Source organism: Chiloscyllium plagiosum, chromosome 26 (genome assembly GCF_004010195.1).
Source record: "Chiloscyllium plagiosum isolate BGI_BamShark_2017 chromosome 26, ASM401019v2, whole genome shotgun sequence".
NCBI lineage: Eukaryota > Metazoa > Chordata > Chondrichthyes > Orectolobiformes > Hemiscylliidae > Chiloscyllium > Chiloscyllium plagiosum.
Window position 1 is genome coordinate 49,456,038 of NC_057735.1, and position 52,652 is coordinate 49,508,689.

A 52,652-nucleotide genomic window follows, 5' to 3' on the forward strand; every position below is an offset into this window, starting at 1 on the left:
AAACTGGGCAGATGGAAGCTACGGTCGCTCTCCATCGCGGGAAAAAACCTGGTCATCAGGTGTGAGGCACTGTCACTGTTGTTCTATGTGGCACAGGTCTGGCCTAGTCCCAGAACCTCAGGTGTAGACTGTCCCACCATTACATATTTCCCCAGTTCCAAAACCGCTGTCAATGCCACAATGAAATGGAACCCCTCTTTCCCACACCACTCCCTCAGCCAGGTGTTTACTTCCCTAACTCTCTTATCCCTAAGCTAATTTGCATGTGGCTCGGGCAGTAATTTTGAGATTATGACTCTTAATTTTGTACCTCGTGTTTGTTACTCCCCAAACAGTTATGATGTGACTTCTTGGCTGCATTACAAATGCAGAACTTCCATGTGCGTAATACCAGATTAACAATCTGAATTTGCTTGTGATGGTTTACAAGTAGATCAGTCACATCCTTCACAAGCAAACATGGGAGGTGCACTATTCACTGTACTTGTGTCGACCTGTACTTGAGTGTGCGTGACAATAAAATCTAATTCTAATTCTAAAATTTCTAACATTGAGGCACCTAATGTAAATCCAGTTAATTGATCTGGACAGAGTTGTCTACAAACAGTCCTTTCAGGGAGAAGTATAATTGAATCTTAGACGGGTGGCTTGTATTCCAATTGATCAGTAATGTGTTGTCTTTCTGTCCCACCACTTAGCAACAACAGGAGATGGCTACAGTACGGAAATCTCTACAATCTATGCTAATGTGACAGCATTCAGGAGATACACTGCTTGGAAACCATTCTACGAAATGTGGCTTTGTAACAGTAGCTGAGTTTATAGTTGATATTTTAAAATGCTGGTTAATTTTAAATCTACTTTCATGTTAATTGTAGCAGTAAAGATTAAGCTTTTCTGTGCTTGCCCATTTGGTTGGTGAAGTTGTTAATCAAATTAAAACTAACTCAATTTAATTTTGCCATCTTGTTAGTAATTCTATCTTTACATTCCATCTATATTATCACACTTGTATCACATGCAACACCATTTTATATCTACAAAAAATCATGAGGTATAAGTCTCAATTGTTACAGTGCAAGAGGCCATTCAGCCATTCAGGTGTGGCACCACTTCATTGAATGAGCTATTCACCTAGTGCTATACTCTGTATTTTCCCTGTATTCCTGCACTTCTTTCCATATAAGAACCTAATTCCATAGAATCCTTACAGTAAGGAAACAGGCCATTCAGCCCAACAAGTCTACACTGGCCCTCTGAAGGGAATCCCACCCAGATCCATCCCCATTCCCCAGCACTGTAACTATGCATTTACCATGGCTAACCCACCTAACCTACACAACGCTGAACTCATTGAGTAATTTAGCATAGACAATCCACATAACTTACATGTCTTTGGACTGTGGAAGGAAACTAGAGTACCCGGAGGAAACCCACGCAGACATGGGAAGAATGTGCAAACTCTGTACACAGTCACCCGAGGGTGGAATCGAATCTGGGTCCTTGGTGCTGAGGTAGGAGCGCTAACCACTGAACCACAGTACTGCCCATTCCCTTCTGTGTGTTCTGATTGAAGCAGTCTCCACAATCTGGCAAGATATTCCAAACCGTAACCACTCATTGCATTGAAACATTTTTGGCTGTATCCCTTTCATTTCTTTTACTAATTACTTCAACACTATTCCTCCTCACTGTTGATCCCAACATAAGTAGGAACAGTTTCTCCTTACCTATTCTGACCAGACCCTTCATGATTTTGAATATCTCTATTAGATGTCCCCTCAGCTTCCTTTCCCCAAGGAATACTTACCTTAGAGTCATAGAGCCCCTTCAGCACAGAGACAGACCCTTTGGTCCAAACCAGTCCATGCCGACCAAAATGTCCATCCATACTAATCCCATTTCCCTGCACTTGGTCCATATCCTTCTAATCCTTTCCTATCCTTGTTTTGTCCAAACGTCTTTTAAATGTTGTTAATGTACCCACCTCAACCACTTCCACTGGCAGCTCATTCCATACGTGTATCACCTTCTGTGTAAAAACATCCCTCAGGTTCCCTTTTATTCTTTCCCTTCTAAGCTTAAACTGATGCCCTCTAGTCCTCGATTCCCCAACCCTGGGAAAATGTCTGAGTGCATTCACCCTATCCATGCCTCTCATGATCTTATACACTTCTATAAGATCCCCCTCAGTTTCCTATGCTCTAAAGAAAATGTCCTAGCTTGTCCAATCTCTCCCTATAACTCAGACCCTTGAGTCCTGGAAAGATCCATGTAAATTTCTTCTCATTCTTTCCAGTTTAATAACATCCTTCCTGTAGCAAGGTGATCAAAAGTGAACACAATATCCAAGTGCGGCCTCATCAATATCCAACATACTTCCCAATCTCTATACTCAATGCCCTGACTGATGAAGGCCAGTGGGCCAAAAGCCTTCTTCACTACCCTGTCTACCTGTGATTCCTCTTTCAGAGAACTGTACACCTGAACTCCAAGGTCCCTCTGTTCCAGTACACTCCTTAAGGCCCTATCATTCACCATGAAACCCTTATGTTGGTTTGACTTTCCAAAATGCAAGGCCTCACATTTATTGATATTAAACTACGTTTGCCATTTCTCGGCCCACTTCCCCAGCTTTAGATTAGATTATATTACTTTACAGTGTGGAAACAGGCCCTTCAGCCCAACAAGTCCACACCGACCCGCCGAAGCGCAACCCACCCATAACCCTACGTTTACCCCTTACCTAACACTACGGACAATTTAGCATGGCCAATTCACCTGGCCTGCACATCTTTGGACTGTGGGAGGAAACCGGAGCACCCGGAGGAAACCCACGCAGACACGGGGAGAATGTGCAAACTCCACACAGTCAGTCGCCTGAGTCAGGAATTGAACCCGGGTCTCTGCTAACCACTGTGCCACCGTGCTGCAGATCCTGCTGCAGTTTCTGAGAACCTTCCTCACTGTCCACGATACCACCTCTTTTAGTGTCATCTGCAAACTTACTAATCATACCTTGTACATTCTCATCCAAGTCATTGATATAGAGAACAAATAGCAATGGGCCCAGCACCGACCCCTGAGGCACACTACCAGAACATTGAACACTACAGCACAGTAAAGGCCCTTTGGTCCTTGATGTTGTGCTGATCTATTATCTTACAGTAAGATCAAACTAACCTACATACCCTACATTTTACTATCATCCGTGTGCCTATGCAAGTGTCACTTAAAAGTCCCGAATGTCGCTGACTCTACTACATTGCTGGCAGTGAATTCCATGCATCCACCACTCTCTGTGTAAAGAACCAACCTCTGACATCTCCCCTAAACCTTCCTCTAATCACCTTAAAGTTATGCCTCCTCCTTTTACCCTGGGGAAAAGTCTCTGGCTATCCGCTTTAACTATGCCTCTGAACATCTTATATACCACAATCAAGTCACCTCTCATCCTTCTTCGCTCCAATGAGAAAAGCTCTAGCTCCCTCAGCCTTTCTTCATTAGACATTCCCTCCAGTCCATGTAGCATCCTGGTAAATCTCCTCTACACCCTCTCTAAAGCTTCCACATCCTTCCTATAATGAGGTAATCAGAACTGAACACAATATTCCAAGTGTGGTCTTACCAGGGCTTTATAGAGCTGCAGCATAACCTCGTGGCTCTTAAACTCAATCCCCCCCGCTAATGAAAGCCAGCACATCATACACCTTCTTCATAATCTTATCGATTTGGGTGGCAACTTTGAGGGATCTATGGATGTGGACCCGAAGATCCCTCTGTTCCCCCACACTGTCAAGAATCATGGCTTTAACCCTGTAATCTGCATTCCATTCAATCTTCAAGAATGAATCACTTCACTCTTTTCCAGGTTGAATTCCATCTGCTACTTCTCAGCCCAGTTCTGCATTCTGTAAATGTCCCGTTGCAGTCTACAACAGCCCTTGACACTATCCACAACTCCACCAACCTTTGTATCATCTGTAAACTTACTAAGCCATCCTTCCTCATCCAAGTCATTTATAAAAAGCACAAAGAGCAGAGGTTCCAGAACAGATCCCCGTGGGACACCACTGATCACCAAGCTCCAGGCTGAATACTTTCCATCCACTACTACCCTCTGTCTTCTATGAACCAGCCAATTCTGTATCCAGAAAGCCAAAATTACCCTGTATCCCATGCCTTCTTACTTTTTGAATGTGTCTGTCATGGGGAACCTTATCAAACACCTTGCTAAAATCCATTTATATCTACTGCTGTACCTTCATCAATGTGTTTTATGACATCCTCAAAGAATCCAATAAGGCTTGTGAGGTATGACCTTTCCCTCACAAAGCTATGCTGACTATCTCTCATCAAACTATGCTTTTCCAAGTAATCATAAATCCTGTCTCAGAATCCTCTCCAATAATTTGTCCACCACTGACGTAAGACTGACTGGTCTGTAATTCTCAGGGTTATCTCTATTCCTTTTGAACAAAGGAGTAACATTTGTCTCCCTCCAATCAATTGGACAGTGAGAACGCAAAAATCATCACCAAAGATGCAGTAATCCCTTCCCTCGCATCCTGTGGGCAGCACGGTGGCACAGTGGTTAGCACTGCTGCCTCACAGCGCCAAAGACCCGGGTTCAATTCCTGCCTCAGGCGACTGACTGTGTGGAGTTTGCACGTTCTCCCCGTGTCTGCGTGGGTTTCCTCCGGGTGCTCCGGTTTCCTCCCACAGTCCAAAGATGTGCAGGGTCTGGTGAATTGGCCATACTAAATTGCCCGTAGTGTTAGGTAAGGGGTAAATGTAGGGGTATGCGTGGGTTTCGCTTCGGCGGATCGGTGTGGACTTGTTGGGCCGAAGGGCCTGTTTCCACACTGTAATCTAATCTAATCCTGTCTGGTATCCAGTCTGGCCCAGGGGACTTACCTATCCTCATATTTTTCAATATTTCCAGCACATCCTCCTTCTTAACTTCAATCTGTTCGAGCGTATCATCCTGTTTCACACTGATTTCACAAACGACAATGTCCCTCTTAGTGAATACTGAAGCAAAGTTTTCATTGAGGACCTTCCCTTTCCTCCTGGTGCTGTAGTTTCCTCCCACAGTCCAAAGAATGTGCAAGTTAGGTGGATTGGCCATGGTAAATTACCCATACTGTCCAAGGATATGTAGGTTAGGTGTACTAGCCATGGGAAATGCAGGGTTACAGGGTAAGGGAATGGGTCGAGGTGGGATGCTCTTCGGAGAGTTGGTATAGACTCGTTGGGCCTAATGTCCTATTTCCACACTGTATGGAGTTCTGTGGAAAATGAGTTAATTGCTGTGCTGAAAGAATGTGATGACAGGGTGTGGGGTGGATCAAGGACATGGAATAAGTGGCTCAGGTTGGAAAATTATTGTACTTGAGATTGAGACCTGAAGACTGCAGAATTCCCAAGAGGAAGATGCTGTTCTTCCAGATTTCATTGAGCCTCACGGGAGCATTGCAGCAACAGGAAGCTTAGGGTCATTTTTGTTTGACACGTGTTCCTTGGCCCAAGTTTCTGTTTTGGGTATGTTTGCAGTGCACCAGTGAAACCCAGCACAAGCTGGAAGAACACCATCTCATTTTCCGCTTTGGAATCCTACAACCTTCAGGATTCAATATTGAGTCCAATAATTTTGGAACCTGGACACCTTGTTCTGTGTACTTGTCATACCCCAGGCCTATCATTACATGGGCTGCTTTCAGCACTGCCAACCCATTTTCAGTTATTTGGTGGTCCCCACTGTCAGATTTACTCCTTACTATTCGGTTAACTATTATTCAACCCTTTGTCTAACAGTCTCGCTCTCTCTCTGGGCTCTATTTCCACCTATCCTTCTTCTCCCTGTAAATCTGGACCACAGGAGGGGCCCCTCGGCTCCGTGATCGATCAAATAAACACTAGCAGCTCGGTCTGATTCAGCAAGATTTCACAATTTATTACGACGCCGGGCATAGGTTGCCCAGCAACACAGAGGTTAAGCACCTCTGTGTATGCTGTATAAACTGCACAAAAAAGCTTAAAACAAAGACATTTTTATATGATTCTTAAGAAACAGTACAGCCTAAATTACAGAGCGGACTTTATGGACAGCAGGTTAACCCAATGGTATTTCCTGGGAACCAAATTTGTTTTGCATGTTTTATCTCTGCACTTGCGTCTACAAGGCCAGCTAGGATGATTAGTAATATCCAATCTAGCTTGGTTAACTCCATACTGTGAAGGGAGCATTGTCTGCTAATCTTCGATTCACTTAGCTCAGGAATACAGCTTTTAGCAGGGTGAAAATCCATTTTAAACACAGTGTTAATTGCAGCCTAGAAGCCATTTTATTATGTTACTCCTCAGGCCTCCTCTGCATCCAGAATGTTGAAAGATATGGTGATGGAAATAATTGATGCATTGGTGTTATCTAATAAATCCATAGTTTTGGAATGCTACCTGCAGTTTAGTCGTGTTCAAAATGACCTGACTATTTAAAAGGAGGGTGTGAATGGGGAACTGTTAGCCTGCCTTTAGTAGGAGGGAAAATATTAGAATAATAGTTTAATAATAATCCAATTGGGCAATGGATTTAGGAAGGGGAGATCAATTAGGTTTAACAAACCTGTTATGAATTTTGAGCATGTTACTAGCAGAGTAGACCCTTTCCAACTCCATTTTGATTTGGCACCTCCCCCTTTCCCTCAGCTTTGATTATTTGCATTGCCCCTAAAGGGCTTTGCACATAGATTATTCAATTGGAAACATTGGCTGATTTACTGGTGATGGGTTAAAAGATGAAAAATTGCATGTGATTTGGTGATGGAACAAAAGCATTCAGTTGTATATAAGAGCACTTCTGGACCAGCAGAGTGGAAATGGTGGGGCGGTGCTGGAAACCAGTATATTTGGATTTTCTGAACACTTTTAAAAAAGGTCTCAGACAGGTTATTCCACAAAATTACAGCATGTGGGATACAGAGTAACATACTGGTAGTGAGTGATTAATTTAAAGACTGATAAATGGAAAGACAACAGAAAGAAAGAATAAATGGCCCAAAGGAACCTTCCTCTTCTCCCCTTCCCTCTGATTCCGTCCCTTCTAAACCCATCTCTTGCTAACTATTTACTTGTCTCTCTGACCTTCCACTGTCTGATGCTAAACTCAGCACTTTGTATTATCCCTTTGACCAGCTAATATTTGGATAAGAATACTCCCCCTGTCCCACAAACCTCTTCACCCACCTCCGACACACTCTTCCTTTTACCTGGCTTTTCACCTGCACTCAACTGTTCATTGAGAACTCAGTCAAGATTAGAGTGGTGCTGGAAAGGCACAGCAGATCAGGCAGCAGGAAAGTCGACGTTTCAGGCAAAAGTCCTTCATCAGGAATGAGATTGGGAGCATCGGGGATGGAGAGAGAAATGGGAGGGGGGTGAGGCTGGGGAGAAGGTCGCTGAGAATGCAGTACGTGGATGGAGGTAGGGGTAAAGATGATAGGTCAGAGAAGAGGGAGGAGCAGATAGGTGGGAAGGAAGATAGACAGGTGGGACAGATCAAGTGGACGGTGCTGAGCTGGAAGGTTGGAACAGGTAAGATGGGGGATGGGGAAATGAGGAAACTGGTGAAGTTCACATTGATGCCATTGGGTCTTTCTCTCTCTCTACAATCCCAGGTCATCTCCTCTGCCCTGAAGCTCTTCAGCCATTAACCCCATGGCATCAGTGGACTCATGACCCTCCCTGCTGTCAATCTTCCTCCCCACCTATCTGTTCCTCCCTCCTCTCCGACCTATCACCTTCACCCTCACCTCCATCCACCAATCGCACTCTCAGCTACATTCCCCCCCAGCCCCACTCCCCTCCCATTTATCTCTCCACCCCGGAGGCTCCCAGCCTTGTTCTTGATGAAAGGCTTTTGCCCAAAACGTAAATTTTCCTGCTCCTCGGATGCTGCCTGACCGGCTGTGCTTTCCCAGCACCACTCTAATCTTGACTCTGATCTCCAGCATCTGCAGTCCTCACTTACGCCTTGTTCATTGAGAACTGTCGATGTGAGATAAGTCACCTTAATTACTCTGCTTCCTTCACCAATTCGAACCTATCTCCATCTAAACTGACAGCACTCCGTGCTCTCAGATCCATTTTTGACTATGATTTCAAAGGTAGTGCTGTTTGTTTCAGCCTGTTCCTGCCCCACAGAACTCATTCCTTCCTACCTCGACTTGATCTTTTTTTCTGCCCTTGCCCAGTCTTTTCCCACCTAGATCTAGGATTCTTCTCAAGCTTTATCTCAATTTCAAAATCCCTGGCCTGCGAGCACCATCCACCTCCTCCGTGGATTGCTTTACACATCCATTCCCCCATCAGGATGGTCTCAGAACTCCCTGTTTCTTCCTTCAACTGTCCCCAACCACCACCAGCCGCCTCCTCCTTCTGACTAAGCTCATCCTTACTTGAACAATTTCTACTTTAACTCCTATAATATTTTTTCAGGTCAAAGGTGTGGCCTTGGGGATCTGTATGGGCCCCAGTTATACCTGCCTCTTTGGAGGGTACGTGGAACATTCCACGTTCCAGTCAGAATGCAGTTCCCCGGCAACTCTTTCGCCACTACGTTAATGACATCATCAGTACCGCTACCCTGTTCGGATTATGGAAAACGTTATCAATTGCATTTCCAATTTCCACCCTGCTCTCATCTTCATCCGGTCCATCTTTGACTCCTTCCTTGATATCTCTGTTTCCATTTCTGGAGATAGGCTGGCCACTAATATCCACTATAAACCCACTGACTCCCACAGTTACCTGGACTACACGTCCTCACACTGTGTCCTGTAAAGACTTTATTCCATTTTCGGAGTTATTGTGTTGCAATGATGACACCACCTTCTGCACAGGGGCCTCAGGAATGTCCACCTTTTCCCTCAACTGAGGATTCCCTGCTACCGTGGTTGACAGGGCCCTTAGCCATAGTCCAAATCATTTCTCACACTTCTTCCTTCACTTGCATATCAACAATAGGATTGCCCTTGTCCTCACTTTCCACCCTGCCAGCATCCACATTCAAAGCATCTTAGCCATCTTTGCAACTACCTCTGGAGGAATACTACCACTGGACACATTTTCTCTTCCACTGCCCTGTTACAATTGCCAAGCGATCACTCTGGAAAATTCCTGTTCTACTCCTCCACTCCAACACCTTCCCACGCAACCACAGAAGGTGCAATTTTGCCCATTCATCTCCTCCCTCCTCACTATCCAAGGCCCCGGACACAGCTTCCAGGTGAAGCAGTGACTTACCTGAACATCACTCAATACGTGCCTACAATATTCACTGCTCACAACTTGGCCTCTGCATTGGTAAGATGAAACACAGGTAGGGCATTTGACGAACACCTATGCTCTATACATAAAAATAATCCCAAGCTTCCATTTGCCTGCCAAGTCAACACACTGCTGTATTCCTTGACAAACATTCAAGAACAAATGGGTGAACTACAAAATTTGTTTCTTTCTGTCTGGTACAATAATTCAGAGGAAACAGTGGTCAAACAATGGTTTACAAGGGAAGTTAGAGATGGGATTAGATACCAAAGAGAGGCATCCAAATTAGCAAGAAGAAAAAAATGCACCTGGAGATTTGAGAACAGTTGAGAAGCCAAAGGAGAACCAAAGGGTTGATTAAGAAAAATAAAAAAGAGAATAAATAAGTTTGCAGGGAAGAACTGACTAAAAGTTTCTATAGGTATGTAAAGAGGTAAAGATTGGTGAAAACGTAAGTCCCTTAAGTCAGAAACAGGATAATATATGATGGGAAACAAAGAAATGGCAGATCAACTAAATTCATATTTTGCTTGTCTTCACAAAGCAGAACACAATATATTCAAAATGATGCATAGGATTTAGTTATGGGAGGAACAGAATCAAATCTGTTTTAGTAGAGAAATGGTGTTGGAGAAATTAATGCGACAAAACGCTGATAAATCCCAAGAGCCTGAAAATCGACAAACCAGAGCACTATAGGAATAGGAAATGATTATCTCAGATTCTTTTGACTCTGGAATAGTTCCTACAGATCTGAAGGTAGATAATAGAACCCCATTATTTGAGAAGGAAGGTAAAGACAAAAAGACAGGGAAATTTACTGAGTTTGACATCAGTGGTGGATGCTGGAGTCCATGATCAAGGATTTTATAGCAGAGCACTTAGAAAACAATGGTACAATCAGACACAGCCAGCATGGATTTACAAAAGGGACATACTTAACAAATCTACTTGAATTCTTTGAGAATCTAAGCAGTGGAGATGATCTGGGGAGCCAGTGGATGCAGTTTATTTGGACTTTCGGAAGAAATTAATGTGTAAAAATAAATTGCATGGGATTGGGGATAATTTACTGAGATGGAGAGAAAACTGGTTGGCAGACACGAAAGAAAGTGTTGGAATAAATGGGTCTTTTTCCAAATGACAACCCTCCATGACTAGTGGGCACCATATGAATTGGTACTAGGATTCCAGCTATTCACAATATATGTTAATGATTTACATGAAGGATCTAAATGCAAGATCTCAAAACTTGTAAATGGCACAAAAGCTGGGTGCAAGGACGCAGCAGGGATGTCGTAATGTGATTTGTACAGGCTGAGTGAGTGGGGAAATTAGTATAATGGGCGGTCATCCACTTTGGTAGCAAAAATAGGAAGGCGGATTATTATTTAAATGTCCTCTTACGTCTGTCGCTGAAAATAAGCGGGAGACAGAGAGGACTGCAGATGCTGGAGGTCAAGGTCAAAACGTGTAGCACTGGAAAAGCACAGCACATCTGGCAGCATCCGAAGAGCAGGAGAATCAGCATTTTTGGCATAAGCCCTTCATCAGCAAAGGCTGTGCTTTTCCAGTGCCACACTTTTCGACACTGAAAGTAAGCACGCAGGTGCAGCAGGCAGTAAAGGCAGCCAGCCGTATGTTGGCCTTCATAGGGAGAGGATTCGCGTTCAGTAACAAAGATGCTTTGCTGCAATCAAGACAGTGGTGAGATCTTGCATTTAGATCCTTCATGTAAATTATTAACATATATTGTGAATAGCTGGAATCCTAGTACCAATTCATATGGTGCCCACTAGTCATGGAGGGTTGTCATTTGGAAAAAGACCCATTTATTCCAACACTTTCTTTCGTGTCTGCCAACCAGTTTTCTCTCCATCTCAGTAAATTATCCCCAATCCCATGCAATTTATTTTTACACATTAATTTCTTCCGAAAGTCCAAATAAACTGCATCCACCTGCAATATTGTGTGCAGTTTCTGTCTCCTTGTCTTGAGGATGTCATTGCTATTGAGGGAGTGCAGTCAAGTTTACGAAATGTATTCCTGGGTTAGCAGGACTGCCACATGAGGACAGATGGAGTTGATTAGGATTGTATTCGTTGGAATTTAGAAAGATGGAGGAGAGTTCTCATGAGACTGATAAAATTGTTACTAGACTTAACAGATTGGAGCAGGAAGGATGTTCGAGATTGTGGGGTGAGGGGGAAGAGATTCCAGAACTGGAGTCAGAGGTTTACCTCTTGTCCCTAAATGTTTTGAGAAAAAATTTCTTCACCCAAAGAATGATGAATTGTGAATTTAGTGTCATGGAAAGTAATTGAAGTCAAAACAAGGGATATGGGGGAATGGCAGGGTTAGGGTACTAAAGTCAATGATTAACTATGATCATACTGAATGCAGCAGCAGCAGAGTCAAGGTGCCAAATGCACTACTCCTGCTCCTAACTTTGATGTATTTATTTTTGCCTCAGCCTGCTGCAGTATGTCAGTGACACTAGAAAAGCAATACCTCACCTTGTGCTTGGGGACATTACAACCTTCAGGAGTTTGGCAACACATTAAGTTTAATAATTTTAGAACGTGAACATCTCCTTGCAGTTATATTAACCCCCTCCTCCTGACCCCAACCCCCTACCCCCACCACAAATGTCCCTTCATGACAAGAGCTGTTTTCAGTAAGCTAAGGCACTTTCACCCACTCTCACCTGTCTAGGTTTGGATCTTCCCTGGTTTAGAGCCTCATTTCACGGTCTGCCTAACATTTTCTTTCTCTCTGGGGTCCCACTCCATTTGCTCCTTTCCTCATCTCCATCCCACCTCCCCATCACCAAATCCACATTCAACATCTATACTACAGGAAGGGTTTTCTCTCCCCAGCTGCTGTGAGATCTGCTGAGTTTCTCCAGCAATTTTGGTTGTGTTATGAACCTCCAGCATTCCCAGTTCTTCGTTTTAGTATGGAGAGTAAATGGCTCATGCGGAGGTTGGCAGGTTGTGAGGGAACTGCAAAGATCAAAACTCTGTGCTCACAAATCAATAATTTGGGTGTCAGGGAAAGATGTAATATATCCCAATTTTGTAGATGACAAAACTAGGTGGAAATATATTGAAGATGATGCAATGAGACAGGATGATGAAACAAGAAAAAAACAGGCTCACTACTTTGATTTTCACTGAAACTGTTTCCAAACCTTTTCAGCTTGGCCATATCAAAATTTGTGGGGCTTCATTTATATTGCCAACCTGACGTGTTGATGTCCACTGGAAACAGATCCTCTGTTGGAACACCAAATATTTTTGTACCATCAAGCAGTTTAACCAACTGACAATTGCTTCAAACAGTTTAATTTCGCCCACCCACATTATTTAGTGTTGGCAAAGCCATATCCAGCACCATTGACGGCATTACGTTTTCAACACTTTCTGTGGGACTGGAGTCATCTAGAAGCCAGATCAGGTTCAGGTTGTAGATTCCAAACTGTATTTCAGACACATTTCTGGTAGTGATTGAGGGGGGAGGGAATAAAGAAAAAATTGACAGCTCACCAGCTTGGCCAATGACTGCAGAGAGAGAAATCATCACAAGCCCAGAGTTAGAGAAGCAGTTTATCAGTGAGGAAGATGAAACAGAAAGTGGATTAGGGATAGATAACAATGCAAAGAATGTAGCCACAAGATACATTTAACATGAATAGAACAATTTTTATTTACACCAGCACTTGGCATTTACTTTTATTTAGAAAGAACAGAAAATTACAGTTAAGCATGGAGTAAAATCAAGAGTTACACTAAAAGGCAAAATTAGATGAGAACCATCTGTTCACAAAACAAACAAGATTTCTGCAAAAACAAATTAATTTTCCATTATATTCAGTTGCTCCAAGTGAACGAACTGGTGTATTGCAGGACCGGTCACACAACATTTCATTAAATCATTCCTGTTGCATAAGAGCTCAGATTCTTTGAATTACAATACTTTATGCATGAACAGTTAAGCCCAAGAAAGAGAGCAAGGGAAAGAGAAATGCTTTGGTTAATTTTATGACTCTTATCTGACATTAAATATGGTGAGACACAAGGCTGTGGCTGGGTTTGTGATGTCAGGAGTGCAGTTTCACTACTAACAACTAATTAAAGTGAACCCTATCACATTTAGAGAGATTTGTCTCCCTTGTATCCCCATCTATATATGTGAACACAATTCAGGACACAGGCACATTGCACACAGGGTTTACAAAATACTGACAGAAATCCAACCATAATACTTACTTGGCAACTGCTCAATGTTATTTCAAGACAACCCATTGTAAATGGTACTCATGTTAGTTTCTTGCCAAGTTTGGACCTTTACACTGACACGAACTGGCTGTGTGCCCAGCATCTAGACTGTATTAAGATGTTAATTCACATAATAACAGAAAATCTTAAATGTCTAAGATAACTCAAGTCATTTAACTTCAGAGTCACAGGTTAATGCAACACCATATACTATCAATCAGCCACAGCCCTGTATGATTCACAATACTGGGAGCAGTAAATGCTCAAACAAAAGCTCAAAAAGCAAAAAAGTATATGCTTTGCAAATGCACATTTATCAAAATTATTTCATGAGAAAATATAGCCATCTAGTTTAAACTCAGAAGGTACTTACTGGAAAAATCAAACTCGTGTGGATCAATGTCCACAGGGGATTCAGGAAGAACAAACTTGTGTTCTCCAGTTACTGTGTGGTAGTTATGAAGAGTTTACATAATTTTCTAGTTCAACCAAAACTCACTGATATCAAAAGCTTGGCAAGTTTAGATCAGAGATGCAATGTAATTTTGCTTCTACCTCTTGCCAGTTTTCCTGGTCTGATTCATCAGCACAAGAGCAGGTATATGGCAAAGCTCTTACTGAGCATAGGCATGTGCAGAAACAAGTTAACTTTATTGCACCTTTCGTCTATACTGTGGCCGACAGGCAACGATCTGTGCTGACATAGGCAAACCCACAGTTTCTTCTAAAGTGCTCACACACTAAAACCTGCAAACTCCACCACCAATGCTGATGAAAAAAAAACGTTAGCTGTGCACTGAAGCACGGGTGGCAATGTCCTCTTATACAACAGCAGGTCCAGACAACTGACATAAGAACCCATCACACTTCATTAGCGAAACAAGTGTGAAGTACTCTGGAAGTAAGCAAACACCAAGTTACTCATGCCAGGTTGTAGGAGCTGCACATTGTTGTCTGTGTAATGAAGGTGAGAAACAATGTTGAAGCTTTCACTGATTAAATATTTGAAGCCTTTCAGCTGCTACGTTTTCCTCTCATTGGCTGGAAAGCCTGGGTATTGCCCTGGAATCTCACTGCAGGCTTTAGCTTGTCATCACTTATCCTCATACCATTCTAGCATGTGTCAGAGGCACAGCACTGGGATCTGCAGAGCTACCTTCAAATTGATAGTCAGGCACTGAGGCCTTAATATACCCACCTGTGAGGTAAAGACTGACAAGCTCATTTTTATATTGAGATAGATAAAATCTTCCTTGCCACAAACCTTCACATCATGGAGGGTCACTTTTTTCAAAAAGCACTAACTTATCTCACACGGTAAATATCCTTCATTTAAGCTCACTGACAAGAAGAATAATTCTACAGGACTTAGGATAAGCAGTTGAAGAGGACCAGGTTATTTTAAGTGTCTGCTCAGTGTCCACTGGCAGCTTGTTATTGTCCAAGTTTCAGTGATATTTAGCCACAATAAAAACAAAACAATACAACCACAAAAACTGTTTGCAGGGGTTAAAATGTTACGCTTACTTTCAAGGAATGAGAATATTTGATTTATTGAAGAATTCCTCAAAAGTTAAGACTGCTCAGTGCAGGCTCCTCTGTGAATGTAATGAATTAATTCCTTTGATGGAATTTCAAAGCAGAAATGTACTTTGGGCTCTGATCACTAGTTATCAACATGTAGGCAGACCTTTAGAGCAACATATCTATTCAGGGCAGGGTGGAAGGTTACAGGATTACTGGATCATCCAGTTAACCAGTTTTGAAACTGAAAGCATTATTTTTATGAAAATTGACACACAAAGATTGTGAAAAAACATAGCAATAAAGCACAGTGGAAAAAGTAAACATGTTACAAAGGTTCTGCTCCTTAAAGTGCCAGTTCAGCCCAAAATTAGGCCCTTCCTTTCAATCACTCACCCCTGTCCAGTTGGAGCAGTTAACAGCAGCATCTCAAAGACAGCGTTATTGGTGAATTTGGGACGCACATTATAAATAATGCATTGCAAAATCTTTTCAATCCTCGGGCATCACAGATTTCTGCACCTCATTCGCATCCTTTAAATTTCAAGATGACCCTGTTAGGCTGTAAAAGTTGAGACAACCAAGTTTTCGTAGTTCCCATTTCCACAGTAGTCCAATTACCTGATCGTTGCTGTCAGGTTCCAGCTTGGCACAAAATCCCTTTCTGCAGTGCCTCACCTGCAATATGGCTTGTCTGACTTTTCCAAAACATAGTTAGGTTCCAGGAGAACAATTAAACTCATTCCCAAACCAGGAACATTGTCCACAGACCTGTGGACAGTCAGTGGTTTCATCAGACCAAAAGGCCTGAAGAAAAGACTGAACACAACAGTGCATCTTGTGTTTGTTCAAGTCCGTACAAAGGAGACACACATACTGTTTGTTGCTGAGCTGCCAATGTTACAGGGAGACATGTATGCTGTAGCAAGTCAGTCCTTCCCATCACAGTCTAAGTTTAGGAGTGTTAGGCTTAATTCAGAAACTGAGGCCAAAACAAAATAAAAAAGTGCACACAATGATTGAATCATAAGTTAATAACTTGTTCACTTTTTCTCCCAATTCCATATCTTTCTATGGACATTCCCTCAATCATGTGCTGCAGTCTCTCATATCAAGCACAATGGTTAAGTCACTTGTGATGATTCTGTTCCTGTAAGTTGGCTGGTGGGAAGGAGGAGGGGCTGATTTTGAAGATATTAATGTGAAGGTGGGAAGCGATCTGATTGCAAACACCCACTGAGTAGCGGATTAAGTCAAAGAGAGACCAGACCTGCGGGCCAAAGAAGAGAGAAAAAAAATTAGTGAGAAAATGAAAGCAGAGGTTCCTTAGTCACTGGACAGTACCTCGATCAGCCTCCCTATGCTGTTCCAAATGGCTGAGAGCAAGGATCCTCATCCATACGACTACAAGTGTGAACCTACAATCTTGTGACATTAAAAAAAGCCAAGTACAAAGGAATCTTGCAGAACAGTAATCATAGAGGTATCAAGGAACATCCCTTCACTAGGTTCAATGTCTATTCAGCAGCCCCATGGAAAAATGTCACCATGCTGACCTTCAGTACCAGGCGAAAGTGAGGGCTACAGATGCTAGAAACCAGAGTTTAGATCAGGGTGATGCTGGAAAAGCACAGCAGGTCAGGCAGCATCCGAGGAGCAGGAAAATCGACGTTTCGGGCAAAAGCCTGCTGTGCTTTTCCAGCATCACTCTGATCTAAACCCTGACCTTCAGTACCATCAGCCAAACCAGCAGCACAGAGCTGCAGTTCCATTTTATATGATGCAGGTAGGTTATGGAGAGGGCCTCTAACAGAACTTAACCTAAAGCATGCTGCATTACTAGAGTCTGTCAGAGAGGCTGCATTTTCATGCAGCTGCTGGCTGTGTTGCATCTTTAACAAGGTCTGGTCAACAGAAAACGTACATATGTTCAAGCTCAACAGCTAGAGTAAACAGACTTTGTCGTCAGACCAGCTGGTCATCACAGGCACTGTCCAATCAACCACCAATCCCACCCCACACCCAAATGAGACTGCAGGAAGGCCCGATGACTGAGACGGAGGTTTGTTCTGGGAGTCAGCTGGGAACTTTGGTCAATGTGCTCCAGGCTATTGATCTCTCGTGGCTAATTTTAGTATCGGGTTAGCATAGATTAAACAAGGGCAATTACTGTTATGGTTTATGGAGAAGAGGCAGGGAACAGATTCAATGGACTAGATTGGGTTGGGATATCTGGTCAGCATGGACAGGTTGGACCGAAGGGTCTGTTTCCATGCTGTACATCTCTATGACTCTGTGCTGTACTGTACTGTTCTATAACTGCTTCAAATGCAAGGTGAGGAGTCTTGCGAGTCTGGGGTCAGACTGAGGGATGACAGTATGCGGAGTTCTACTACCACAGCATTAATTGTTGGTTGTTCCACTGCCACATGCTGGCTGGTGACACTGCTCATCACTCAACTATGGATGATGCGACTGTACAATAAAGGAAGAAAAGCCTTGAGGCACTCTGGGATCTGCTAACCTGCAGTCGCATGGAAATTCTAAACACCCTTTCTAAATTCTAAATTCTAAACATCAGCCTGTATATTCCTTTTATGAAACATCCTTCGAATCGTGAATCCCTATTCTTTGAATGAAGGTAAGCATTTGCCAAACTGCTTTCTGGGCACTTGGAAAAAGAATACAGACCCAGGTGCAACGTAAAACATAAATACATTTGTAAATCCAGATCTCCTTGACACAGCAGCAAGCACAGTTTTGAAGTTTAAGTCAGAATCGGGCTTCCTATAACAAGAAATACTGAGCAGAGATATCCCACTGACACCAGATTCCCCAAGTCAATGCTCATTGGTTCCCTTGGTCTCTCCAACTGACCCTATCCACCTATCTCCAGGATGATTTTTCACAACTTTGTTTTGGCTGATCCTTCTCTCAAGCTTCACACTCAAGTCCAGACAGCACAGACCTTCCAAATCATAGCCTTGGTAAAATTATTTTCAAACCGTTGCCCATTCTTATACTGCGTAACGGATTATATCATTGCTATTCTAGCCGATTTTTAAATAGCAATTTAACAACTGGGGCAATCCAAATGTCACAAGATCGTCACAGACTTCAATAGTAAACTTTATATTTACTGTGGAAAATCACACGAAGGATGAAAATAGCGATAATCAGTGGTACTAATTTGAATCTATAGCCAGTTTAGAAGCATCTGGAAGTGAGAAATGAAATTCCAGTTTAGTCAGAAGGCTCTGCTCACTTACCAACGCAATCCAGAGCACCAAGTACTCATTTATAAAACTGTTGAAGTACTGGTCCAAGAAGAGGAGTCCTGGCCCGACAAAGGCTGTGTCCTGCAAATGCATCTCACTTTTTGTCATGTGAGCCACCTGAAATCAGAAGCAAGGATCTATTCACTTGATCTGCAGTGGCTTTAAAATAACAGTTGCTGGTTCCAACATTAGCAATGCAACATCATGAGATGAACAAGTAAACACCTGTACTTCTACTGAGCCACTCATATGTCAGTGAGACCAGTGTACAAAATGAAGGGGTGCAGATCAGCACCTTATAAAACTTTCCTTTCAGAATTCACCAAAGTGCTTCACAGTCAGTAAAATGCTTTTGAAGTGTAGTCAATTATTGTGTTATAATGTAGGAGATCTAGCAGTTTGTGCATGGGAAGCTGTCACAATGCGGTAATGAAAACTACCTGGTTTAAGGAATAAGTATCAATCAGGATATTGGAAGAACACCCCACTCTGAGGTAGGTTCCACATGATCTTTAAATTCACTGGAGAGTTGAAATTCTGCACCCCAGAAAGTACTGCACTCGAGGGTTAGCCTAGATTAAATCATTAAGTCTCTGGAGTGGAATCTGAACCCACAATCTTTTGAGAATACCATCAAATAAGATGCTGTTGATACATCCATAAATTAAGCACAACTTCTTCAGCATCAGGCAATTGGAATAGGTTCTTGGATCCTTTACCAAGCAATCAATTTCTAAGATGTTGGGTGGGGTGGGGGACAGGGGCATGGGAGTAGGGAAGTGGTGTTAATGAGGATAGGTCAACTGCCTTACAGTAGTACAGTAGCTGCCCATGTGCAGTCTATCAGCAATAGATAACATTTCAGTGATTATTCAGGATTGCCTTCTTGAGCATCAGTTCATTTGGTCAGGCAGACTAAGGTCAAGGTGTGTGTGGGGGGAGGACAGCAACTGCCTCCAGTGAAGAATACATACCACTAATTTATTGGTTATTTTTGCAGACACAAAGCCAAAAGCAAGAATGTAGAGGCAGGGATTATTCTCAAAAAGCCGGCTGGTAGATTTCTTGTAGATCATCAATGCCAGTATTATAACTGCGCCTATATGTAGGAATGGTGACAGCACACTTGTACCCTGTAAAATACAATGATACATTACTAACAGTGTCATTGCATATCCTATATAAATACCTGTGCAGAGAGCAGATACAATTATTCAATACACAAGATACACTCCAATCAGACATCTAGACATTGCAGTAAAACATAACTGAGGAAATGAACTAATTGTGCAGTCAGAAATTTTGAACAGACCACTTCCGGACGTCCACTAACTTTGTCATTCCCAACATTTTCTGGCCCTCCATCACTGCTCCTTCACAACTGTACAGCTCTATCTAATTTAGCTCCTTTTTCTTCAGGGTCTCTCTCCAGTATGATTCTGTAATCCAAACAGGAATAATAGCAGCACTAAATGTCACATTCTGCACCTCCTTCACTCTGGTCATGCTTTGGTGTAACAATGCCACTGTTCCAAGCTTAATGGAGCCCTGACCATTTCATGACTTGATGTAGGTCAAAACAACATTGCAGGTTTGCAAGGAATTCATAAATATATATTTTCTAATCAACCTGTTCAGTCATGTTATTACATATCTTTGGAGCAAGTGGGACTTGAACCCAGACAACGTGGTTCAGAGGTAGGGACACAACCATAAGGCCCAGGTTTACTTTCTACTAGCTCCAGAGGCACCCACCTCCGAACCAGGAAAAAGTGAGGACCGCAGATACTGGAGATCAGAGTAGTGTGGTGCTGGGAAGGCACAGCAAGTCAGGCAGCATCCGAGGAGCAGAAGAATCAACATTTCTTGAGCATCAGATTCCTGATGAAGGGCTTATGCCCGAAAAGCCAATTTTCCTGCTCCCCGGATGCTGCCTGACCTTCTGTGCTTTTCCAGCACCACAATCTCGACTCTATCTCTGAACTGCTTGTTATAAAACAGCCACAGAGCAGCCACTCAGTGCTCCTGCTGAAGTCGTCAGAATCAGTTAGGTCTGTCTGATCTCACCTTCTGATGGATCCAACAACTCATTAATATCTTCTCAAATGCTCTTCCCCCTCTCATTTCTGTCACAGAAACAGAAATTATCGCAACAAAAGGCCACTCAGCGTTCAAGCCAGTTCCACAATTCAATAAGACAATGGCTGATTCTCAATCTCAATGCCATATTTCAACTTTCTTCTCCCCCCATCCCCAGAATCAGCCTGGTGAACCTCTGCTGCACTCCCTCTTAGGTGTGGGCACCAATAGACAATAGGTGCAGGAGTAGGCCATTCTGCCCTTCGAGCCAGCACCACCATTAATTATGATCATGGCTGATCATCCTCAGTCAGTATCCTGTTCCTGCCTTATCCCCATTACCCTTGATTCCGCTATCCTTAAGAGCTCTATCCAACTCTTTCTTGAAAGTATCCAGAGACTTGGCCTCCACAGCCTTCTGGGGCACAGCATTCCATACACCCACCACTCTCTGGGTGAAGAAGTTTCTCCTCATCTCTGTCCTAAATGGTGGAGACCAAAACTGCACACAATATTCCAGGTGCGGTCTCACCAGGACCCTGTGCATCTGCAGAAGGACCTCTTTGCTTCTATACTCAATCCCTCTTGTTATGAAGGCCAGCATGCTATTAGCTTTCTTCACTGCCTGCTGTACCTGCATGCTTGCTTTCATTGACTGATGTACAAGAACACCTAGATCTCGTTGTACTGTCCCTTTACCTAACCTAACTCCATTTAGGTAGTAATCTGCCTTCCTGTTCTTGCCACCAAAGTGGATAACCACACATTTATCCACATTAAGCTGCATCTGCCATGCATCCGTCCACTCATCTAACCTGTCCAGGTCACCCTGTATTCTCCTAACATCCTCCTCACATTTCACCCTCCCACCCAGCTTTGTATCATCAGCAAATTTGCTAATATTACTTTTAATACCTTCATCTATTTCATTAATGTCCATTGTAAAAAGCTGCGGTCCCAGCACTGTTCCCTACAGCACACCACTGGTCACCGCCTGCCATTCCGAAAGGGAGCCGTTTATCACTACTCTGTTTCCTGTCAGCCAACCAATTTTCAATTCATGTCAGTATTTTGCCCCTAATACCATGTGCCCTAATTTTGCTCACTAACCTCCTATGTGGGATTTTATCAAAGGCTTTCTGAAAGTCCAGGTATACTACATCATCCACTGGATCTCCCTTGTCCATCTTCAGAGTTACATCCTCAAAATATTCCAGAAGATTAGTCAAGCATGATTTCCCCTTCATAAACTGCATGTAATAATCCCGACGCAGTCACAGCAATGGAAAACTACAGAAAAACACCCGTAATTCTGAACTGAAATCCTCTTACCATGACTACCAATATACCATTTGCCTTCCTAATTGTTTGCTGCACCTGCCAGTCTACTTTCATTGATTGAGGTACAAGGACACCCAGTTCCCTTTATACAGTCACACTTCACAACAGATCACTATTTGAATAATACTGTCTTTTGGATGTCCACACCAAAGTATATAACTTATTTGGCACGTTGTACCGCATCTGCCATGAGTTTGCCCACTCACTCAACTTGTCTAACTCAGTTTGAAGCCTCCTCGCTTCCACCTCACAACCCTGCCTGGTTTTATGCTTTCAGCAAACTTGGAAATGTTACATTTGGTTGCTTCATATATGGGCCCCAAGTTCTGACCCTTGTGGTATTCCACTAATCACTCTGAAAAAGACACTGTTTCTTTTCCACTAACCAACTCCAATCAATGTTTATATGTTACTGCCTATCTCATGTGCTTTAAAACCTTATCAAAGGCCTTCTGGACAGTCCAAATACACTTGACATCCACACCCTAATACAGCCTTCCCTCTTGAATCTGTCTTCTGATTTGTCATCTGTCTGTTGGGACACTGCGTCAGCGAGCCTATTCACACATCACCTCATGCTGGTCTGACACCCTTCACCCCTCTTACAACCACCCCAACCCCTCAAATCACCCAGAGAGCTGCAGTCACTTACAGCGATGGTGGAGCCATTCTTGCCAATGCCGCCAGTGAAGATGACAGTGAAGTAGTTAGTGCAGGAGAAGATTCCACCTGCTACCACAAGGAGAGCAGGCACAATTTTAACTTGAATTTCCAGCACTGGGATCTTCTCAGAGAAAGAAAAAGATTAAAGAGAGAAAATAAGAACGACAAAAACATTTCTGGGATTCACTGCCCAGACTGCAATAGAGAACAATGCGAGAAGCCTCATCAAACCCCCTCATAGCCCTTTCAACCGGAAGGCTAAACAAACCGTTTCGGCCACTGACAGAAGCCAAACTCTCCAGTTATTTCAAAGACTTTTGTTTCCACTACTCAGTCCTCATTCTGTTTGAAGAAAAATATTGTGGGACCACTCCTAGAGTTGACCTTGACTAGTTGGAGCCAGGGTTCCCTTGTCTAATTGAGAAAAGTCCATGTCAGCCTTTTCAATACCCTCTAACAGCACCTCCTGAATGCCTCTTTTCCAGACTAAAATACCCACGTTTCTCATGGTCGCGACAGGACAACATCAAGCAGGAGCTGTTTTATATGAGGAATAAAGGGAATGCACATTCAGTGCCTGAAGGAAACCTTCTGCCATTGAACAAAAGCTATAATGTCTTAAGGCTTTAGATACCCTCCATGTACCATTGAACAGCAAGGAGGTAGGAGAGTCAGGGATGAGATCGGAGCAAGTCCAGGTGCAGAACCGAACTGTTAAGTTTATTAACTGAACATCTGATGACAGAACCCTGGCTATCCCCAGTTATAACCTTTAACTGATAGTTGTTGTAATCAGATTGGTTCAGTGAATGCATTTAGCAATAGATTCAGAACTAGGTATTAGTGGCACCAATGGACATCTAACTTCTAGTGCCTTTTCAGCTGAAAGACTCAGGTGTGTAGAATTAAATGGTACAAATCACTGGACACTGCTGCACCCAGGATTTGAGAACATTGGATGATACTGGTTGAGTGCTCGCCAGAGAGAAGGTGAAAGCTTTCCACTGCACAATGCAGCAGCTGAGACAGGGCCAAAATCCAGAACAAACCACTAACAGATGGAACTGTAGATGCTGACCCCCACAGCCCACTTTCCCTTAGCTTTCTCAAGGCAATGGCTCCTTTGCAAATAATTTCCAATGACACCACACCTGCCTTAGGATTTCTTTAAATCTTTAATCTTTAACAGAGGTTAAGTAATCAGTTGCAGTATGCCTTACTCTATGTGAAGCTCAGACCCACCAACCAGGTGTTATTGAGTCTGGGGTCAAAACTGTCTTGATTTGCAGTTCCACAATAAGCCCCTGACAGAGGTCTAATGAACAGAACAGGACAAAGACTTCTGTGTTCTTGTATGAGCATGCTCAATGTACTTGATGCTACTCATTTGACGATTTCACATGAGAAACCAGGCTTCCAACATATCAATCTTTACACTGCACTGCACGATCTATATAAGTCAAGTCTTAAATGTTTTACTCAAAGTGGACATTCATTGGGTACTATGCGTACTTTCAGAGTTAGGCCTGTCACCAAAGATAATCGTTAACCTAGAAATAACAGGAACCTGCAAATTGCTCAACTGGGAAAAGCACAAGGACTCAGAGCATAGGAACAAATAATGAGGAGGCATTCAACCCCAAAGCTTATTCCACCTTTCAATGAGAAATTTGAGTATTGTCCAATCATCAACAAGTACACGCACTTGTAAACTTAAAAAGGAAGGTCGGTCAATGAAGCAGTGGCTGGGGTGACAGTAAGCCCTTTCTCTTAACCCCACTTGTGTAACTCCATCAAATTATCGGATAACATACTGAGAAGTACCTTGGCATTTTCAGAGTTTTGGTACTGGATAGTTACAATGGTTGTACAGGATGGGAGACCTCAATCCAGCAGCACTCCATACCGCCACCACTTCCACTGTCAGCTCAGAGACTGGCATGTTTATGACATTAAATATTTTTAGTTTTGCCGTGCGTTGACCCAGGTCCAAGAGTCACTCACACCCTCTTTTAATAGGTTTTATACCAAGATTAGCAACAGTAATCTTATTACATAGAACAGTATTTAGCCCCATTGTGGAACGTAAACAGTCCCACCAGAACCAAAGCTGGCCTGGACCAGGATGCCAGCCAGAAGAACCAGTCAGTCAATCTCAGCTGGAGTTTTTGAGCTACCTTGGTTTGCCTCGCTAGGAACAGGATACAGTGGCACATGGCTCAATGCCTTGAAGGAACTGTGCAGAGTTTGACGACCTGTTCAGAGCACACACACACACTGCTTAAAATGGAGCATGCTAAAAGGAATTATAACAATCAATTATGTCTAAGTGAATCCAGGACAAAGGTCTTAAATAAATCTCCACAAAATGTAATTGAACACACTAGCAAGAATTTGCAGGTAAATTTTGATCATTAAGGAGACAATTATTCAGATACTAGAGGGCAAACAGCAGCTTTTCAAACTTTAGTTTATGCCCTTTGCATTCTCTACAGGAGAAAGAATAGGACAGCCCTTAGATAGGGCAAACTCCTCTGTCCCCTGCAACACCCTGGTTAACCAGGGTAAGAATTCAATTATGCTATTAATTACCATAGATTCCCAAAATGCAGTTCCTCCACTCGCAGCCAATAAAAACAGGATAATTATGAAGATTTGCACTTCAGTCACATCAATTCTGATTGGATGAGAAAAGCAGAAATCAGTATTAGAGCCACTCATTGGTAATTAGCATATTGCCAAGCAATGAAACTGCAGTTCAATCATGCACCAAAGCAGCAGAGTACCTCATTCCACTACACCCCTTTGTACTCGCTCTAATGCTCTATTTTCTCAGAACTTTATTTACAATTTATTGGTGTGACCTCTCTTTGACCACAAAGAGCAGCTCATTATGTGGAAGTGCCTGCGTAGGGCAGGGTGAACAAAGTCGTACATCACACGACACCAGGTTTATATGAAATCGTAAGCTCTCAGAGCACTGCTGCTTCCCCGGGTGAACTGGACAGAAGCGCACAGGCATAGAATTTATAGGTGGGGCGATCATTGCAATATAAATTCTAGGTAATTAAGAGTGTTAAACAATAGTACAAGTGGTGTGAGTGAAGTGTCAACAGGCTGAATAACAAGTGAAGGAATGACCTATGATCTGAGTAATTAAGGCAGAGAGATAATTACAACAAATAAAAACCAACATGGTGCTAGGAGAAACCAAATAGGTACAACATGATAGGTATCAGAGTCATATGACGAGGGTCTAACCAAAGCAACAAGTACTCCAAAACTCTACACTCTAATAAAGGTAGAGAGGTTATAAAGAATATGGTGTCCAAACGGATCAGTAAGGAAGATTTTACAAACACCACACAGTATGCTGGGGTTACATGTAGCACAACACGAATCCAAGATCACTGTTGAGGCCATCTTTTTGCTTTGGTTAGACCCTCGTCATATGACTCTGATACCTATCATGTTGTACCTATTTAGTTTGTCCTAGCACCATGTTAGTTTTTATTTGTTGTAATTATCTCTCTGCCTTAATTACTCAGATCATAGGTCATTCCTTCACTTGCTATTCAGCCTGTTGACACTTCACTCACACCACTTGTACTATTGTTTAACACTCTTAATTACCTAGAATTTATCTTGCAATGATCGCCCCACCTATAAATTCTGTGCCTGTGCGCTTCCCTCTACTTCACCAGAGGAAGGACCAGCACTCCAAAATCTTGTGATTTCATATAAACCTGTTGGACTATAATCCGGTATCATGTGACTTCTGACCTTCTGACTAACGAGATGCACACTCAGCTTGGGGTAGTGGCAGCAATCTTTAAATTTTTAGGCTGAAGTCAAATTTCATTTATTTTAATCCATTCACCGGTTGGAGGCATCAATGGGCTAGCATTTTACTCCTGAAGGGCTTTTGCCTGAAACATGGATTCGCCTGCTCCTTGGATGCTGCCTGACCTGCTGTGCTTTTCCAGCACCAGTCTAATCTGGACTCTAATCTCAAGCATCTGCAGTACCCACTTCAGCCTAGCATTTCATTGCCCATCTCTTAACAGTCCTTGAGAAGATGGTGGTAAAGCTGTCTTTTTGAACTGCTGCTGTCCACTTGCTGTGGATAGACCCACAATACCATTAGGGACAAAGTTCCAGGATTTTGACCCAGTAACAATAAAGAAACGGTGATATAATTCCAAGTCAGAATAATGATTGGCTTTGAGAACTTACTGATGGTGCTCTGCTATTTGCAGATGAAGTGATTGTGGGTTTGGAAGGTTCTCAGGAGCTTTGGTAAACTTTTGCAGTGCATCTTGGAGATGGCACACACTGCAGCTAGTGAGCGTCCATGGTGGAGGGAGTGGATATATGTAGATATTGTTCCAAACCAGCAGGCTGCTTTGTTCTGGATGGTGTCAACTTCTTGAGTGTTGTTGGAGAGACACCCATCCAGACAAGTGGGGAATATTCCATCATACTATTGACTTGTGCTTTGTAGATGGTAAACAAGGAGTTGGGATGTAAGCAACTCGCTACAAGATTCCTAACCTCTGATCTGCTCTTACAGCTGCTATTTATATGGCCAGTCAAGTTCAGTTCCTGGTCAATGGTAACACTCAGGATGTTGATAGTGAGTTCAGAGATGATGCCATTGTATGTCATGGACAATGGTTAGATTCTCTCTTGTTGCAGATGGCGATTGCCTGACACTTGTGTGGCATGAATGTTACTTGCTATTTGGTAACCCAAACCTGGATATTGTCCAGGTCTTACTGCATTTGAACACTGATTGCTTCAGTATCTGCAAAATGGAGAATGATGCTGAAAACTGTGCAGTGAACATGAGTCAACAAAGCATAGTGCTGGAAAAAATACAGCAGATCAGGCAGCAACAGAGCACCAACAGAGCTGATGTCTTGGTCTTAACTCTTCATCAGTACAGGGGAGGGGGAAAAAGGGCTAAGAAATAAATAGGGAGTGGTGGGGCTAGGAGAGTAGTAGCTGGGATCGCGATAGGTGGGCAAAAGTAGGAGGTAATTGTGATGGGTCAGTGTGGAACAGACAGGCGGAAAAGAAGATGGATAGGAAGGTCAGCCAGGTCAACCTTCCTGCCCATCTCCCTTCCCACCTATCTGCTCCACACTTCCCAATGATCTAACATAATGATCTCCTACCCTCGCCCACCTACCACCATCCCAACTACCTTCCCCCTAAGCCACCAACTCCCTATTTATTTCTAAGCCCCCTTCCCCCTCCCCAGTCAACTCTCTTGCTCCTCAGATGCTGCCTGACCTGCTGTGCTTTTTCCAGCGCCACACTTTATCGACACTGACTTCTCCAGTCCTCACTACCTCCCAATCACTGAACATCCCAATGTAACCTTATGATGGAGGGAAGGTCATTGACAAAGCAGCTGATGATGATTGGGCCTCAGGCAGTACGCTAAGGAACACTTGGAGCCAAGATGACTGACCTCCAACAACCATAACTAAGTTCCTTTCTGCCAGGCATGACTGCAAACTGTGGAGAATTCCCCACAACCTCAGTTCTTAGGTCCCAACTTTGCTAAGACTCCTTGATGCCACATTCGGTCAAATGCATCCTTGCTAACAAGGGCAGTCACTGTCACCTGTGGGTTGGTGGGGGGCATGGACCTGACAGTTTTCGTCCCCACCCCATCTGTGTTTTGGAGAGAGCATTCCTCCACAACTCCCTGGTCAGATCCACAGCTCCACCAGCCCACCCTTCACCTTCCCCTGCCATCGCAAGAGCAAAACCTGCACTCACACTTCTGTCCAAGGCCCTAAAGGCTCCTTCCACATCCTTGAGAAATCCACCTGTACTTCCACACACCTCATCTACTGCATCGGTTGCACCCACGTGGTCTCCTCTACATTGGGTAGAGGGGATGCCAATTTGTGGATCATTTCAGAGAACATCTCTGGGACAACTTCACCAATCAATACCAGTGTGGCTGAACACTAACTCCCTCTGCCAAAGACATGCAGGTCCTGGGCCTCTTCCATCGCCAAACTCTAACCACCCGACACCTGGGGGAAGAACGCCTCACCTTCTGCCTTGGGATCCCCCAACCATATGGGATCAATGTGGATTTCACCAGATTCCCCAGTTCCTCTCCTCCCCCACCTTATCCCAGTCCCAATCTTCCTATTTAGCACCACCCTCTTGAACAGTCCAACCTGTCCATCTTCCTTCCCATCTATCTGCTCCACCCTATCACTTTCACCCCCACATTCAGATACCTATCACTTTTCCAGCTACCATCCCCTCAGCCCCAGCCTCCTCTCATTTATCTCTCAGCCCACTTGGCCGACAAGCCTCCGTAAGGGCTTATGCCTGAAACGTCGATCACCCTGCTCCGCTTTTCCCACACCTCACTGTTTGACTCTGGTCTCCAGCATCTGCAAGTCCCCACTTTCTCCACACTGCTGACAACACCTTCCATCACTTTAATACTGAATACTCAATTGTTTCATGACAGTTGAGTAGAATTTTAATTCCAGATTTTATTGAATTCGAATTCCACCATCTGCCATGGCTGTATTTGAACCCACAGCCCCTGAACTTTACTGAGGTCTCAATTAATTAGGTCCCTACAGTATAGAATTACTAGTCCAGCGACAATATTACAAAGCCATCACCTCCCCTTGTCCTGAAACCTTTCCAGTTAACCAGACTCTAATTGTGAAGGTGACTCCTGGGTGAGGCAGGTTTTTTTCCCCCAGACCCTGCCTGAACTGTAGCTGCTGTCACTGAAAACCTGGTGATGGTCACCACTTCACAGACAATATCCCAACTAGGATCATCACTACCAGTGATAAAGGGAAACCATCCATTTTAGCTTTTATGTTATCATTTAAATAGGTATCCCACAACCTACTAAATTCTAGACTACCTCCCCTCTGCACAGTGACCAATGACAGTATAATATGGTGCTTCATATAAAGCAGCCAATTCGAAGATTGGTTATGTAGTGCAGCTTTAGGAATGTGCATGCTTGTTCTGCACTGTAGACGTTGCAGCACTTTCAATGATTAATGGTTTGTTGTCGAATGATAGAAGTCTAAGGGTTCTACTTGGCTAAAGTGCATGATAGAGCAGCAGTCTGATTGGTTGTAGTCCACATGCAGTCATCCAGACAGCTAGTGTTTACCATAATATTCCACAGTGAAGGCCCCACAATCACTGTCACAACTTGTGCAACTATAATACACAGCTGAGCTTCTGTGACATCGCATCTGTCAGAGAATAATTATAGAACAATGAAATACTAGAAACAGGGCAAAAACAAAGTAGCAAAGAGGTACTGTTTGAGACTAACTTCACTCAGTGGAACAATTCTCCAAGGCAGACTCATTTCCTTGTCAGAAGGTCCAGGTGTAAAGTTACATATTCAAGGAACAAGGTGGATAAAGAACTGGTTGAGCAACAGGACACAGAGTAGTAGTTGAAGGGAGTTTCTCGAAATGGAGAAAGGTGACCAGTGGTGTTCCACAGGGGTCAGTGCTGGGGCTACTGTTGTTTGTAATATACATAAATGATCTGGAACAGGGCACTGGTGGCCTGATCAGTAAGTTTGCAGATGATACAAAGATTGGTGGAGTAGCAGAAAGCATAGGAGACTCAAATAATACAGGAGAATATAGACAGACTGGAGGGTTGGGCGGAGAAGTGGCAGATGGAGTTCAATCCAGGCAAATGTGAGGTGATGAGTTTTGGGAAATTAATTCTAGAGTGAACTAGACTGTAAATGGAAGAGCCTTGGGAAAAGTTGATGAGCAGAGAGATCTGGGAGTTCAGGTCCATTGTACCCTGAAGGTGGCTGCACAGGTGGATAGAGTGGTCAAGGAGGCATATAGTATGCTTGCCTTCATCAGATGGGGTATTGAGAATAAGAGCAGGCAGGTCATGTTAAAATTGTACAAGACATTGGTTCGGCCACATTTAGAATACTGTGTACAATTCTGGTCGCCACATTACCAAAAGGATGTGGATGCTTTGGAGAGGATGCAGAGAAGGTTTACGAGGATGTTGCCTGGTATGGAAAGTGCTAGCTATGAAGAGAAGTTGAGTAGATTAGAATTGTTTTCATTAGAAAAAAGGAGATTGAAGGGGGACCTGATTGAGGTCTACAAAATCATGAAGGGTATAGACAGGGTAGATAGAGATAAGCTTTTTCCCCAGAGTGAGGGATTCAATAATAAGAGGTCATGCGTTCAAGGTGAGAGGTGAAAAGTTTAAGGGGGATACATGCGGAAAATACTTTACACAGAGGACAGTAAGTGCCAGGAACACGTTGCCAGCAGAGGTGGTAGAGGCAGGCACGATAGATTAATTTAAGGTGCAAGTGGACAAATGCATGAGTATATGGGGAGCACAAGGATACAGATCCTTAGCAATAGGGCGATAGGTTTAGACAGTGGATTTAGATTGGCACAGGCTTGAAGGGCCTGTTCCTGGGCTGTAAGTTTTCTTTGTTCTTAACAATGGCTGCAGCTAATAGGTCCACCAGAGACAGAATCTAAAACAATGATTTTGAACCTTAATCTTGGGTTCCTTAGAAATAAAGAAATCAGATCACCTGGTTACTACAGTTAAAAATTACACCCATGCTGAAGCTCATGTGTGTTTGTACATATTCATTGCTTCAAGATCGGTGAACTGATTTTACATACCTGAACAAATGCGAAAAGATAACTGAGATAATATTGTTTATATATGCAGCACAGGCACTGACCATTAGACCACATCACGCTCCACCCGACCGCCTGTGCATTCCCACAGGGCACCACAGGGAGAGCGTTCTTGTTGAACTGCATTTTCATCCTTTACTAAGGTTTTTTTAGATTAGATTACTTTACAGTGTGGAAACAGGCCCTTCGGCCCAACAAGTCCACACCGACCCGCCGAAGCGCAAACCACCCATACCCCTACATTTACCCCTTACCTAACACTACGGACAATTTAACATGGCCAATTCACCTAACCTGCACATCTTTGGACTGTGGGAGGAAACCGGAGCACCCGGAGGAAACCCACGCAGACACGGGGAGAATGTGCAAACTCCACACAGTCAGTCGCCTGAGGCGGGAATTGAACCCGGGTCTCTGGCGCTGCGAGGCAGCAGTGCTAACCACTGTGCCACCGTGCCACCCACTGGTGTTGTGCTTCATCATCTCCCGAATGCCCCTTTAATACTCACATCCCAAAGCGCAGTGTCCCGGAGACGTATGTCTGCCAATGTGCACAGTAGAACATGAAGACCCCAGCAAAACAGCAGAAGAACATCCAGTCTGGGTTTGTTCCCAGCTGCACAGCGATGCAGATCCCCAGAACCACAAAAACTGGAGAAAGGAAATAAACAAAGTTTACTTATTCTGAAATCACGCACCAGAGAATCAAACCTATCTTCCGCAGCTAGAAATGGTCCAGCAAAATGCTCCTCAGCCTGGCAGCCTCGCAAACAGTTCTGTTAAAGAGTCGAGGATTAAAGTAAGACCTATTGAGGAGCAGCAAGGAATAAAGTTTACCTTCCAGCCCATCTAATTATCTTTGTTTAATTTGACCACTAGGGTTAGCTGAATGGATGTGAAGATATCAAGCAGGTTCTTCCCTGACCTGACCTTCACCCACAAAGATTTAACACTCAGAGTGCAAGGAACAGTCAGAGGTCTTGATGTTAGACACTAATGTGCTTCACAGTATGGATGATTTGAAGAGGTTAGATAAAGATGACAATGTAGCAAGATGATGCAGAGTATAAAGGGCAGCCTCATTAGGCTTGAAGTTAGGCATTGCAGTTCACAATTAAAAATACAGAAAAATAAAAAGAACACTAAGGCATTAGAGATTAAAGTCACATCAGGGCTAAACAGAAAAAAGAAAGAATGGAAAACAGGCCCTTCAGCCCAACAAGTCCACACTGATACTCCAAAGACTAACCCACCCAGACCCGTTCCCCTGTCCTATATTTACCCCTGACTAATGCACCTAACACTATGGGCAAGTTAGCATGGCCAATTCACCTGACCTGCACATCTTTGGACTGTGGGAGGAAACCGGAGCACCCGGAGGAAACCCACGCAGACACGGGGAGAACGTGCAAACTCCACACAGTCGCCTGAGGCAGGAAGTGAACACGGGTCCCTGGCGCTGAGAGGCAGCAGTGCTAACCACTGTGCCGCCCTAGACTAGAATCATTTCCCTCTAAATACAAAGCATTCACTACAAATAAGATGAATTAATAACAAATATTGAAATTGAAAGGTTTGACCAATAGACATCTCAAAGTAAAGTTTGCAAAGTGACCAAGATTGAGAACTAAATATTCCAACTAACTTAGGCTGGGCAAAATAAGAGGAAATTGCTCTAATAAATTAAATGATAAAGACAGTTGTAAGATCAAAAGGTAAAATCATGCCTCTCCTAAGCAATGGGCGTGAGACATTGGTGAGAGCGGTTTATTAGAGTAGAGGAGAGTAGCTTTTATTAGTCATTTCTACCATATACAACTGTACAGTAAAAATCCCCAAACAGTAATCGCATGGACGGCAGAGCGTAAAACTCAGTAAATTAGAGGCAATAAAAGTAATCACAGGATTTTAATCATTAGCCACATAAAATAAATTTGCCTCACAGTTGCACTAAGAACACTTAATAGAATGCGCACAAAATGGTTTTCTTGATCAGTATACCAAGGAACCACTGAGTGAATATGGGATTTTGTAATGGAGCACTGTGCTATGAAAAAGGTTAATTCGGAACATTGCAGTAAAGGGGGAAAATGGAGACATTGATAACATCACTGGATACTGCAATAGTTTACAAGCAGGCTGAAGGTAGAGACAGATCAGTTGAGCATTGGTAAGAACATGCCAGACAGAATACAACGGGACAAAGTGTGAAATTATCCACACTGACAGCAAAAATAATGAAGCAGATTTACTTCTGAATAGCTAGAGACAAATGAAACATGCATACACAGCAAGCAATTAGGAAGGTGAATGGCTCACTTTTGTTACAAATGAACTTATATGTTTTGTAAAGAAATTATATGTTTTGGTGTATAAATGGCGGGGTTACGCCTCGATTAGCGTGTGCAGTGTTGATTTCTATATAAGGAAGAATGTACCTGCTCCATAGGGATCTTAACCAATGTTCACTTGACTGACTCCCAAGATCAGAGAATTGCCCAATGAGGAGTGATTATGTCCACTGGGTTTACATTCCTTCAAGTTTACAAGGATGAAAGGCACACTAAATGAGGAATGGGTAATCTCCCTACACAAGGCTGACTACCAGACACTAGCCCCCAACTTGGCTTGACACCAGCCCAGACATGACCAGAGTTCAGTATGGGTCATTTCTATGTGATCAGAATTTCTCCAATTTATAAATCTATAGCAGTAGAATAAGAAGTTTTTTGGCTGTGTCAAGCATTGCACTGGTTCGGCATATTGATCATTGATTCCAAGACAGTGAGACACAGCCTTGACCATTTCAACATCATGGTGCATTGTCCAGTCCTTCCATTCTTCTGCTCCTCCGATTTGGTGCAAAACAGGGCTTTGGATCAAAATCCTGGAATTCCCTCCTTTTTGGCATTGTGGACTCTAGTGGTTCAAGATGACAGTCAACACCATCTACCCCATGGCAATTAGGAATAGGCAATAACTATTTGCCCAACTAACAATTCCCATACCCCACAAGTAAATAAAAAACTCCAACATGCTACTAAATACAGAAAGGAGGAACACAAGATGGATGAATTTGTGGCTGAAAAGATAGTACAGGAGAGAGGGTTTCAAAATCCTGGAACTAGCTCTGGGCAGGGTGGGAAATGGAACCTGTACAAACTAGATGGGTTGCAAATGAATACAAGTTAGGACCAAGCTTTTGTCAGCGCGATTAGAGACAGTTCACATTAAACTGGCAATAGTGTGAGAACTAGAAGTGAATATTAGGAAGAAATATCAGGGTGCACAAAATAATGGATGAAACGATTTGTATTAGAAAAGAGAGAAGAAATAAGAGTGAGTATGTGAGAGACAGAGAAAGATTGTGAGGGAGCATGGAAGGCAGGAGAAGGAGAGATGACCTCCTGGTTCATGGGCCCTTCTTATTGCTCTGCCAAACTTGGTTTCTGGACTCTCTTCCTTTCCTTACTCCAGGGGTGATCCCATCCTATCCACCACTGAAGCCTAGTTCAAAAATGTACATGCTTACCTGTGCATGAGCAGTAATGCACTTTGACATGCTATCACACAAAGCTCACCCAATGATGTCAGTGATTTCCCAACAAGCACACCTGCATAGTTGCCAGGAGTTGCTGGTATCAGCAAACACTGCCTTCCTGAATACGAGGTGTTCAGGAATGATAAGGTAAGTGACTACTGGTTAAGGAGAACATTGCAATGCTGGAGAAAGAGAATACCCCAGAGAGAACTGATTTGACTAGTGCTAAGAAAAAAATAACAAGCAATTACATTGTTGGTTAGGTGACCAACTTGTATGTAAGGAAATAACAGAACTGCAAACTTATAGTGTAGTCATAATCAAGAACTTTAATTAACCAAATATTGACTGGGAATGCAATAGTAAGAAAAGAAATATTCACCCAAGTTAGCCAGACATGACAACCCATAGCAATGGCACTTCCAGTCTAGGAGAATTTTCCACAACAATTTGTTTCCAGTCTAATGAGAAAGGAGGCATTGCTCGACCTGGTTCTTGGGAATAAGGTGGACCCATTAGATAAAGTATCGATGGTGGAACATTTAGGAAACAGAGATCATTGGTTTAGATAAGGTTTAGAAAAGATGGCAGAAAAGAACATTCAATAATGAAGTGAGGGAGCTGACTGAGTTAAAAACAGAGCTGGGAGAAAAAGTGAGGGCTGCAGATGCTGGAGATCAGAGCTGAAAAATGTGTTGCTGGAAAAGCGCAGCAGGTCAGGCAGCATCCAAGGAACAGGAGAATCACCGTTTCAGGCATTTCTGAAAAAGGGCTTATGCCTGAAACATCGATTCGCCTGTTCCTTGGATGCTGCCTGACCTGCTGCGCTTTTCCAGCAACACATTTTTCAGCTAAGAACAGAGCTGGACTGGAATCATTATTGGTACCTTAGTTTTTTCTGTTAATAGGAATCATCTAATCCTTGGTGCACAGAAGACAACTTCAAAGTTTGCAGATGATATAAAACTTGGAAGCATTGTAGATTGGGAGGATGAGAGTTTATAACTAAAGGGTATTGACAAGTTGGCTGAATGGGCAGATAGGGGTGAAGTGATGCATTTTGGTAGAAAACTAATTGGAGTGTGTAAAGTATGGAGCACACCGTAGGGAACACAGTTGGAGTATATGTTATTCTAAGTTTTATTAAGGGGCAAAGATTACAAATGTACAGAGATCATGCTGAGCATGTATAGGACATTAGTTTTACATCAACTGGAGTAAGTGCAGAGTTATGGACAACACTCTTCTGGGCGTGAATGCGTTAGACTGAATGAAGTTGTCAATAATGGTTCCGGAGAAACTTCAGTTGTGAAGATAAACTGGAGAAGTTGGGACTGTTTATCTTGGAGTGGAGATGGCAGAGGGGAGATTTGATGGAAGTTTGGAAGCTGTATTGTGTACAGACCACGATACATTAATATGTTGAAAGCAGTTCATAAAAGTTTCCAGGCCTAACACCTAGAATAAGTGGCTTGCTTTGAGAAAATTTCTGTACCCTTGAATTTAGACACGTCAGAGGTGACTTAATTGAAATATATAGGATCCAGAGTGGACTTAACCAGGTGGATGTGGATAAGGTGATCCCTCTTGTGAGAGAATCTAGAATAAAGAGTCATAATTTAAAATGAAGGATCATTTTAAGACAGATGAAGAAAAATAAATCTGAGGGTTTAGGAGCTTTGGAATTCCTTTCCTCAAAGAGGCAGTGGATGCTGAATCTTTAAATATTTAAAGCAGAGTTTGATAGATTCTTTATGACCAAGAGAACAAAAGATCGTTGAGGGGTATGCAGGAATGTAGAGCAGAGGCTAAAATCAGATTGTCACGATCTGACTGAATTGCAGAGCAGACTCAAAAGGCCAAGTGGCCTACTCTTTTTCCTTGTTCATATATTCATTAAGCTAAACTCATGAAGGGTCTGGACAGAGTCAATAGGGAGAAACAGTTTCCACTCTTAAAAGGATCAAGAAATGAGCAAGTACAGTTTTCAAGTAATCTGCAAAGGAAACAATCGTGTTGTGAGAGAAAATCTTTGCACACAGTGAGTAGTTAGAGCCTGGGAATCCAATACCTGGAGGCAGGTTCAACTGAGGTATTTAAAGGGCATTTGTTTCTAATCAAATAATTATCTACGTGCAAGGATATGGGGTAAAAACTGGAGAATGATACCAAGTCAAAATGCCCCAAGAGTTAGTGCAAGCATGACAGGCTAAAGGTCTCCTTCTACACTAACAATTCCGGTGTTTTTAATTTTTGTAATTCTGTCAGACATCCTATATAATATTGCCAATCCTGTTTTGAGCTTGTCTGGGATTCTAAGTCCTCTGCTTGGAAAAGAGATAGTTCACAGTTTCACCTTTGAATGCATGAAGTAGGCAATTATTTGAAGTGTTTGCCAGCTTGTTCCTGTCCTCCGAGTACAATTGTATCGCTCATGGGTTTGACCTCTTCTATTTCTTCCCTTTTGCAGGGACGGTTTACTCTTTTGTTTATCCCACACTGCTGAACTTTTCCCAGGTCTTGCAATGCTTCCTCTAATCATTGCAATGTGTTTCTATATTTTCTTTTATTCATACCAGTAAACGAGTTTTTCTTCTCTTTTGCACTTAATATGTTTCTTTTGAACTCATTGATTGATAATGTCTATTCGTCCTAGATTCTTAGCATTATTCCTTCAAGGACATATCCTCTAGTTATAAAGCCCAAGATACAAAATGATAGAGATCCTTCTGAATTTCTTCTAGCACCTTGTGCACATACCCTCCCAGGTCCCTTGGCTCCTGCGTCCCTTTTAGAATTGTAACCACTACTTTATTGCCCTTCATTTTTCCTACTAAATGTTTCACTTCAGTCCTCCTTGTATTAAATTTGATCTGACAGTGTCTGCTCATTGCACCAGTCCATGTCCCCTTAAGGTCTATCACTATTCTTTCCTTAGTTTCCTGTATCACTAGTCTCGATTCCTAGGGAAGCCCTTGTAAACCTTCCTCCAGTCTGAAAAATAACTGTTCACTACTACTACTTCCAGTCACTCAACCAACTTTATGCTCATGCCTTCTACTCCCATTCCACTTCTGGGCCTGCATTAAATGGCCTTCTAAAGCCATTGGTTACAATAACCGGAATAATCATACAGGAGAGGTTTCGGTATATTCAGCTGATAAGATACCCACCAGTTAAGCGGGGTCCTACCTGTGGAAAGTGAATCACAGCCATGGTCAAACAGTTCTCCAAGAGGACTACTGCTATTGGTTCTTCTCGCCTGCTTCCCATCTATAGCATCAAGAGACTGGTAGATGAAAAGGCCTAAAGCACAGGCCAAGTATGCCCACAGAGGTGCCTGTAGAACATAGAAAATATCAAATGAGCCCAAACACAACACCAGACACTCTCACACACCAGGAACAAAATCAAGGAATAGATGAAGAGAATCACATAGAACAAGCACACTGACAAGTGTGAAGTCGCATCAACTGAATGACTCTACTGTGAACACCACATTGGATCACAAGTAGCACCATGTACAGAAATAACAACTTATTATGATAGTGATCATATCGCATTGAAACACATTGGGATGTGTCATGGTCCTGACAGATGCTACAGAGATGTAGGTCAGTCTTTTAATAAACAATTTCACTCAACAATACACTTGGGCTCAGATATGCCACCAGCTCAAAAGAGTAATGGATTATATTAAGATGTTTCCTCTGTACCGTCAGAGCTATTTGCAATGGCACTGTCAAACCCTGTAGTTCTGTTGGAGGGTTAAATGCAGATAAGTCTATTATGCAGGACTCCAACCAACTCTAATCAAACAATATTCCCACAGTAATGGGCAGGACTGCTGCTTCTAACAGAAGCTGGGGGACACCCTTCACTCCTGAGCCATCTCAGCACCTACAATTCAAGTCTAACCTAGATAGCTAAAACAATCTGCCCTTTGCAGATAGGCTAACACAGTGATTGTCTGCCCAGACCTGTGGACCAGAGACAGAAAATTACACCAGTGAAGCCTTAAGTTTAGCTAAATTAATCTGGAGTAAAAAGCTAGCATCAGAAGTGGAGTTATTGGATTGTGGTACAAACTAAATCTGGCATTAGTCCACATAACAAGGCAGAAGCTTTCAGAACCATATGTGGCTACAACTGTCAGGAAGGAGGTCTACCTCACCATCTTCCCGAAGTCCCCATAACAAAAGCCAGTTTTGGACCAATTTAATTCACACCACATTTGAAAGCATGTCAGGACATTCTAGACATAGAGAGCCTACAAGTCCTGACAATATTCCAGCTACATTTATGTGATTGAGATATTATTGGAATACATGTACTCAGAAATAGCAGCACGCTTAACCGAACTAGTCAGTTAGCATGGAGATGACAACAGGGAAGCGTGTCTTATCCACATGACAACAAAAGCAAATTTAGCCAATTACTGTTCCAGTCTACTCTTGATCACCTCAGCAAAGTGGTGAAAACTTGCTCTCCCAACAACCTTCTCACTGATGTTCAGTCTGGATTCTGCACAGACCACTAGCATCAGACTTCATTAGATTTAGTAGCAAAAAGGACAGAAGAACTGAATTCAGGTAAAGGAAGAGTGACTGCCCTTGAAGATCATATAACATAAGACAGACATAGGTCATTCAGCCCATTGCATATGCCTTGCCATTTAACAATCATGGCTGATTAATCTTAACTCTGCTTCCATCCCTTTTTCCCATAGTCTAGATGGCCTGATTGATCAAAAATCTCTGAACTTTGATTACACTTGATGACCTAGCCTAGTTTGGCCTCAGCAGGAAAGAATTCAAAATTCACTACCCTTAGAAAATAATCATCTGTCCTAAATGGGTGACCCCATACTGAGATTAGTTACTTAGACTCTCCCACAAGGGGAAACCACCTCTCAATATCTCTCCGAATGACAAGTGTTTTTGCCTCCACCCACTCCAGTCGCACAGGCGACTGACTGTGTGGAGTTTGCACGTTCTCCCCGTGTCTGCGTGGGTTTCCTCCGGGTGCTCCAGTTTCCTCCCACAGTCCAAAGATGTGCGGGTCAGGTGAATTGACCATGCTAAATTGTCCGTAGTGTTAGGTAAGGGGTAAATGTAGGGGTATGGGTGGGTTGCGCTTCGGCGGGTCGGTGTGGACTTGTTGGGCCGAAGGGCCTGTTTCCACACTGTAAGTGATCTAATCTAAATGATCATTACCTCGAGCCAACCTCCTGACATCACTCCCCCCACCCCCCATACCCCTGCATACTACTTCTAACCAAATAACCATCCAACGCCCTCTTGAATGTCACAATCGAACCTGCCCACACCAGAGCAAATAAACATCTTCGCCCTTTCTTCTTTTGCACATCACTTCAAATCAATGCCCCCTTGCTCCTTTTATGAGCAGGAACAGTTTCTCCCTATCTACTTTATTCAGCCCATTCATAATTTTGAAAACTTTTACCAGATCTCATCTTAGGAGAAAGTGAGGACTGCAGACGCTGGAGACTAGAGTTGAAAAATGTGATGCTGGAAAAACACAGCAGACGAGGCAGCATCCGAGGAGCAGGAGAATCGACGTTTCGGGTATAAGCCCTTCTTCAGGAATGAGCTCATTCCTGAAGAAGGGCTTATGCCCGAAACGTCGATTCTCCTGCTCCTCGGATGCTGCCTGGTCTGCCGTGTTTTTCCAGCATCACATTTTTCAACCCCAGATCTCATCTTAGCCTTCTGCTCTTCAAGGAAGACACCTTCCATCCATGGTCTCAATTTACACGTCTCGTTGTCATAGAGAGACTGGCAAGGAACTCTCCATGGAAAATAGTTCCAACTTCTTCAATCTATCTGCATAGCTGAACCTCCTAATTTCTGGAAGCATTCCTGTGAACCGCTTCTGCACTCTCTCCAACATGTTCATATCCTTCCTGTTATGTGGTACCCATAACAGCACATAATATTCCAGCTGAGGTCTGTACGCTGTGCCCCTATTAATAAAGCTAAGGATACTGTATGCTTTACTTACTGCTTTCTCTCAAAACTTGCAATGATCTGTGTACATATACACCCAGATCTCTGTGCTCCTGCACCCCTTTTAGAAATGTTCCCCCTATTTGTTTTTAGATTACTTAGTGTGGAAACAGGCCCTTCGGCCCAACAAGTCCACTCTGACCCGCCGAAGCGCAATCCACCCAGACCCATTCCCCTACATTATTTTGTATTGCTTTTCAATGTCCTTGGTACAAAAACACCATCACCTTTCACTTGACTGCACCGAAATGTTTGCTCACCAATTTGATCATTAAAATATATTGGTAAAAACAAGGGCCCAATTCCAACTCCTGGAAAACCTTGCTACCAACTTTACTCCAATCAAAAAATATCCATTGATAATTACTATGTCTGATCACTCAGCATATTTTTCAATCCATCTTCCCTTTCAAACCCCCTAAAACATTGTAGGTTTCAATAAGAGCTTCTCCCATTCTTCTAAACTCCAAGCCCAACATACTCAGTCTCAACTTTAAAGAAAGTCCCTCCACACCCAGATGTTTACTTGGACCTGTACCTGTCCTTAGATCAGGTGACCAAACTTTGATTTGATTTATTGCCACATGTACCAAGTACAGTGAAAAGCAGGGTTGACAGATCATAACAAGGACATAAAGATCATAAGGTGAAAAAACAACTTGGATAGGGTAAGGCATACAGGTTTCACTGCATAGGATGTGCGCCAGGCAAGATCAACATTAACAAGATCAGCATTATTTGAAGTTAGACAGTCCATTCCTCAGTCTAATAATGACAGAGAAGAAGCCATTCTTGAACCTGCTGGTACATGCTCAAGTTTCTGTATCTTCTGCCTGTTGTCGGCCTTTCCAGGGCTATGAGACGTGTAAATTGAGTCCATGGATGGGAGCGGTCATCTTGAAAATGCTCCCTTATCCCAACTCTTCATTGGTTAGCCAATCCTCTATCCATGCTAACAAACCACCCATAACACTATGGGTTCTTAACTTATTAAATAGCCTTATATGTGGTACCGCATCAAGTGCCTTTTGGAAATCCAAATGTTGCACCAACTTGTTCCATTTTATCTACCCTGCTTGTTACTTCAAAAGAACTATAATAAATCTGTCAGGCATCATTTCCCTCTCATGATTCCATTAAATTTACTTTACATCCTTCATAACAGACTCTGACATATTTCCAATGTCAGATGGGAAGTTAACTGGTCTATAGTTACTGATTTTTGTCTCATTTTTTGAATAAAGATGTTGATTGGGAATTTTTCACACATCTAACATTTTTGGAAGATGAGCATCTATTATTTTTGCAGCCACTTCCTTTAAAATCTTAGGACTCAACCCATTAGTCCCATTAACTTCCTTGGTACTTTTTCCTAGTGATAGCTATATTTATTTCCTCCCCTTCGCTTTAGCTTCTTTAAGAACATTTTTAAGAATGTTGTCAATGTCCACTATGGTGAAAAATGACGCAAAGTATTTATCAACCCCTCTGCTATTTACTGGTTCCCTATTATTGCTTCTCAGTCTCATTTTCCAAGGGGTTCCTGCTCACTTTGGCCTCATTCTTCCTTTTTATATATTTAAAGTGCTCACTGCCCATTTTTTTACTTAACTGTTTACATGGTTTGTTTTTTCTCATTTTGTTTTTGGTTATCTTTGTTGGATTTAAAGCTTTTCCAATTCTCTGGTTGCCACTAAACTGTGCCTTGAAGTATGCCTTTTCATTCAGTTCGACACTATCCTTAACTTTCTTAGTTAATAATTGCCAGTTTGGCCCATTCCTAGGGTCTATATTCCTCACTGGGTTATTTCATAGTTTCGTAGTAACAGAAGCACAAGTTTCCATTTGGCCCATCGAGCCTACTCCACCATTCACTAAGATTATGGCTGATCTATCCATCATCTCAACTCCTCCTACCTCCATTATCCCCATAACCCTTAATTCCCCTACCATGCAAAACCCCATCCAACTGTGTCTTGAATATATTTAATGAAGCGGTCTCTACTTCCTTGGGCAGAGAATTCTATAGGCTCATTGCTCTTCTACTAAAGCGGTCCTAAATCTACTCCCCCTAATCTTGAGGCCATGTCCCCCAGTCCTAGTCTCACCCACCAGTGGAAACAACCTGCCTGCCTCTATCTTATCTATCTCTTTTATAATTTTATATGTTTCTATAGCATCCTCGGTATGGAATATTTTCTTAAACATCTACGTTTAGCACAATTATTTCAGGCCAAGATTTCTCACTCTCAAGTGCTACGGTCACTGTTCCCTGGGGAATTTCTGACCGAGATAATTTATTAAACCTACCTCGTTACATATTGCCAGATCCAGAATAGCCTGAATCCTCGCTTAACCCAAAACACACACTGTTCCAGGATACTCTCCCAAGAAAACTATGAATTCTTCTGTACGGCTTTCTCTGCCAATCTAATTTTCCCAGTTTACAAGATTAGTCCTGCATCATTAAAGTACTGTCTTTTTCTCACATCTCATAGACCTATAGACCACTCCCACCAGTGTCTTCTTCCCCTCATTATTTCTGATGTTCAATCATATGGATTGTATACCTTCCAGTCCTAAATTATTTCTCTCTATTGTACTCATTCTATCATGTACTAACATAACCTAATACATTTCCCTTCCTTTGGGAAATTCACATACCCCTGAATATTTAGTTCTAAGCCTGATCTCCTTATAACCGTGTCTATATAATGGCTAGAAGATAAAATCGATTAACCTGATACAGTGTGCACTACATACTTCTGAGGATTACGCAATATAGTAGAAAAGGGACAGGAGCAACATGGATGTAAAATTGGCTGAGGGATAGGAAATGGAGAAACTGGGTATTTTATGGGTTTGAGGGAGATTTGTAGAGGAGTTCCCCCGGGGATCTGGTATTGGAGCATTTGCTTTTCCTGACATATATTAAAGATCTTAACCTGGGCATCGAAGGGACAATTACAAAATTTGCAGATGAAACTTGGAAGAGTTGTGAAACATGAGGTCCACAGTGTGGAACTCTAAAATGATGCTGACAATTTGGCAGGGTGGGCAGTAAGGATTAATGCAAGAAGTGATAGACTTTGACTGAAAGAACATTGAAAGATAACACAAAATAAAAGGTAGAATTCCAAAAGCAGGAATTCTGAAAGGTAGAATTGCAAGAGCAGAGAGATCTGGGTGTATCTGAGCACAGATCATTGAAGGTGACAAGACATGTGGAGACAGAAGTATAGCATGCAGTACTCTTGGTTTTATTAATAGGGGTGTTAGAACAGAGGGGTGATGTACAAGACACTTAGTATTCATTCATGAAAAATGGACATCACTAGCTGCACCAGCATTTGTTGCCAGTATCTAGTTGGCCTTCAGAAGGTGATGGCAAGTAACTTGAACCGCTGCAATCCATTTGCCATAGATAGATCCACAATATCAGGGACTTCCAGGATTTTGACACAGTGACAATGAAGGAATGGTCAGAGAGTTTCAAGTCAGGGTGGCTTGGAAAGGAACCTACAGGTGATGATACTTCCATGCATTTCCTGCCCTTATCTTTCTAGATGGAAGGAGTTGTGGGTTTTGAAGATGCCGTCAAAGGATCTTTGGTGAATTTCTGCAGTGGTGGAAGGAGTGCATGTTTGAGGATGTGCTCTCAAACAAGTGGGCTGTATTACCCTGGATAGTATCAAGTTTCTTTTGAGTGTTGTTGGAGCTGCACTCATCCAAGCAAGTGAAAGGTATTCCATCACACTCCTGACTTGTGCCTTGTAGTGGTGAACAGGCTTTGGGGAGGCAGGGGGTGAGCCACTAGACACCATTCCTAGCCACCGACCTGCTCTTGTAACTACAGTGTTTAATTTGTACAGTTAAATTTCTGGTCAATGGTAACCTCCAGATGTTGACAGTGCTGGAATTTTAGTGACGGTAACAATATTGAATGTTGGGGGGTGGTAGATTGCCTCTTATTGGAGATGGTCTGCTATTCGTGTGCTGTCAATTTGTTATTTGCCAGTTTTCAGCCCAAGCCTGCATATTACCTACATTTTGTTGCATTTGAACATGGAGTGCTTCAGCGTGAGGATTGGTGAATATTGCTGAACAGTGCACAGTGAACAGCCCCACTTCTGACCTTATGGAAGGAGATAGTTGAAGGAGAAGATGGTTTAACCTAGGACACTGCCCTGAAGAACTCCTGCAGAGATATACTGAGCTAAGTTGACTAACCTTTATGATAAGGTCTGTACTAACAGATTACTGTGCATGTTAATAGGTTAATACATATGCAACAATCCTTATGCTAGCATTGTATGGAGTGCTGCTGGTATTGTTAATCATGGTGTTCTCTTTAGTTGTTCTGAATAATGTGTTTATTCACTCATGGGACATAGACATTGCTGGCTGGGCCAGAATTTATTGCCTGCCCTAGTTGCCCTCGAGAAGACAGTTGTGAGCTGCTTTCTTGAATTGATGCGATCCATTTTGCTGCAGGTAGAACCCAATGCTGTCAGCAGAGTGTTCCATCGATGTATTGAAGGATGAAATTTGTAGGGAACCCAAAAATCTCTGATGAACTTGTACACAAAAGGTAGTCAAAAAAGTTGTGCTCATTACAAATCTAAATAGCAAACTATTTAGAGCCTCTGCCTTCACAAAGCTGCCTTCATTGTCAATAAAGAAGAGGATGCAGTCAGTATCATTGCTAGGGGTTGGTAGAAAGGCAATTGGATTCTATAAAATAGATGTGGTTAAAAGGTTTGTCATAAAATCAATAGAAAAGTCACTTAGTCTGGATGAGCCATATACAGAGGGAAGTAAACAGAGGCTCTAAAACAAACTTCCCATCCCAATCTGGAGGCAGATTCTGGAAGACTGGAATACTCGAGCATTGTGGCTCAGCGGTTATCACTGCTGCCTCACAGCACCAAGGACCCTGGTCCAATTCCAGCCTCGGATGACTGTCTGTGTGGAGTTTGCACATTCTCCGTGTCTATGTGGGTTTCTTCCAGGTTTCTCCCATAGTCCAAAGATGTGCAAGTTATGGGGAACTGGCCATGCTCAATTGCCTGTACTGTGTAGGGATGTGTAGGATAGGTGAATTAGCTAAAGGAAATGCAGGGTTACAGGGATAGGGAAGAGAGTGAAGCTGGTGGAATGCTCGGAGAGTCAGTGTGGACTTGTTGGGCCATACAGCCTGTTTCCACACTGCAGAGATTCTATAATAATCCTATCACTGACCAAAAATAAGAAAGGATATAAATCCACCAGGTACAAATCAGGCATCCTTACACAATATTTCTATCCCAACAATTCTCCAATGCAGTCTCGAATGCCTAATTGAACCTGCTACATCACACTTGCAGGCAGCACATTCCATTCCTGAACTACCTGTTGTGTGACTAAGTTTTTTTTCTCATCGCCCTAGCTTCTTTTGCACTTCACATTAAACCTATGCCTCTCATTCTTGTTCATTTTATTTACGGGAGCAGCTTCTCCCTACCCTACACTATCCAGCCTGTTCATGATTTTGAAAACCTTGATCAAACCTCCTGTCAGCCTCCTTTCTCTCAAGGAGAACAGTCCCAGCCTCTTCAATCTATTCTCATAGCTGAAGTTTCTCATTCCTGAAGGCATTCTTGCATACCATACTTGCACTCTCTCTCGAATGCTGTCACAAAGCTGGTTCCTTTTCTCAAGAATGCAGTGCCCTTGGGTTTTTTCAGAATGGTAATAAACTGTTCTCGGTGCCGATTAGTCTTATTTGGTACAGAGATTAAAGGGCATTGAGGGGCCTTTTTGTTTATATGTAAACAGATGAGACTTCAAGCCAAAGTGGTCATGCTTTCAAAGTGACCTGTAGAATGAAAGGAGAGGGATCAGCTCTCCAGGTGAGCAGTTTAGTTCAGTGCAGAACTGGTTGGGACTTCAACAGTGAGCTGTGTGAAAACTCTCTCTTCTGCCTTTCTAAACTTCAACCTGTAAGCATCTGACCCTTTTTTATACTGTGTTTATGGGACTGGGACTGTTGTGCATATTTGGAACAGCACATTTAACTCTAGTTTGGATAGACTGAGTTCTGTAGGGATTCTTTATTCTGTTCTTTGTGTTTCATTGGGTAATTTTGTGAATTAATTTTTGTCTTTGTTAAAATCTCGTAGTCAACTCAGCTAGCTCACTCCGGATAATTTTTACTGTGTACTTCCTGAAACAAATTGCAAAGTTATGGTCTGGGCTGCCTGCTTAAGAATGTTTTGAGTGGTCTGGCCTAGTCCATAACAATGCATTCATATCTTCCCTATAATGTGGCATCCACAAGTACACATAATATGCCAGGTAATTTCTAACAAAGGAAAGGCAATGACCAAGTGGTATTATCACTGGACTAGTAATCCCTAGCTAAAGTACCAGGATCCCAAGTTCAAATCCCACCACTACAGATGGTGAAATATGTATTCAAAACAGATATGGAATTAAGAATCCAATGATGATCCGAATGGAAAAAAACTCCACAGAAACTGCTTTCCTGTCACCAAGTCACCCTTTATTTACAGTGTATAGTACTTGACACTGATCCAGCTCCCTCAATGCCAGTTCTCAGACAGAACAGAACCTCTGACACTTTTTGTTCTTTTGACACTCCTGTTTATGTCTGTCAGCCACAGCTCCCTGATTGGACCAGGTTAACAGCTCCAATCACTACACATGAAACCACTTTGAAAGTAAAAGCAAACCGATTCAATGGCAACAGCTCTGTACTTTAGTTTATATTTTACCAAACAGTTTAGTAGGAGTCAGTCATTTATAATTTATCACAATCTATTCATTAACAAGAATTGTATTAAACACATTATGAAATCTAACAGGACATACACACGTTTCATCTGATCTTAAAAATTAAATATGCTGTCCAGTAAACTGCTCAATGGTAGGATTGTAAGTGATGAAATTAATGCCATATGTAACAGAATAAGTAGCACTGAGCCACATATTTGTTTTGTCACTGCCAAGCAATATATTTTACCATATATATTTTGAATCAAGCAGCTTAATTGGAATATTGTTAAATTGTATTTAAGGATCCACCTACACCCTAATTAAAATGTACTGATGGGGCAAAGGCAGGAGATTAGCACGAGGTCATAGTGTTCATTGAAGAGCTGGTACACACACGATGGGACAAATCACCGCCTTCTGCACTGGGTTCAAAGGATTTGAATTATTATAAATTGGAAGGAATTTAATAATAGGATGCTCAGGAGACTAGGAGAAAAGAGACACAAAGCCAAGTACTCAGTATGCTTCAAGGAGAATTGAGATAGCTATAACAAAAGAAGTCGTCACTTGGTACAGCTATACAAAGTCCTGGTTAGACTACAGCTGGTGTATGGTTGTGAAAGGATAATAATAGATTTGGGAGGAATGCAGCACAGGATTAATTATTACAGTCACACAGCACTTTTCACCATTACTGTGCATCTCAAAATAGTTTACAGTGTCACTGAAACACCTCTGCGGTTGACTTTTCTTTTTACATTAAACCATTTAGGAATTGGTGTGTATACAGCAAGGTCCCACAAACAACACTGTGATAATGACCAGATAATAGTGGTATAAAAATTTGTTTGGTCACTCAGGAAAGTTATTAAGAAATACTCCCTTCACAAAGTGTAGCAGAAATGTGGGTCACACTATCTCAAACTGTGAGCCCAATTAATCATTTGTAAACAACCAGAGAATGCTGGAGAAATTCAGCACATCTGGCAGCATCTGTAGTCAGAGAATCAGAGCTAAAGTTTCAAGTCCAGCGAACCTTCATCAGAATGAAAAATAGGAGATGGTCGCTTAACTTCACTCAAACTATTCACTGAGACATCAGTGACCTCAATTTCTTTGCATTCCTTATCCATTCTAACCTATGTCCCTCCAAAGTTACTGCACTCTCAGACCTAACCCTGACGTTATTACCAAGCCTGCTAACAAGGGTGGTGTTGTGTACTGACCTCTATCTGTGATGGCTGAGCACAATCCTTCTCTCTCCTGCTGCCCCCTCCCCGACCACGATCCCTTCATGTGACATCAGACAGATGTGTCCACAACCCACTGAATGGGTCAGGGGAGCAGAGAAATTAAAGTGACTGATGTAACATTGACAGTTCTCAATGAACCGGTTAACTGCAGATAAGAGAACATTGCCAACTAACCTCACTTCATCTGGGAATCTCCTCCCTCTTCTCCCAGAGCTTCACACCATGTAGTCTCCCAGCCCCATAAAACCCAATTCTCCCCTTCCCAAAATCAACAAGCAGGACTGATCATTGTTTCAGTCTGTCCTTGCCCCACAGAACTTATTTTTTCCTACTGTGACTCGATTGTTGTCCCCCTCAACAAGTCTATTCCAACTTATATCTGTGATCCTTCTAACGTTCTACGTGCATTCAAAATTTTCAGTTTGTTGGCACCAGCCGTCATCTCTTTATTATGGAAGTGCAATCCCTCTACAAGTCCAGGACAGTCTGATGGCTCTTTGCTGTTTTCATGACAGGAGGCTTGAACTTTCTCATCCATCACCACCCTCCTCTGCTTGGCTGAGCACACCCTCACTTTGAACAACTTCTCCTTTAACTTCTCTCACTTCCTCCTGATCAAGATGTGGCCATGGATACCTGCATGGGCCCCAGGTGTGCCTGCCTCTTTGTGGGCATCATCGAACATTCCTTGTTCCAGTCCTACTCAGGCTCCCATTCACAACACTATCTCCAGCATATCGATACCATCATCAGTACTGCTTCCCTCTCCTGTCTGGAATTGGAAACAATTTATCAACCTTGCTTCTAATTTCCACCCCATTCTTACCTTCACATGCACTATTTCTAACTCCTTCCTTCCCTCGCTCAATATCTGTTTCCATTTCCAGGGATAGACTGGCCACTGATATCCACTACAAACCCAATGACTCCCACAGTTATCTTGACAATACATCCTCAACACAACTTTCTGAAACAACTCCATTCCATTCTCCCAGTTTCTCCGTTGCTTCTATTCTGATGATGCCACCTTCTGCAGGCGCCACAGAGTCATAAAATCATTGTCATACAACAGAAACAGACCCTTCAGTGCAACCAGTCTGTGTTAAACATAATCCCAAACTAAACTAGTCCAACCTGCCTGCTCCTGACCTACATCCCTCCAAACCTTTCCTATTTGAGTCCTTAAAAATATCCATTTTTCTTCAATCAAGGATTTCTTCAGCTGATCAATGCATTCCCACACTTCATCTCTTCCTTCTCGGTTTGAATGATCCCCCAAGTCCTCAGTTTCGACCCTATTAGCATCGAAAGGATTATAAAAGTTGCCATTTCTGCCACCTCCAGCAGCATGCTACCACCAGACAAACATTCCCCTCCCTTATCAACATTGCACGGAGACTGTTCCAATCTGGACACTGGTCCATTCCTCAACCACTCCCAACACCTCCATGGCATCTTCCCATGCAACCACAGAAAGGCTAACACTTGCCTATTTACCCCCTCCCTCATCACCAAGGCCCCATACACACCTCCCAAATGAAGCAGCCATTTACCTGCACTTCATTCTGGAATTGCTGCCTGGGTGACATCTTTGCAGAACATCTGCACTATCTGTATAAATGACCCTGAGCTTCCAGTTGCCTGATACACACCACCGTATTCCAAGCTAACATTTCCAGCTCAGGCCTACTGCAGATGTACTCGTGCTCAAGTGAGACTCAGCACAAGCTAGAGAAACACCACCTCATCTTCCATCTAGGCACTTTAAAGCCTTCAGGACTCAACATTGAGTTTCACAACGTCTGAACATACACACACCCACTTGCTTGTTTGTTACTTTCCCCAAGCCACTAAGTCTTGCTATGAACGGGCTGGGCCTAGCACACCAACCAATTTTCAACCATTTATGCTTCTCGTCAGAACCCTCCTAGCAATTATCCCTCCTCAGTTTCTCATCAGCAATGTATATTTGAATATCCTATTTTCTCTCTCCAGGCATCATCTTCATATATTCTTCTATTCCCGCCCCAACTCCAAGCATTTTCAGTTCTGCTTTCTGCTGATAGGTCATTGGACTTGAACTATTCATTTTTTTTCTCACTACAGATGGTGCCAAACCTGCAGAGTTTCTCCAGCATTTTCTATTTGACCTTCAGATTTCCAACATCTGTGGTTCATTTTTAGAATCTTGATACGTTTATACTAACCAAACCTACTGTACAAAAGGGAAATAGATCCAAGGATGACAGGATATATTAGATTACATTACATTACAGTGTGGAAACAGGCCCTTTGGCCCAACAAGTCCACACCGACCCGCCGAAGCGAAACCCACCCATACCCCTACATTTACCCCTTACCTAACACTACGGGCAATTTAGCATGGCCAATTCACCTTACCTGCACATGTTTGGACTGTGGGAGGAAACCGGAGCACCCGGAGGAAACCCACGCAGACACGGGGAGAACGTGCAAACTCCACACAGTCAGTCGCCTGAGGCAGGAATTGAACCCGGGTCTCAGGCGCTGCGAGGCAACAGTGCTAACCACTGTGCCACCGTGCCGCCCACTAATTTAGAATGGGATATACATCAGCCACATTCTAAATGGGTTATAGGAGCTAAAGTATCTCTTCGATATCTATGTTTCTGACAGCCAGTTCCAAGTATTGTACACACTTGCTAACCCAGTCATCAGGCAGTGGTCTACATCTATTGGTTTACCTGTTTGGCAGGGTCACCTGGATATTGGTTAGCAGGCAGGCAGCAGCGTATGCCATTTGTGGTGGAGTCTGCAGTACGTACCTGTTCAGTGGCGGTCGGGCAGTACATCATGAGGATGAGGGTGGTGCAGACATTGAGCGCCAGGCCGGTGATGGTGATGAGATTGGGAGCGACCCAGAGCGGGAGGCGGCCGACCAGCCACTCCCACCAGGCCTGCATGGCGGGCTCCAGCAGCGAAGAGCCGGCGCTCCGGTACCGGTGCTCCTCCAGGCGCTTCAGCTGCTGCCGGTTCAGGGGCTGCTGCAACAGCGAGTTCAGGCCGAGGCCCAGGCCCAGGCCCAGGCCCAGGCCCCGGCCCCGGCCCATCCCCGCGCTCCCACGGCCCGGCCGGTGGGCGGCGGACAGCGGGCGGTTCATGGCCGACCCCGGGTGCACCTCCCCCGCATCACTCCGCCGCGCCGGGCGCCGCTCTGCGTTCATGGAGCCGGTGCTCGGTCCGTCAGAGCCCGGCCCGATCCGGGCTTGCCCCGGGCCCCGAGTCAGGGTTGTCCCCGCTCCCCGGGCGGTGTCCCCGCTCCCCGGGCGGGCTCCCCTCTCCCCGGGCGGTGTCCCCTCTCCCCGGGCGGGCTCCCCGCTCCTCCCCCCTCAGACGGACCGGGCTCGGGCTCGGGCTCGGGCTCGGGCTCGGGCTCGGGCTCGGGCTCCCTCTCCCTCTGTCCCTCCCTCCCCGGCGGACGGCGGCTGATCCCCGTCCCAAGGCCCCAAGCCTGACTCCGGTTTCGCCGTTTCCCTGGACACTGCCGCCACTGACCCGGAAACACTGAAGGTCAACCGGAACTGACGCGCCGATGGGTCCGGATATCGTCGGGGAGGAGGAGGAGTCTCTCCAGGCCGGGCCTCTGGGGCAAGAGGACAGACACTACCCCGGGGGGCAGAAAACAACCCAACACCTGGGTTACCCGGGGGTGGGGTCAGGGTCTGGGGAGGAGTCAGGGTCTGGGGAGGGGTCAGTGACTGGGGAGGGCCACAGGGTCTGGGGAGGAGTCAGTGACTGGGGAGGAGTCAGGGTCTGGGGAGGGGTCAGGGTCTGGGGAGGGCCACAGGGTCTGGGGAGGAG

General features: G+C 43.3%; 2 protein-coding genes across 3 annotated transcripts in view; one reads left to right on the forward strand and one right to left on the reverse strand.

Moving 5' to 3' along the window:
• Window positions 1-915, forward strand: part of sycp3 (synaptonemal complex protein 3) — a 90,960-nt gene extending 90,045 nt beyond the window's left edge. For both annotated transcript variants that reach the window (XM_043716300.1, XM_043716301.1), the window contains exon 8: window positions 699-915. In XM_043716300.1, coding sequence (XP_043572235.1) covers window positions 699-752 — 54 coding nt within the window. In that variant the 3' untranslated portion in view covers window positions 753-915. The remainder of the gene's footprint in view (window positions 1-698) is intronic.
• A 12,095-nt stretch (window positions 916-13,010) lies between these two features.
• On the reverse strand, window positions 13,011-52,134 carry LOC122563337 (choline/ethanolaminephosphotransferase 1-like). Its single transcript, XM_043717089.1, has 8 exons — window positions 51,617-52,134; window positions 37,946-38,093; window positions 31,722-31,863; window positions 25,085-25,169; window positions 22,482-22,613; window positions 19,384-19,542; window positions 18,401-18,526; window positions 13,011-16,401 (listed from the first exon to the last, which is right to left on the reverse strand). Exons 1-8 carry the CDS (start codon window positions 52,013-52,015, stop codon window positions 16,261-16,263), a joined length of 1,332 nt encoding a protein of 443 aa, XP_043573024.1. The 5' UTR covers window positions 52,016-52,134; the 3' UTR covers window positions 13,011-16,260.
• Between the last annotated feature and the right edge of the window lie 518 nt (window positions 52,135-52,652).

Excerpts from the sequence above, each read along its gene's own strand:
- LOC122563337 (XM_043717089.1), bottom strand. The coding sequence starts at position 52,015 with ATGAACGCAGAGCGGCGCCCGGCGCGGCGGAGTGATGCGGGGGAGGTG. Across the intron at positions 22,614-25,084 it reads CTGCATTTTGGGAATCTATG|ATCCCAGTGCTGGAAATTCA; the intron begins GTAATTAATAGC and ends TTCTCTGAGAAG. Across the intron at positions 18,527-19,383 it reads AAATAACCAATAAATTAGTG|GTGGCTCACATGACAAAAAG; the intron begins GTATGTATTCTT and ends TTCTGATTTCAG.